At 43.6% G+C, this 60,948-nt stretch overlaps 1 protein-coding gene and 1 pseudogene across 1 annotated transcript; both read right to left on the bottom strand.

The window, feature by feature from the left end:
- Positions 1-1,400: 1,400 nt before the first annotated feature.
- Positions 1,401-6,574, bottom strand: LOC106604609 (neuronal acetylcholine receptor subunit non-alpha-3-like; annotated as a pseudogene).
- Positions 6,575-25,456: 18,882 nt separating this feature from the next.
- Positions 25,457-46,517, bottom strand: LOC106604680 (neuronal acetylcholine receptor subunit alpha-3). Its single transcript, XM_014199579.2, has 7 exons — positions 46,137-46,517; positions 29,614-29,753; positions 29,457-29,501; positions 29,230-29,339; positions 28,843-29,050; positions 27,628-28,587; positions 25,457-26,662 (listed from the first exon to the last, which is right to left on the bottom strand). Exons 1-7 carry the CDS (start codon positions 46,192-46,194, stop codon positions 26,537-26,539), a joined length of 1,647 nt encoding a protein of 548 aa, XP_014055054.1. The 5' UTR covers positions 46,195-46,517; the 3' UTR covers positions 25,457-26,536.
- Between the last annotated feature and the right edge of the window lie 14,431 nt (positions 46,518-60,948).

The following is a 60,948-nucleotide window of genomic DNA, read 5'->3' as shown; positions in this document are numbered from 1 at the left end:
AAATAGAAACACCTGCCTCCAATTGAGAGTCCAGCACCCAAACCTACACATAGAAAAACTAACCTAGAACATACTAACCCAGAACATACACCCAAAACCCAGGAACACATAAAACACCCCTCTACACCACACACAAAAAAAACCACCATACAAAACAAATATACCTCTGCCACGTCCTGACCAAATATAATACAAATATTACCTAAATACTGGTCAGGACGTGACAGCTCCAACCTAACAAAATGTGGAAAAAGTCAAGATGTCTGAATACTTTCCGAAGGCACTGTACATTCATAGAAGCCACAATTTGCAATATTAAAGCTGATCTACCCCCTAAAAAAAAATAAAAAAAATAAACTGGGACGCCACAGATCTCAAAGGGACAGGAATTATACCTAAATAGTGGCCTGTACCTGTCCCCATTTCGCTTGGTAGCGATGCACCAGGCCTCCAAACACAGCTGCCTTCGCCAGTTTCAAATCCTTTCTCGACCACTTCTTCTGAGGAAGAATGCACCAATGTAGTGGCATTTGGGAAGAAAGGAGGGAATATCCCAGAGGGGAAGAAAGATTGTACTAGGCGAACACAGTCTGACATCACAATTTAAGTTTTAAACGTAATGGTATGATAAATAAATATAGCATTGGCTCAAACGGTTTTGAACTAAGAGTTTAATGAATGAATTCAGGATTTTATAATGTATTATCAGTTGGTTCTTTACCTTGGAATGAGTATACATGCCCAGGAGAAACTGATTTTTATTGCTTATGATAAAACAAGTTTTATTGTCACCTGATAGGTGCAGTGAAATGTGTTGTTTTACAGGGTCAGCCATAGTAGTACAGTGCCCCTGGAGAAAGTGAGGGTTAAGTGCCGAGCACATCCATAGCTTCTTCACATTGTCAGCTCGGGTATTCAAACCAGCAAACTTTCAGTTACTGGCCCAGCTCTCTTATCGCTAGACTACTTGCAACCTGATCGTAGTTGTGACTCTTTGTTGGCATTTTATTTCTTATAGAATGATTCCTTATTGAGAAACCTATTTTTTCCCTATTGGGTGTTTGTGTGCAGGACATGCAAAGTGTGTATCAGTGTGTGAGAGATAGCAACATGTATTACATATCTACATATTGTAACAATTGAGGACCAAAGGATTGATGGACCAAAAAAAAAATATCTCCCATATTTAGGACTACAGCAAAAACTTTGCTGTGTCGGAGACACCTGAATCATTGTCATACCAAGGTTGCCCCCTAGTGGAATAAAATAATGCTACACTTAAAACTATCACGTTCAATTTGTCTGTAACATCCGCGTCACTCTGTGCGACTTCTAAACAGTTCCAAGCGAATCCAAATTAAGGGATTTAGACATTCAATACTGCATGATGAAATACAAACTTTCGGTATTCAAAATATCTTTATTCTGTTTTGACGTACATCCGGAACAATAGTTTGTAGTTGATTCACTGTGTTGCTCTCATACTCATTAACAGTAATCACATTCGTGACCTCAGTGGGGGGGGAAAAGTTGTCTATACATTGTACTTGAATAATAACTTATTATAATTAACTAGTTGCTGAAGTGCTCAAACTAGTATGAAATAAGAGTCACAAAGGACACAAAACCCAAATCAAACAAATAGAACCCAAACAATCCCTTGCTAATGAGGTCCCTCGACGAACACAAATAGAACACTGATCGTCCAATCAGAGTGGCCTGGATGCCGCCGCCATTCTACTCACAGACGAATTAAGTTACACTAACTAAGACCACAATAGTTGGGTCACAAGGTGATAATGGTTTTGAGAAGAAGTCAGGCAGAATTAAGTAAAATGTTGTTGGTACATACAGTAACTACAGAGAATATATTGTAAATATTACACTAATTCAAAGTATTTCAGTCTTAAGAATGCTACATTAGTGTATTGTGGCTTTGAGACAAGCTAATATTTGTAATTCGTTTTCTGTGCATTGAGTGAACTCTCTCAGTGTAATATGTAAATGTGAGTAAAAGCTCTATAGCAAGGTGATGTGCTATTCTGACTCAAGGTGTGGCAGGGGAAGGCAGGGCATAGCTCAACAGTATGGGGTTGGTGTCTAACCATAGCAAGTTGGCTGAAAAGTTCAGGAGAAACTGGAGACGGAGGGGCTATAGATCCAGGCTGGAGGTCAGGGTTAAATTGTTGGTAGGGTGTCCTGGCCTCAGTTTGGGGAATTAGCATCAGAGGGTGAATCGGCAGGGGGTGCTGAGTTAGTGGGGGGGTCCTGGGTCCAGACTGGGGAGGGGAGGGAAATTAGTTAGAGGGGGGTGCTGGTTTCCCAACGAGGGAGGGGTGATGAGTTAAAGTGGGGTGCTGGGTCAGGACTGGGGAGGGTGCCGAGTTAGAGGGGGGTGCTAGGACCGGACTACGGGGGGGTACTAAGGAACATATGAGGGGCAGGGGTAAAAATGAGGATGGTCCCCAGGGCCGACATGGTGAGGGAGGCCCACAGAAATATGCTGTCCAGAACCTGAGCAACAAACTTCCAGTCCTGCACAACCTGGAATGAGGAGAACAGGAAAACTCAGCTGATGATTATATCATTATTTACATGGCATTACACTACATATCTTCTTGATTCAAATATATAGCATTGTGACCCACCTCGCTGATAAAGTGTTTCTTGCGGAAATGGCGGCTGATGTAGCGCACTTAACACGTAGCCCTCTCCAGCACGGTGACCCAGGCCTGACTCTCATCCTCCTTCCCCTCCAGAAGACTCTGTCCATAGGTCTACCCGCTCCCCCTCTGACCCCCTCTCCAGCCCCCAGACCAGGGCTTCAGCTCTGGGCTCTCCGGTGCCAGCTCTGGATAGTGGTACCGGTCGGTGTGGCCCCGCATGCACAGCATCCTGGCTAGCTTCTGAAGGAAGAGGGAGCGAACCCAGGGGGACATGGGGTGGTAGGAGGTTGAGGAGCGGTGGTGCACGTTGATGACAAACACCGTGATGATGACGGAGAGAGTGACGAAGATCATAACGAAGAGGAGATACTCCCCGATGAGAGGGATGACCTTGGAGGAAGATGGGATGATCTTTATGACAAGGAGGAACACAGTGAGCGACACAAGGACGGAGGTGGAGAGAGAGAGCTTCTCCCCTTCATCCGTGACAGAAGATATAACACCAGCACGGTCAGGAACGACAGACCGAGACACGGAATAATAAGAAAGTGTATAGAACAGCGGGAGACGGTTCAGAATGAAAGAGTAGGTTATAAAGGGGAAGGAATAGCTCCCATTCCACTGGTTTCCTCTGGCCACCGTGGCGTTCAGGATCTCCCTCCGTTGTCGAAGAAGTCCTTCCTGTCTACATAATCACCTAACAGGATCATGTCCACCATGTTACCATCGCACGTCCAGGATCCAAACTTCATGGAGCGGTTTTGTCTGTCGAAGGGGAAGAAGGTGACATCCATAGTGCAGGCTGACTTGTAGCTGGCCGGAGGGGTCCACGTGATCTTAGGGTTAGACTTAGCGATGGCTTTGGACATCAGGGAGCCCTCAAACCGCCGTCAGCGCTGGGGGAGGAGAGTAATACGAGTTAGGGTTATTGTGCATATAAAACATACATTTTAGGAAAACATCAAACAAAACGGTCTATTAATGTGAACCATCAGTGGGAAAATAGGTGGATGTTAACACCGTCTTGTCCGAAGACATTATGCTTAACGGTGCTCACCATAATATCTGACATATCATAGAGCTTACTTCTCAGAGCACGATGTCGGGCAGCCGGACTGTCTCAGATGGAACTCCGATCGATGTGATCCCACCGTAGTCCTCAGGGTTCCATCGTAGTTTATAATAGAGCCACTCCTGTTGAGGGAAAGACACATATTACAATACATCTATCCTCATCTATGGAAAACAGGCTACAACCCCTTTTCCTCCTCACCTGCCACAGCCACACATTAGTAGTCATCAGCTGGTTCTTCTCATCCTGTGAGACAGACGGAGACCACGATATCATGTAGATTAGACATCCAGGTCAGAATCATGTCTGTTTCAGGCCAAATTGCTTCAATTCCTTGTTCATTATCCCATCTCATTTGAATGGAGCACGCGCACACACACACACCAATAGTGTTCACAAAATCGTGGTATTGTAATATTCAATTAAATGTAAGAAAATGACCACACTGGTAAGCAAGACTGACAGAAGGAGAGAAAATGAGAGGGAGCGTGGAAGAGAAGCGTGTAAGTAGCGGGGATCAGCTGTCGGATTGAGTTTGAGGTTGTGGGGATCACATAGTCCAGAGGTGAACTGTAACCTAATACAGGACAGACGCCTAGCAAACACTGGTGCCACTCATCAGCCTGGAGCAGAGCACTTCCCTCACTAGCTCACCATACCTCTTCCTCCTGCGTTTCACCTCTCGCTCTTTCTTTCTCTCCCTATCCTCCTTGTTCTATTCATTTTCAAACCTCATCTCTCCTTCTTTCATTCTCTATGGTATGATAACATCAGTTCATATTCACAACAACCCTTTTCGATAATTACATTCCACAGGCCTCTCCCCCTATACCCTCAGAGAGACAGACAGGAATACATAGCCTGCTGTGTGTGTAGGGGAGGTTCATATTTAACACCATGACTGGGACTGTTCCATTACCTGCTTGTGTTCTCTGACAGAACAGCTAAACCATCTCAGCCTATCACATCTGGCCTGTAACCTCTGTTGAAAAAGAGCGTGTTCTGTGAGGTCTATAAAAAGAGAAAAAGCTAGATGGAAGTTCTACGGAGGCCAACAGCTTTACGTCAGGACCTTGGACAGCTCAGCAGAATGGGGCTGTTTCACTGTGGCGGTGCTCGTTTTGTTTCAGCAACATGGACAGAATTATAATTCTGGCTTAAGAAGTACATGGTTCAAGCCATTCAGACAAGATATTGAGAATATTTTGTGTCTTTCATCGTTTGTTAGTACGGTAAGATCTTTCGTCACTGTGTGTGTGTGTGTGTGTGTGTGTGTGTGTGTGTGTGTGTGTGTGTGTGTGTGTGTGTGTGTGTGTGTTTCGCTTCAATTCCTTGTTTGTGTGTGCATCCTCACCACGTCCACCAGCTGTGAGATCTTAAATCCGAAGCGTACTGTGACCGTGTCGTTGGCGTGCTGGATGGGCCGGATCCAGTGCTGGTACCCCTGGAACAGGTTCCTCAACAGGAGGCCCTCCATCTCAGCCAGAGACCCAAACTCACCTGGGGATGGGAGTGAAGGGGAAAAGAGATCGAGTTTAATGGAGTGAGAGAAGAGAGTAAGAGGTGGCGCAGAATAGAGGCTTTAAGTTATGTATAAGACCTTAATAAGAAAATCGTTTTTTTCACCAGCTGTCAGTTAAACAATTATTTCCAATATAAATTCTTAAGCACCATAGACTAATGGTCTCTAATTTTAATTTAGCATGTAGATAGTGTTTACTGTGGTTGCATAAGAAGGGGTTGTGGAATATGAATCTGACTACAAACAGTTGAACCATGGGGGTGGGGGTACAGAGACAGGTTAGAGAGCTGGCTACTCAACTAAAACTCCTCCAGAAGAGATGTGTATAGCTGAAAGTGTGTGTCTTTTGGTGGTCTCTGTCTGTCTCTCCCACACTTTCTGTATTGTGTGTGTGTGTGTGTGTGTGTGACCCTTAACCTGCAGCTAGAGTTGATTCACCCTCTGGCTCTCCATCCAGGAATCAAAACAATGTATACATATTTATGTATAGAACTGTATTATGTTACCTTAACGTTAGAAATTAAATGCAACCCTTTACTAAGGTTTTGCCATCTTCAACATTACCTTCACACAACGTCCAATCGTTCACAAATAGCCTTGAGGTTTTACTGCCAAATAGCATCTACACTTCAGAAGTTCACCAGATATGATGACCATCATATTCAGAAAGATAACATTGGGTTCAGAGACATACACTGTCACCCGACACCGCGTCTGTCTCCGTGTCCATCGACCGGTCCTGTTGGTGAGCAGAAACACAACCAGAAATGAAGGAGACCTGAGGGAGCGCGTGTTCGCGCCGGAGATTTATCCCGTGCCAGAAGAAACAGGCGCGCCACGGTGGCCGAGTGCAGTTAATGCTCCCAGTTTGTCAGATGGCATGATTATGAGTAATTGGAATCGTGTGGAATGTCATATCGTAAATTTACGTAAACCCAGATGTGTTATGTTTTTTCCCCCTTGTGACTTGGATTGGTAAAAAAAAGTGTCATGCACTTTTCAGTTCCACAGGCTATCCCTCGCAAGCACCACACTTTTAGAACTCCTATAATAGGCTACTTAATTGTTCAAGACATGCAGTGGTTCCAGTTCCTGTACTTACCCAGAATGGTGCCGAGACAAAGTGCACACATCGATGAAAAGAGGACAGGTGTCCGCAACTTCATGATGATTCTCAATGGCTCAGAGGCTTCTGTAAACTGATATCATGCATTAGGCTAAAGACAACGACTTGAGAACCACCTGAGCAATAAACAAGTCTCATAATTCCAATAGTAATGTTGTTAATGAAAAAAAAAGATATAATATTAAAAACGAGCCCTCGGTTGAGCTCCTCGAGAACAAAAATCTAATTGCGTGGCGGACTGGCACCGGCGACGCCCCACCGCCGTTCTGCAAATCTCTCCAGTGTGCGGCGACAAGAGCGAGGGGGGTTTGAATGGGGTTTAAACAGGATCCTAAACCAATCAAAGGAACGTCTACGGATCCACAGCACTGTGCAGATTACCAGGCGTGGGTGCGCACCTGTGAGAAAACTGTAGACTAACACTGTAGTCTACCTGTTGTGATAATATTCTGAGATACCGGGAGTTAGCTTGGTAGTCTGATAAAGCTAGGCTATATTACCTGCCACTATGGGAAAGATAAGGAGGAATTGGAAATAGTTCAGAAAACAGCATGATATAACGTTAGCATATATAGGTTACCCAACAGTCATGCGTATAGTGAACATGAACTTCTGACATTTCTCACCAAGAAAATCACATTTTGACGCTTGGCAGCTGCTGGGGTGAGATGTATTTTCTCTGCAGTTCACTTGTCTGCTTCTCTCGCCGTGGTTCTCCACATGCAGGTCACAGACCGTCCACTAGGGCTCGCTAAAAGCAGTGAAGTCTGGCTGGATGTCATTTTCTGTAGCTTTCATTTGATAAAATATATGACACACGTCTACCAGTTCTTCCTCCTAAGGGAAGCCGATAAAAGGTTTTAAGGTTCAGCCTGTCCTCCAAGAGAAGAGTGAGTGGTGCTCGAGCCTTATCTCTTTCTTTATTGATTGACAGCTGCATGTAGCCTACTTAGAGAGGAAGTTCTTTACTATGGACAAGGGGGCTTCAGGGGGAAGAGGGAAGAGGGAAGGATGGCTAACTGTGCTTTAGGAATCTCACAGCAGACTGAACTTAAACCTCTTCTGACCTTTTTCTGACACGGTAGAGAGAGGGAGTATTATTATTGTTGCCTTATTTCTGTTGGTCCCACCATTCTATGTTATATGCATACTTTGACAATGTAATTAATTGAACTTGCCATGTCAATAAAGTCTACTGAATTGTATTGAATTGAATTGAGAGAGAGAGAGACAGTTTGTGCTCTCTCTCTCTCTGTGTCTCTGTGTCTCTGTCTCTCTGTCTTTCTGTCTTTCTGTCTCTCTGTCTCAATTGTGTGTGTGTGTGCACCCGCTCATGCATACATGTAGCAGGTGAGAGAACCGGGCACAGCATCAGGATTAGTGTGGCATAATTGGGTGTGCAGCAGAGCAGAGAGCCCAGACGCCGCGCCAACCTCAGCTCCTACTTGTGGCACCCCAAGGGGCACAGCGAGGTGCCAACCTCCTCAGAGAGAGATAGGGAGTATTATTATTTAGTATTTTATTGGGATCCCCTTCCTGAGGTCCAAACAGGAAACAATAAATACACTACATAACATTACATAATACTACAGAACACTACATAACACTATGTAATACTACATAATCTCCTGCCTCTGCCTCACGCTTCAGAAACAGGAGATGGCTCTTTCCCTATTAGCCATTCCGTCTCGAACAAGCCAAGGCTCGGGCAAGGCCATACACCTATATAATACAATACATAATATAGTACAAATTACAATTCTGAATATATAAACATGACTGTGTCTCTTCACAGTCCCCGTTGTGCCGTAATGTGTTCTTTTATCTGTTTTTTTTTATTTTATTTAGTTTTATTGCTAGCTAGCAGAGAGTTCCATGTAGTAAGGGCTCTATTTAATACTGTGCATTTCCCAGCCTGTGTTCTGGACCTGGGGACTGTGAAGAGACTTCTGATTGCATGTCTTGTATTGTACCGATGACTGTCTGAACTGTGTGCCAACTGCTTGAAGAGACAGTTTGGTACCTTTAACACATCAACACCTAGCACAAAGCACCAATAGTGATGCAGTCAATCTCTCCTCAGCTTTGAGCCAGGAGAACATCTAAGTGCAATACGTGCTCCTCTGTTCTGGACCAACTGGAATTGACCTACAGTACCAGTCAAAAGTTTGGACACACCTACTCGTTCAAGGTTTTTTCTTTATTTTTACTATTTTCGACATTGTAGAATAATAGTGAAGACATCAAAACTACAAAATAGCACAAATGGAAATATGTAGTAACCAAAAAAGTGTTCAACAAATCAAATTGATTTTAGATTTTAGATTCTTCAAAGTAGCCACCCTTTGCCTTGATGACAGCTTTGCACACTCTTGGCATTCTCTCAACCAGCTTCATGAGGTAGTCACCTGGAATGCATTTCAATTAACAGGTGTGCCTTGTTAAAAGTTAATTTGTGGAATTTCTTTCTTTCTTAATGCATTTGAGCCAGTAAGTTGTGTTGTGAAAAGGTAGGGGTGGTATACAGAAGATAGCCCTGTTTGGTAAAAGACCAAGTCCATATCAAAGCAAATCAAACCAAAGTTTATTTGTCACGTGCGCCGAATACAACAGGTGTAGACCTTACAGTCAAATGCTTACTTACAGGCTCTAATCATGGCAAGAACAGCTCAAATAAGCAAAGAGAAACAACAGTCCATCATTACTTAATTTCTTCAAGTGCAGTCGCAAAAATCATCAAGCTCTATGATGTAACTGGCTCTCTAGAAAGACCGCCACAGGAAAGGAAGACCCAGAGTTACCTCTGCTGCAGAGTGCTATTTCATAGTTTTGATGTCTTCACTGTTATTCTACATTGTAGAAAACAATAAAGATAAAGAAAAACCCTTGAATGAGTAGGTGTGTCCAAACTTTTGACTGGTACTGTATGTCTTTGCCACACATGACCATACACCCGGCCAGTAGTCCAGCTGAGATAAAACTAAGACCTGTAGGTTGGCTGAGATTTCAAGAAAGCAGAGCAACGCCTTATCATGGACAGACCTCTTCCCATTTACACAACCATTGGTCTACATGTTTTGACCATGACAGCTTGTTATCTAGGGTTACACCCAGCAGTCTCGTCTCCTCAACTTGCTCAGCCTCCACAATATTCAATAGTAGATCTAAGTGAGGTTTAGCGTTGAGTGAGTGATTGTCCCAAAAACAATGCTTTTAGTTTGAGATATATATTTTTTTTTTTCACCTTTATTTAACCAGGTAGGCAAGTTGAGAACAAGTTCTCATTTACAATTGCGACCTGGCCAAGATAAAGCAAAGCAGTTCGACACATACAACAACACAGAGTTACACATGGAGTAAAACAAACATACAGTCAATAATACAGTAGAAAAATAAGTCTACATACAATGTGAGCAAATGAGGTGAGATAAGGGAGGTAAAGGCAAAAAAGGTCATGGTGGCAAAGTAAATACAATATAGCAAGTAAAACACTGGAATGGTAGATTTGCAGTGGAAGAAAGTGCAAAGTAGAAATAGAAATAATGGGGTGCAAAGGAGCAAAATAAATAAATACAGTAGGGTAAGAGGTAGTTGTATGGGCTAAATTATAGATGGGCTATGTACAGGTGCAGTAATCTGTGAGCTGCTCTGACAGCTGGTGCTTAAAGCTAGTGAGGGAGATAAGTGTTTCCAGTTTCAGAGATTTTTGTAGTTCGTTCCAGTCATTGGCAGCAGAGAACTGGAAGGAGAGAAGGCCAAAGGAGGAATTGGCTTTGGGGGTGACCAGAGAGATATACCTGCTGGAGTGCGTGCTACAGGTGGGTGCTGCTATGGTGCCCAGTGAGCGGAGATAAGGGGGGACTTTACCTAGCAGGGTCTTGTAGATGACCTGGAGCCAGTGGGTTTGGCGACGAGTATGAAGCGAGGGCCAGCCAACGAGAGCGTACAGGTCGCAGTGGTGGGTAGTATACAGGGCTTTGGTGACAAAACGGATGGCACTGTGATAGACTGCATCCAGTTTATTGAGTAGGGTATTGGAGGCTATTATGTAAATGACATCACCGAAGTCGAGGATCGGTAGGATGGTCAGTTTTACCAGGGTATGTTTGGCAGCATGAGTGAAGGATGCTTTGTTGCGAAATAGGAAGCCAATTCTAGATTTAACTTTGGATTGGAGATGTTTGATGTGAGTCTGGAAGGAGAGCTTAGTCTAACCAGACACCTAGGTATTTGTAGTTGTCCACATATTCTAAGTCAGAACCGTCCAGAGTAGTGATGCTGGACGGGCGGGCAGGTGCAGGCAGTGATAGGTTGAAGAGCATGCATTTAGTTTTACTTGTATTTAAGAGCAGTTGGAGGCCACGGAAGGAGAGTTGTATGGCATTGAAGCTCGTCTGGAGGGTTGTTAACACAGTGTCCAAAGAAGGGCCAGAAGTATACAGAATGGTGTCGTCTCCGTAGAGGTGGATCAGAGATTCACCAGCAGCAAGAGCGACATCATTAATGTATACAGAGAAAAGAGTTGGCCCAAGAATTGAACCCTGTGGCATCCCCATAGAGATGACCAGAGGCCCGGACAACAGGCCAGCCGATTTGACACATTGAACTCTATCAGAGAAGTTGTTGGTGAACCAGGCGAGGCAATCATTTGAGAAACCAAGGCTATTGAGTCTGCCGATGAGGATGTGGTGATTGACAGAGTCGAAAGCTTTGGCCAGGTCAATGAATACGGCAGCACAGTATTGTTTCTTATCGATGGCGGTTATGATATCGTTTAGGACCTTGAGCTTGGCTGAGGTGCACCCATGACCAACTGAAACCAGATTGCATAGCGGAGAAGTTGCGGTGGGATTCGAAATGGTCGGTAATCTGTTTGTTGACTTGGCTTTCGAAGACCTTTGAAAGGCAGGGTAGGATAGATATAGGTCTGTAGCAGTTTGGGTCAAGAGTGTCCCCTCCTTTGAAGAGGGGGATGACAGCAGCTGCTTTCCAATCTTTTGGAATCTCAGATGACACGAAGAGAGGTTGAACAGGCTAGTAATAGGGGTTGCAACAATTTCGGCAAATAATTTTAGAAAGAAAGGGTCCAGATTGTCTAGCCCGGCTGATTTGTATGGGTCCAGATTTTGCAGCTCTTTCAGAACATCAGCTGACTGGATTTGGGAGAAGGAGAAATGGGGAACGCTTGGGCAAGTAGCTGTGGGGGGTGCAGTGCTGTTGACCGCGGTAGGGGTAGCCAGGTGGAAAGCATGGCCAGCCATAGAAAAATGCTTATTGAAATTCTCAATTATAGTGAATTTATCAGAGGTGACAGAGTTTCCTATCCTCAGTGCAGTGGGCAGCTGGGAGGTGGTGTTCTTATTCTCCATGGACTTTAGCACCAGCCTATTGCTAGTTACCCATTCTAAAACTGACTGGAGCTCTATGTTAAGGGTGTCAGTTATTTATACTGTATACTGTTCAGCGTACATAGACACACAGGCTTTATTCAAGGTCAGTGGAAGGTCATTTGTAAAAACAGAAAACAATAATGCCCCTAGCCGGCTGACCTGCTGTACACCACACTCAACTGCATTAGCATTTGAGAGGCTTCCATTTAAAAATAACTCTGTGTTCTATTAGATAGGTAACTCTCAATCCATTATAAGGCAGAGGGTGCAAATCCATAACACCAACATTTTTTTAGCAATAGGTTATAATCAATGATATCAAAAGCTGCACTGAAGTCTAACAAAACAGCTCCCACAAACTTCTTACTCTCAATTTCTTTCAGCCAATCATCAGTCATGTGTCAGTGTGAGCATGTTGAGTGCCCTTCCCTATAAGCATGCTGAAAGTCTGTTGCTTAATTTGTTTTCTGCAAAATAACTTTGTATTTGGTAAAATATATATTTTTACAATGGTAACCGGCTGATTGGTTGACTGTTTCAACCATTAAAGGGTGCTCTGCTATTCTTGGACAGCAGAATAACCTTGTCCTTCCTCCAGGCCTGATGGCACACACCATCTTCTAGTCTTCATTTGAAGTCAAAATGTATTCCGCTACCAACCTCAGCACTTTACCGTCCAGGTTGTCGGTACCAGATGGCTTGTCCTTATTTATAGATATAACAACAAAGAATTCACCTCTTTCACACTCACTTTGCGAAACTCAAAACTACAGTGCTTATCTTTCATTATTTGGTCCGTTGTGCAAGAATATGAAGGCTCAGCATTTGATGTTTGCATGTCATGCCTAAGTTTGCTAATCTTGTCAACAAAAAAAGTTATTAAAGTGGTTGGCAATATCAAAAGCTTTTGTTATGAACAAGCCATCTACCTCAATGAAGAATGGAGCTTAGTTCGCTTTTTTGCCTATAACTTTTTTTAAGTACTCCAGAGTACTCTTTATATCATCTTTGTTCCATAGTACAGTTTCTTCTTCTTTTTGTTGAGTTTAGTTTCCTGATTTTTCAATTTACTGTATGTTTGCCAGTCTCCTGTGTTGTCAGAATGATTTGCTATTCCCTTTGCCTCATCCTTCTCAGCCATACAGTTTTTCAATTCATCATCTATTCATGGGGATTTGGCAGTTATAACAGTCCGTTTCTTGTTGGGTGCATGCCTATCAGTAACCGGAAGATGCAGTTTCATAAATGCTTCAAGTGCGGCGTCAGGTTGTTCCTCATTACACACATCAGACCAACAAATATTTTTCACATCTTCGACATAGGAATCATTGCAAAAACCTCTTGAATGATTCTTACAGACAATTTTAGGTCCAGTCTTGGGAGCTTTGTTTTTTCTAGATATGGCTATATTATTATCAATGTGGTGTGGATAGTGCTTTAGAGCAGATTTCTGCAGCATTAGTAAAGATGTGATCAATACGCATGAATGATTTACTTCCTGTTATTTTTGTAAGTACCCTGGTAAGTTGACTGATAACCTGAACCAGGTTGCAGGCATCGGTTACAGTTTGACGCTTATTTTGAGTGGACAGCTTGATGACAACTAGTCCATTTTTAAATCACCTAGAAAATATACCTCTCTGTTGAAATCACATGAACTAATGAGCATTTCACACATATAGTCCAAATACTGACTTTTAGCACTTGGTGGTCAATAGCAACTTCTGTGCGAGAATAAGCTTTAGGTGAGGCAGATGAATCTGTAGTCATATTACTTCTATGTCATCTGACATGAGATCCTCTCTCAGCCTAACAGGCATCATTTGAGTCGATTGGGGTGTACCTGTGGATGTATTTCAAGGCCTACCTTCAAACTCAGTGCCTCTTTGCTTGACATCATGGGAAAATCAAAAGAAATCAGCCAAGACCTCAGAAAAAAAAATGTAGACCTCCACAAGTCTGGTTCATCCTTGGGAGCAATTTCCAAATGCCTGAAGGTACCACGTTCATCTGTACAAACAATAGTACGCAAGTATAAACACCATGGGACCACACAGCCGTCATACCGCTCAGGAAGGAGATGGGTTCTGTCTCCTAGAGATGAACATACTTTGGTGCGAAATGTGCAAATCAATCCCAGAACAACAGCAAAGGACCTTGTGAAGATGTTGGAGGAAACAGGTACAAAAGTATCTATATCCACAGTAAAACGAGTCCTATATCGACATAACCTGAAAGGCCGCTCAGCAAGGAAGAAGCCACTGCTCCAAACCCGCCATAAAAAGCCAGACTGTGGTTTGCAACTGCACATGGGGACAAAGAACGTACTTTTTGGAGAAATGTCCGCTGGTCTGATGAAACCAAAATAGAACTGTTTGGCCATAATGACCATCGTTATGTTTGGAGGAAAAAGGGGGATGCTTGCAAGCCGAAGAACACCATCCCAACCATGAAGTACAGGGGTGGCAGCATCATGTTGCGTGGGGTGCTTTGCTGCAGGAGGGACTGATGCACATCACAAAATAGATGGCATCATGAGGTAGGAAAATTATGTGGATATATTGAAGCAACATCTCAGGACATCAGTCAGGAAGTTAAAGCTTGGTCGCAAATGGGTCTTCCAAATGGACAATGACCCCAAGCATACTTCCAAAGTTGTGGCAAAATGGCTTAAGGACAGCAAAGTCAAGATATTGGAGTGGCAATCACAAAGCCCTGACCTCAATCCCATAGAAAATGTGTGGGCAGAACTGAAAAATCGTGTGCGAGCAAGGAGGCCTACAAACCTGACTCAGTTACACCAGCTCTGTCAGGAGGAATGGGCCAAAATTCACCCAACTTATTGTGGGAAGCTTGTGGAAGGCTACCTGAAATGTTTGACCCGTTAAACAATTTAAAGTCAATGCTACCAAATACTAATTGACTGTATGTAAACTTCTGACCCACTGGTAATGTGATGAAAGAAATAAAAGCTGAAATAAATAATTCTCTCTACTATTATTCTGACAATTCACATTCTTAAAATAAAGTGCTAATCCTAACTGACCTAAAATAGGGAATTTTTACTAGGATTAAATGTCGGGAATTGTGAGTTTAAATGTATTTGGCTAAGGTGTATGTAAACTTACAACTTCAACTGTATATTCTATAACCACATATAGCTCCTACTGAATCATCTAATGAATTATCTAAATGTGTTTCAGAGATGGCCAGAATATCAATGTTTTCTGACATTAGTAAGTTGTTAATTTAATTAACTTTGTTTCTCAGGCCCCTAAAAAAAGGCTACATATGTTAATATTGGCTATTTGTTGTCATTTTCTGGTTGCTTGTTTGTTTTTAGTGCTTTTCTGAAAGGCTGATCTGAGTACATGTCAGCAACATTTACATTTTAGCCAATGGTACTAAGTGGGCTGCCCACAGTGGGCTTCTTCCCAAGGCAGATAGTTTCAGTGCATACAGTGAAATTCAATTCTATGGGCATATGATTATTGCAGACAATAGCCTCAGAGCTAACAGTTAAAGGAACATAGATTAGGTTACTTACATTGACTGCACTTGTATTCCCCTGTTGCATATTGTGACAGGGAGGACTGGAGGGCTACCAAACCCAGGCCGTCAGTCTCTTAAGCAGTTCGTTGTGTTGGTGGACATAATCCTGGAACCCCTGCGGATAAGGTGAATCCCGTTTCTTTTAAGGAGGTTGGCTGCTCCCACAGCAAGTCAAAATTGTCACAAAAGGAGTCATTTCTGACAGACATAGAGACACAGAGACACAGACAGAGTGAGAGACAGAGAGGAAGAATAAATGAAAAAGAAAGAGAATCAGAAGAGTACGTACTTAACCGCTTGAGAGAGAGATAACATACCGATTTATCTCCCAGAGAACACAGAACCACATGAAAAACACACAAATCAACTCCTCCCAGATCACACTGATGGATGTGTGTGTGTATGTGTGTGCGTGCGTGCGTGTCTGTGTGTGTGTGTGTGTGTGTTGTGCTTTCTATGCACAAGGAAGTTAAACCATTGAAGGGAAAGAGTTAATCTGATAATGGATTATGGCATTTACTCTTAGCTAGAGCAACCACACATGCTTCATGAGTGACAGGCACAGTTACTGTTAAGAATAACAGTGTGTGTTAAATTAGAGAGTCACACAGAGAGAGAGAGCTACTGTGGGAAACCAGGCCTTAAGTGCACATTCTTTCTTTTGTATTTTTATTCCTTTCTTCCCCGCTCTTCGTTCCGTGGAAGTGGTCGGGAAAGGGGAGGCTGATTATCACAATGAAATTATATGGATTTTCCGCTCCACTTGGTGCCATGGGCCAGACAGCTGCTGCCTCTGAGAGGCTCCCGTTCACTCTAATGACTTGGAAAAGGGAAGTCTCGTGGGCTAAAAAACCTGCACGCCGGTTCCCTTCCCAGCCTATGGGGGGCAGCTGTGTGTGTGTGTGTGTGTGTGTGTGTGTGTGTGTGTGTGTGTGTGTGTGTGTGTGTGTGTGTGTGTGTGTGTGTGTGTGTGTGTGTGTGTGTGTGTGTGTGTGTGTGTGTGTGTGTGTGTGTGTGTGTGTGTGTGTGTGTGTGTGTGCTTACCCTATTTGCTTCTCTTGCTCTCTGGTTGTTTGCTGCTTCTATTGTTGATCTTGCTGTTGTTCTTGTTTGGCCCATAATTAGTATATGCAGAATTTGACTCAGTAAAGGAGTATAAATAAGTAAAACAGTCTTCTTCCCCTCTCTCCCCTGCAGGTTAATCTTAATCTGTTTGTTACTTGAAGGATTAGACACGAGAGGCTAACGAGGGCCATCAAAGCTCAAATCACCCAGCTTCAAAGGAAATGCACAGAATATTGTCTCACTCAAAGTCGTACTCTAACAGTAGCTGTTATAGGCTATACGTCCACTAATTAATACAGCAACGCTACGCTAATGGTACAGTGTTACTACAACACTGTGAAACGTGGTTGTCTCACCTAGTTAACTTAAGATGAATGCATTAACTTTCAGTCGCACTGTATAAGAGTGTCTGCTAAATGACTAAAATGTAAAAAATAATCATGAATAAATAAATAAATAATTCCCCTGTTCTGGTGTTTGAAGATGTCTTTGAATGGTGCCTTAGTGCTCTGATGAACTGAGATCTCTCAATCAGCAACTATGAAAGGCTACACTCATCAGAGACGATGTGATTGAAATCCTTCAAACTGGGTTAGTGCTGGGCTTCAATGGTTAATGGTTAACTGGGTTTTAGTGGCTGCAGTCCTTAGCTAGAGGCCCACATCCTGATCAGAGAAAACTGTCTCAGTGACTCAAAGCTGATCAAAGCAGGTGTATCAGAGGGAGAAAGATTTATGAGAGAAGAGGATTGTGGGAAAATGGCCACTCAGCGTCGACATGGTGCATTCTGGGATGGAGGTCTTGAGGGGTCATAGGTTAACTGACTGAGTTGAGAAGAAAGTTGTGACAGAAAAATAATAGAAATTCCTCATCTGACCCCAATCTGAAACATGCACTCTCTCTCTATCATGGCATGTCTGTCACAATGATCTAGAAGAGGATGGCATGTTCCCCTTAACATAGTCAGTGACTTGCATTTGCTTCACGTAGCCTATAGAATCCAGCCAACGACTGACACGTGATGTCACAGCCCATAGAACACGATTGACAAATGATGTCATCGCATCTGGGCGATGACAGCTGATATTAGGAGAAAAAGAGTTGACATCGGATGGACTAAAACGCTAGCATGCAAACCACCACTACAACATCTCAGACCTTCCTCCTTATCAGAGTAATGGGCTGTTCAAAAAGTTTGTGACTATGGTGTTTCTCCCCCCAAATAGGTCTGATTAGTTATTAATGAACCACTTCACCACCACAGCCCAAACCAGTACAGAGATAGATACTGTAGAGAAGTGCGGCGGGCTGCCATAATCGACATCCACGTCTTCGGCGCCCAGGGAACAGTGGGTTAACTGCCTTGCTCAGGGGCACAACGACAGATTTTTACCTTGTCAGCTCAGGGATTCAAACCAGCAACCTTTTGGTTACTAGCCCAACGCTCTAACCACTAGGCTACCTGCCCCCCATAAGGCTACCAATACCCACATAATGACAAAGAAAAACAGGTTTCTATAATTTTTTACAAATGTATAAAAAAAAAAAATGGAAATATACATTTACATAATATTCAGAACCTTTATTCAGTACTTTGTTGAAGCACCTTTGGGAGCGATTACAGCCTTGAGTCATATAGAGTATGATGCTACAAGCTTGGTACACCTGTATTTTGGGAGTTTCTCCCATTCTTCTCTGCAGATCCTCTCAAGCTCTGTCAGGTTGGAGGGGGAGTGTCGCTGCATAGCTATTTTCAGGTCTCTCCAGAGATGTTTGATATGGTTCAAGTCCGGGCTCTGGTTGGGCCACTCAAGGATATTCAGAGACTTGTCCAGAAGCCACTCCTGCGCTGTCTTGGCTGTGTGCTTAGGGTTGTTGTCCTGTTGGAAGGTGAACCTTCACCCCAGTTTGTGGTCCAGAGTGCTCTGGAGAAGGTTTTCATCAAGGATCTCTCTGTACATTGCTCTTTCCTTCGATCCTGACTAGTCTCCCAGTCCCTGCTGCTGAAAAACATCCCCACAGCATGATGCTGCCACCACCATGCTTCACCGTAGGGATGGTGCCAGGTTTCCTCCAGACGTGACGCTTGGCATTCAGGCCAAAGTGTTCAATCTTGGTTTCCTCAGACCAGAGAATCTTGTTTCTCATGGTCTGAGAGTCCTTTAGGTGCCTTTTGGCAAACTCCAAGTGGGCTGTCATGTGCCTTTAACTGCGGAGTGGCTTCCGTCTGGTTGTCCTTCCAGATGGTTGTCCTTCTGGAAGGTTCACCCATCTCCACAGACAAACTCTGGAGCTCTGTCAGAGTGACCATCGGGTTCTTGGTCATCTCCCTGACCAAGGCCGTTCTCCCCCGATTGCTCAGTTTGGCCGGACGGCCAGCTCTTGGAGGAGTCTTGGTGGTTCCAAACTTCTTCCATTTCAGAATGACGGAGGCCACTGTGTTCTTGGGGACCTTCAAGGCTGCAGACATTTTTTGGTACCCTTCCCCAGATCTGTGCCTCAACACAATCCTGTCTTGGAGTGGTAAGGACAATTCCTTCAGCCTCATGGCTTGGTTTTTGCTCTGACATGCACTGTCAATTCTTTACGCTACTGCTACTCTCTGTTTATCATATATGCATAGTCCCTTTAACCATATCTACATGTACATACTACCTCAATCATTCTGACCAACCGGTGTCTTTATGTAGCCTCGCTACTTATATAACCTTGCTACTGTATTTAGCCTCGCTACTGTTTTTCACTGTGTTTTTACTGTTGTTTTATTTCTTTACTTACCTATTGTTCACCTAATACCTTTTTTGCACTATTGGTTGGAGCCTGTAAGTAAGCATTTTACTGTAAGGTCTACACCTGTTGTATTCGGTGCACGTGACAAATAAACTTTGATTTGATTTGAATTGTGGGACCTTACATAGACAGGCGTGTGCCTTTCCAAATCACGTCCAATCAATTGAATGTACCACAGGTGGACTCCAATCAAGTTGTAGAAACAACTCAATGATGATCAATGGAAACAGGATGCACCTGAGCTCAATTTCTGGCCTCATAGCAAAGGGTCTGAATACTTATGTAAATAAGGTATTTCTGTTTTCACTTTGTCATTATGGGGTATTGTCTGTAGATAGTTGGGGAAATTAATTAATTCAATACATTTTAGGATAAGCCTGTAACGTAACAAAATGTAGAAAATGTCAACGGGTCTGAAGACTTTCCGAATGCACTGTAAGTAGGAGGGTAGGAGATTTGGGTTGTGCCGCAGGACACACACCTCTCCATCTCTCTTCTCTCACTCCTCTCATACTTCAGTGATTTCTCCCAGCAGATTTAGCTGTGGTCCCCCCCCCCCTTCCTCTCCCCTCTCCTTCCCAGGCACCCCTATAGGTACTACTGTGATTTTCACCCTGACACTGGAGAGGTGCTTCCCTGTCAAACACACACACGTTCCTATCAGTCCCTGTGTCAGTGGTAGTCAATAATATTTCAGAGGTAAAATAAAGTCACTGGACTGCCATACCTATCAGGGAATGGGGGTTTGGGGGTCACAAAGCGAAATTGATTCATACATGATAATAAAATTGTATTTCTACATGATATTACTATTAACATGGACCATCAAGCTATTTGACTCTCTGATTCTCTATTTTTGGACACCTGTGTTTATCAGAAACAAATGTGTGAAATAGTTTGATGAAACTTACGAATCTGACCTCATTGCCATTATCTCAAGAAAGTTTTAGCGCAAGGTATGTCAAATCAGATAGTGGGAAATGTCAGTCTGTAGTGGGAAGTATGCTTTGGAGTGATTGAAATACATCCGAACGGTATTGGACAGTTCAGGAAAACATCAGGGATGATGGTTTGTGGAGAATCAATTCATTTCCCTCAGGTATTCTGTGCAGATTCATCACTCTCCCTTCTAACGATTCCTGCACGGCTTGTGTCGTAGCTGGAAACAGAAGACACGTACGTGTTCCTGAGAGTGTTAGCTTTCAGGGATGGGGTAGTACCAGTCATAGTCAGTAATATTTCCCACTGTTCAAAATCTAGAACCAAATTTGGAGGATGAAAATTATTTCAAGATGCGTTTGTCCCAGCCGCTATGTGCTTAGGGTTCAGAATACTAAATATCTTCATTAAAATATGATACTTAAGCCATTCTGAACTATTTCTTGTCAAAAGCACATTCTTTTGTTTATCCAAAACGAACATGCTGTTCTTTAAATTCACTGACAATGTCTCTCTGTCCTGCCATGAATATTCAACAGCAGTAAGTAAAATAAGACAGACAACACACCCAGTGTGTGGGGGTGTTTGTGTGTACTAATGTGAGCGGGTATGTGGGTGCATGCACAAGTTTGTGTGTGTTTGTGTGTACTGTATGCACAGAAGTTTGTGTGTGTGTTTTGGTGTGCATGTGCACACAGCTTACCATTGTAATGAATTATTTCGCTCAGAGTCTCCTCCACTTAGTCACGGTCGTCTGGCCCCTGGCTTCCCTCCCTCAACACAGGAGAATACCCCACCTTATCGTTAGTCTACTGCGGTACTGTCAGTCAACCATGCCCTTATACCACACATGTCCCTCACTGCAACCTGTATGTCCTTATGGCAGCCCTGTCACCTACAACAGTTGTGGCCCCTTACCTACGAACAGAAGGTCCAGGAAGAGGTCTCCAGGGGAAAGAGGGAGAACAGAGAGAAAGAGGGGAAAGAGGGAGAACAGAGAGAGCAGGGATGAGGTCAGAGCAAACGGAGACGCACGGAGAGGGAGATAGGGAAATAGAAAGAGAGCTAGGGCAAACATGAGGCCGAAAGGAAGAATTGGAGCGAAGGAGAGAAGGAGACAGAGGGGAGAAGGAGGAGAGAGATGGGTGAGAGCAGCCGGGTGGTGGAAACAGGAAACAGGTATTGATATGGACTGAGAGAAGAGAAGAGAGTGAAAGGGAGGTAGAGTGGGAAGGAGAAGAAATTTAGAGATGGAACAGGAGTAAGTGGGAGGAGGAGGGGGATATAGGGAAGAAGAGATGAAGCAAAGGAAATAGAGAGGGGGCCCAAAGGAGGAGAAGGGCACAGGAGCACAGGAAGCTTCCTGTCTCAAACATTATTGTCAGACTCTGGAAGTTTCTAAAAGTTTGATGACAAAAACACAGACCATACTACTGCCTGAACACACAAATGAACACACGCACACACAAACACTCAGACAATGCAAACACACACACACACTTTGTGTTGAGTCTGGTATGCTATCCAGGAGCTGGATGAGTGCCGTCACACTGTGAGAATGAAGAGAATAATGTACAATATTCACCCTGTGCCAGTCTTAATAATGCATCAGTCTGCCACTTATGGTACGGATGTGCCGCGCCTCCTACAAGCTAGCCACGCTGTGAAAACACATCAGGCATTTCTGCTCCTGACACATCCCGGAGATGCATGAAGGAGTTGTTGGTTTAGCTTGGAGGTTGACTATATGCTTTGAGCTTTGCCACATCATCTGGGCCAATCATGTGTCAGAAGGCTAAAGGCTGGTGTGGATCATGATCATTTGAGGAAACAGCTATGTGACCAAGTCAGGATCAAAGATGAGGGGAGGAGACAAAAAGAGAGGGATGAAGATGACAGCAGGGAGGGAGGTGGTGGTGACAGGGGGAATGAGAAGTAGACACAGAAGTAGCCTCTCTCACTCTATCCATAAATCCCACTCTTATATCCCACCTCCTCTCACTCTGCCACACTCTCTCTGGCTGATGTTTAGGCCACATTATGAACAGCCCATGACACTCTGTCAGGCTGCTCTTTGGTATGGGTGGATGAGGGCAGGCAGGCAGACAGACATCTCCATATTAATGACTGGATGACTCTTCACTATTACCTAATCCCACAGCTCCAATGTGGGACAGGGATTACATACCACCACAGGAGGGGTGTTATGAGCCAACCACAGCGTAGTCAGACCCACACTAGGTCTCAGACAGGCTCAGGCTCTAGTCTAACTGGGAGATGAACAGTAGAAGCACAGTAGAAGCACCACGTTACTCAGTCAGACACAGTGTTTGAGTGTGTGGTGTGGTGTGATTTACAGTTGAAGTCGGAGGTTTACATACACTTAGGTTGGAGTCATTAAAACTCATTTTTCCACCACATTTCACATTCTTAAAAGAAAGTGGTGATCCTAACTGACCTAAGACGGGGAATTTTTACTAGCATTAAATGTCAGGAATTGTGGAAAAACTGAGTTTAAATGTATTTGGCTAAGGTGTATGTAAACTTTCGACTTCAACTGTACATTTAAACTCAGTTGTTCACAATTCCTGACATTTAATCCTAGTAAAAAGGATCACCACTTTATTTTAAGAATGTGAAATGTCAGGATAATAGTAGAGAGAATCATTTATTTCAGCTTTTATTTCTTTCATCACATCCGCAGTGGGTCAGAAGGTTACATACAGTCAATTAGTATTTGGTAGCATTGCCTTTAAATTGTTTAACTTGGGTCAAACGTTTCAGGTAGCCTTCCACAAGCTTCCCACAATATGTTGGGTGAATTTTGGCCCATTCCCCATGACAGAGCTGGTGTAACTGAGTCAGGTTTCTAGGCCTCCTTGCTCGCACACACTTTTCAGTTCTGCCCACAAATTTTCTATAGGATTGAGGTCAGGGCTTTGTGATGGCCACTCGAATACCTTGACTTTGTTGTCCTTAAGCCATTTAGCCACAACTTTGGAAGTATAAATCGGGTCATTGTCCATTTGGAAGATATATTTGCGACCAAGCTTTAACTTCCTGACTGATGTCTTGTGATGTTGCTTCAATATATCAACATCATTTTCCTTCCTTTTTGTGATGTGCATCAGTCCATCCTGCAGCAAAGCACCCCCACAACATGATGCTGCCACCCCTGTGCTTCACGGTTGGGATGTTCTTCGGCTTGCAAGCATCATCCTTTTTCCTCCAAACATAATGATGGTCATTATGGCCAAACAGTTCTGTTTTTGTTTCATCAGACCAGAGGACATTTCTCCAAAAAGTACGATCTTTGTCCCCATGTGCAGTTGCAAACCACAGTCTGGCTTTTTATGGCGGGTTTGGAGCAGTGGCTTCTTCCTTGCTGAGCGGCCTTTCAGGTTATGTCGATATAGGACTCATTTTACTGTGGATATAGATACTTTTGTACTTGTTTCCTCCAGCATCTTCACAAGGTCCTTTGCCGTTTGTCTGGGATTGATTTTCACTTTTCACACCAAAGTACGTTCATCTCTAGGAGACAGAAGGCGTCTCCTTCCTGAGCGGTATGACGGCTGCATGGTCCCATGGTGTTTATACTTGCGTACTATTGTTTGTACAGATGAACGAGGTACCTTCAGGCATTTGGAAATAGCTCCCAAGGATGAACCAGACTTGTGGAGGTCTACATTTTTTTTTTTTTTAGGTCTTGGCTGATTTCTTTTGATTTTCCCATGATGTCAAGCAAAGAGGCTCTGAGTTTGAAGGTAGGCCTTGAAATACATCCACAGGTACACCTCCAATTGACTCAAATGATGTCAATTAGCCTATCAGTAGCTTCTAAAGCCATGACATCATTTTCTGAAATTTTCCAAGCTGTTTAAAGGCACAGTCAACTTAGTGTATGTAAACTTCTGACCCATTGGAATTGTGATAGAGTGAATTATAAGTGAAATGATCTGTCTGTAAACAATTGTTGGAAAAATTACTTGTGTCATGCACAAAGTAGATGTCCTAACCGACTTGCCAAAACTATAGTTTGCTAACAAGAAATTTGTGGAGTGGTTGAAAAATGAGCTTTAATGACTCCAATCTAAGGTGTATGGAAACTTTCGACTTCAACTGTACATGACTGTGTGTGTGTGACATTGAAGCACTATAAGGGGTCATATTGATGTAACTCCAGTGGCTACTCTGCCTAGTGTCTCTCGGACAGGGACTTGATGTAACTCCAGTGGCTGCTCTGCCTAGTGTCTCTCGGACAGGGACTTGATGTAACTCCAGTGGTTGCCCTGCCTAGTGTCTCTCGGACAGGGACTTGATGTAACTCCAGTGGTTGCTCTGCCTAGTGTCTCTCGGACAGGGACTTGATGTAACTCCAGTGGTTGCCCTGCCTAGTGTCTCTCGGACAGGGACTTGATGTAACTCCAGTGGCTGCCCTGCCTAGTGTCTCTCGGACAGGGACTTGATGTAACTCCAGTGGTTGCTCTGCCTAGTGTCTCTCGGACAGGGACTTGATGTAACTCCAGTGGTTGCCCTGCCTAGTGTCTCTCGGACAGGGACTTGATGTAACTCAAGTGGCTGCTCTGCCTAGTGTCTCTCAGACAGGGACACAGAGAGAGATGACGCATTAAAGCCAGCATGACATTAACAAGCCCCCAGTAATTCCTAGATGACTGTAGTTAACTCCCCACATCATCTAGCCTTCACGGTTTCCTCTTCCTTGATCCCTCTATCCCCTACCTTCAACTGGATCTACATCTATACAAGAGGTGTCCAAAACCTGGTTTGTGCCCCTGAATACTGTAGATAGTTTATGAAATGTGGACCGCAATAGGAAAAAAAACATACAAGAAACTTGTGTCCGATATAATGGAACATAACATTTGAATGGCTAGGGCAATTAGCTCAGTAATACTCTCTCCCTCTTTCATCTAGTTTTCACTTCTCTGCCTCTCCATGTATTCACCACCCTCCACTAAACTCTCCTCCATCCATGAGCTCACTTGTCCTCTCCCCCTCCATCTGCCTATGGGACTTATTGACCCCAATAAGGATTCCATGGTTTATATAACATCATTATGGCATGATTAACCCCTTTCATCCCGCCATTAACCCTCTCTGTCCCCAGAGCAGACACTGCCCGTGGCCAACAACACAAGCAACTCACACACATAACGCAAAACATCAGAGCCCGCCGGCCCTGTACCCATAAAAAGCCCACTTGATTCCAGAAAAGCAAAGGGTGATTTTAAATCTATCCCCAGTGATAGATCGTATAACAGTCACGTTGCAACACATATACACCTTGTCAATGAAAGAAACCAGACAGGATGGGTTTTCACATCTTTTTACAGATAAGTTTTAATCTACAACGTGCATTTCAAAGTGTCTTTACAGTTTGTACATTTACATTGAGTGGTTAGTCGACCCCAGTGTGAAATGCAAACATGCTATCATGACATGCTATCATAAAACCATGTCTGTACAGAAACCATATTTAAAGTTAGCATCATTAATCATGCATAATCTATATATTTTCTACAGTACCAGTCAAAAGGTTGGACACAAACTATTTTGTGTGCGTGTGTGTGTGTGTGTTCTACAGCAAAGCTGTCATGAAGGCAAAGGGTGGCTACTTTGAAGAATCTCAAATATGAAATAGATTTAGATTTGTTTAACACTTTTTTGGTCACTATATGATTCCATATGTGTTATTTCATAGTGTTGATGTCTTTGCTATTATTATACAATGTAGAAAATAGTAAAAATAAAGAAAGACCCTGGATTGATTAGGTGTCCAAACTTTTGACTGGTACTGTATATAAAGTATAACTTGGGCCAGGAGTGTTTCCATAGAGTTGTTCCTGGTAAGGAAATACTCCTAGCCGTAAGCATAACACAGGAGTAAAGATAGGTAGAGAAGATAGAGATATAACAGATAGTAGACTACAATATCCTAACATGAACAGTATGCCATTAAGAAAGAGGCATCGTGTGGTTACTCCTTCAGTCAGCCACTGACTACATACGGCACAGAGCTACATATTCTAGATCCGTTTGGCATCATGTTTAGAACAAGAACTAACTTCTCTACTGGCATAATACAGGGGTAGTAACAGAGATGGTAACACATCAGTAAGAATGTAGTTGTCCTAAGAAAAGGGTTATACACAGTAAATCACTGGTTATAATGAGGCAATGCCATTAAAAAAATTAAAATAAATGTATTGGACCATTGTGTTTTGTATTGTTTTTCCTGCTTTTGGACAGGAAGATAATAGATGCCAGTAGAAGAGGAAATAAATAATGGGAGTGTGAGAGAGAGAATTGAAAAATTTAAGATTGGAGAGAATGAGAGGATAACGGAAACAGAAAGACAACAAAGAAAGGAGGAAAGAGTAGTGTCATGGTTCATGTGAAGAAGCCGATGAGAGGCTGTAGGAACAGTCCCAGAGTTCCAGTGATACACACCGTCACAAACACCCACAGGAAGATCCTGTCAATCACCATGGCTACGTACTTCCAGTCATCCTCCACCTGGGGGAGGGGGGAGGGGGGATGACAGAGCTCGTCAGAGGACAGGGAATCACAGATCATTAAAGGCAATTGGAAATACTGTAAGACAAAGAAGGAAAGGGATGTGAGGGGAGGGTTAAGCAGGGATTTAAAAGTTCAAAAGGGAAGTAATATAAATCTCTCTCTCCCTCCCTCTCTCTCTCTCCCGCTCTCTCTCTCTCTCTCTTGGACTGCCGTAAGAAACAGCAAGAGAACAAGACAGACCAAAAGAGACACAGAGAGAATAAAATACCAGTTTTCCTTGAGCCCTATAGCGTATATGAGGATTGGGTCAAGCCAGGTGTGTGTTTTCCTGAAGCAGCCTGCTGTGATCCACTACTTCAGGGTGAAGTAATGTCATTGTCTCCTGAGATCAGGCCTTGCTAAGAAAAGACTACGAAAAGCCAGAGCAACAACAAGCGTATCAGCCAGATGCAGAGAGGAAGAGAGAGAGAGAGGGAGAGTGAAGCTTACTAAAGCTCTCTCACAAACAGCTTTGCAGATTAAACCAGGTAGAAAGCAGGAATGAAACCCCATGGAGTTAGGCTATCTATCGGAGAACACCCTGCCTCAGTTTGGTCTGTTTGGGTCTGGCTGTGTAACAATATTTGTGTGTGGGAATGTGTGTATGAAATTGTGTTTGCAAGAATTAATGTGAATCTGTGTGTGTAAGGATGTACCGTGTGTGTGTGTGTGTGTGTGTGTGTGTGTGTATGGCCCAGCACATTTGCCAATTCCATTTTTCTGAAGTACAATTACAGCTTGTATTTTATATACCACTTCCACTGGACAAGCTGAAAGAGGGAGAATGACCAGGGAATGCTTCTGCTCTCTTCAGTTCACTATTAGAGATGTGATCCAAAACCTCACCTCACAGAGAACTACACTGCAGAGCATTTATCTGTGGTTACTGACAAATAACTATGTAATAACTCAAAGTGTCCTACCTCTTTGGCCTTGTTACGTGTCCTCATATTCTCAGCGATGTACTTGACACTCTCGATGGCCTGTTTGATCTCTGGTGACACCACGGAGAAGGCCACCACTGCATTGACGTTGGGCGGGGCGTTGAGTGCTCGGGGCAGTTTGGGTAGGTCCGGCTCAGAAGGGGCAGGAGGGGGAACCACTGGGGGTACGGTGGGGATGGGCACCTCTTTCCCCTTACAGGGGAACTTCGGCTTGTTTTGCACTTCACCGTACTCAACACAGTTCATCGCCCCCACCTGCCCCCTTTCGGCTGCGACCGCACCCCCGTCCACTTGCACACACCCTCCCCCTATTCGTCCTCCAATGCTGTTTTTCCTCCTCTTCCCCGTTCCCCTCGCTCCTCCTCCCACACCTCCACCTGCAATACTCCCCCTTCCTGTTCCATCTCCTCTCCCACTCCCCACAGAGGAGGGGCAGCCCTGGTCTACAGGCCTCCTCATGAGCATCACCTTGGGCAGCAACCCCAGGAACACAGACCTGACCCAGGCCGGCATGGTGTGAGTCATAGGCGTACGGTAGTGGACGTTCAGCACGAACACGGTGATGACGATGGAGAGGGTGACGAAGATCATGGTGAAGAGGAGGTACTCCCCGATGAGGGGGATGACCAGAGACGTAGAAGGGATGGTCTCAGTGATGACCAGGAGGAACACAGTGAGGGACAGGAGAACAGAGATACAGAGGGTCACCTTCTCTCCACAGTCAGAGGGGAGGTAGAAGACGAGGACGGTGAGGAAGGAGATGAGGAGACAGGGGATGATGAGGTTGATGGTGTAGAAGAGAGGCAGGCGTCTGATGTAGAAGGAGTAGGTGATGTCTGGGTAGATCTCCTCACAGCAGTTGTACTTGATGTCGTGTTTGTAGCCCGGTGCGTCGATGATCTCCCACTCGCCGCTCTCCCAGAAGTCTTTGAGATTCACCTATGGAGAGACAGTAGTATGTTAGCAGTGAAGCAGAGCCTAGGGAGTTCTCTCCTAGAAGGATATAAAGAGGGTTTCGACTGAGATTACATCATAAAAAAGACCAGGAAGTAGTTTCTGTTGAAATGTACTAAGTAAACAATAAACCCAGCCACATTGAATTAGCCAAAAAACACAGCCCATTTTCTTAATGTGGAGTTAGCTAACTAGCTAGCAAATGAGTTAGTAAACTAGTTAACCAGTGTGATTACTGACCTTTGACCCTATGAGCACCAGGTCGATCTTGGCCTTGTCGTAGGTCCAGGAGCCAAACTTCATGGAGCAGTTCTGGTAGTCGAAGGGGAAGTAGGTGATGTCCATGGGGCAGGAGGATTTAAAGATGGCGGGGGGGATCCAGGTGATGGTGCCGTCAAACTTCAGCAGAGCTTTGGTTTTGTCCTCAACCAGGAAATCTCCCACAGCACTGAAGAGAGGGGAGATATGATAGATCAGCATATCATTTATCACTGATGGCAACAAAAAAACACCCACAGAACTGGAGAAGAGACAATGGGTGATGGTTAGCATAGCATTTAGCACTGATGGCTAAAAAGCAACAAGAGAACATCGATATAATGTACATAGTTAAGATATTGAGCTCACTTGTTGTAGAGGACGATGTCCGGCCTCCATATCTTATTGGAGGGCACACGAATGAACTCAAGTCCGTCATACTCAACGGGAAACCATTTCAGCTTGTAGTCATTCCAGACCTGCAACAAAGAGAGGAGAAAACAGATCTTAGACAAGATTTTAGCAGTGCATACTATACTAACTGCTGTACTACGGTTTGGACTTCAGTTCTTAGATCAGATGATAACTTGACTTACATGTCTCAGCCAAAGATTGGTCTCCATAATCTGATTGACTTCATCCTGAGAAGAGATGGAAATAAAATGAACATGACGTCATAGCATGTACATAATCATGTAATTAGTTCAAAGGTATATCCTTATTTGCTCCAGTAATGATGCAGGTGAGTCTCACCACTTTGACCAGTTGGGATATGGAGACCTCAAACTCCACAGTAACAGGGTCAGAGACATTCTCCACTGGTCTGATGAACTGGTTGTATCTCCTGAATAACTTCCTGAACAGCCTGTCCTCCCCCTTAGATGACAAACAGCCTGAGAGAAGAGAGAGAGAGAATCTTCACTTGGGGGGGTGCTTTTACAAAATAGTTGGGTGGCTTTTTAAATTATTACCATGTCAGGCTTTAAATGAAGGGGACTTAGAGAAGTTAAGCTTTTCTCATGATTCAACCTTTAGCATTTTATCACTTCATCCACATTAAGGTTTTAATCAATAGTTCTTTGCTGTGGATGGATGGAAAGTTGTGTCTCATCGAAGTACGGTGTGTGAGGAGTAACACATAGGAGCTGTTTCTACAGAGGAAGCCAAGTGGAAGCTTTTAGTAAATCCCCACAGACTGGAACACAATGTCAGTTGTGTGTGTGTGTGTGTGTGTGTGTGTGTGTGTGTGCCCGAACCTGTTAAATTCTGAGTATACCTGGCATAGTAGGTATGAAGGTCATTTTGTGACTTGCAAAAACCTACCCCGCTGGTGACTTGGTTGCCGGGGACAACGTGTGAAACCCACGCCTGTCCGAGCAGAAAATCGTGCCTCACTTGGGACATCCCTCACCCCCTCTCCACCCCCGCCTCGGCCATGGCTTCAAAGGACACCAATCTCTTAATTCCCCTCCTCTCCCTCTAACCTTCACTCTCCCTTTCTTCCTTCATCATTTTCCCCTCCCTCCATCTCTCTCATGGTTAATTGAACACAGCCTTTAAAAGACCACCAGTCTCTCGTCTCTCTCCCCAGCCTGCACGCTCCAAAGTCAGCTGTCTGTCCGTCAGCCGTCTGTCCGTCAGCCGTCTGTCCGTCAGCCGTCTGTCCGTCAGCCGTCTGTCCGTCAGCCGTCTGTCCGTCAGCTGTCTGTCTGTCTGTCTGTCTGTCTGTCTGTCTGTCTGTCTGTCTGTCTGTCTGTCTGTCTGTCTGTCTGTCTGTCTGTCAGCCGTCTGTCTGTCTGTCTGTCAGCCGTCTGTCTGTCTGTCTGTCAGCCGTCTGTCTGTCTGTCAGCCGTCTGTCTGTCCATCGTCTGTCTGTCCGTCCGTCTATAAGCCGTCTGTCTGTCCGTCTGTCTGTCTGCCAGCCGTCTGTTTGTCAGTATGTCTGTCAGCAGTCTGTTTGTCTGTCAGCGGTCTTTCTGTCTGTCTGTCTGCCTCTACACCAGTAGACAACTAACACCAGTACAGCCTAGATACTGGGACCAGTGGATTTGAGCATCAGTGCATCACCCCTCCATTCTGTGACCAGAGAGTAGAGTAGCTGAAAGCATTTAGTGACTAAAAGTGCAAACAGGGCCAAAACAACACAAAAACATTTCCTGGTAATAATGAATGAATAAAATATGTTATTTTTGGGGACTCTTTTATCCAAGTGACTTACAGTTAACAATAAATCATGTGTGTTCTGTAGGTTATATGTGGTCCAGACAGGTATTGAATCAACAACCCTGCCAGTACCACATTCCAACCAAATTGAACCATGCATATATGTTATCCATACCAGTTGGATGTTTAGATTACTCTTGAAAAACATGGATCCTATTTAACGTGTTGACTAAGAACTCAGTGCAAATTTCCACTCAATACAATTGGTTTGAGAGGTGAGGTCAGGAAGAGAACTGCTAGATAACCAACACATACACCCTCAAACACACACACACACACACCGTCCTGTACTCTCCTAACTGGTAACAGAATAAAGACACTAACAGCACAAACCGTCATTCTGTTACCCAACATTGTTCATTTTCTCTTAATCTAAAAAGGCACAACCTAGATCTGAACCAATGTCTTAAGAAGTTGAACATGTCATTACTCCAACCTCGTGAAAGAGACAAACTGACACATTTTCATCTTCATCAAAAATAACTTAATTTTTTTATTTAACGAGGCAAGTCAGTTAAGAACAAATTTTTATTTACAATGACGGCCTAGGAACAGTGGGTTAATTGCCTTGTTCAGGGGCAGAACAACAGATTTTTACCTTGTCAGCTCGGGGATTTGATCTAGCAACCTTTTGGTTACTGGCCCAATGCTCTAACCACTAGGCTACCTCCCGCCCCTTTAATTGAAGGAGTGCCTTTGATTTGACGACCTGCACATGCACAGTTCGGCGCGAGACGACCGTGCCAGGCTACTACCATACCCTGTTCAAATGAACTTACATTTTTTGTCTTGCCCATTCACGCTCTGAATGGCACATCTACACAATCCATGTCTCAGTTGCCTCAAGGCTTAAAAATCCGTCTTTAAAACTTCTTAGGGCTCGGACCCTTTTTTCTCCATTTCCGCCTGAATGATATGCCCCAAGTAAACTGCCTGTTACTCAAGCCCTGAAGCCAGGATATGCATATAATTGGTACCATTGGAAAGAAAACACTGAAGTTTGTAGAAATGTGAAAATAATGTAGGAGAATATAACACAATACATATGGTAGGAGAAAATCCAAAGAAAAACCAACCGGAACTGTTTTGAGAGAGAGACCATCCTCTTAGAATGGCAAGTATAAGGCCATATTGAAAATTAGCTCCCTGGATGCAATTCCTATGGCTTCCACAGGGTGTCAGCAGTCTATGTTCAAGGTTTCAGGCTTGTAACTTCAGAAATGTATAAGAAATATCAGTTTTAGTACAGGGACACAGTCTTGGAAATTCGTGTTTGCGCGCGCCATGAAGACAGGATGCACCTGCTAGAATCAGTTTCCTATTGAACATACTTCTTTCCGTAAGAAATATTATAGTTTGATTACATTTTAGGCTATCTGAAGAGTAAAGAGAAATGTATTTTGACTTGTTGAAACAAAGTTTAGGGGTAGATTTTCGGATTCCTTTCTCTGCATGTTGAACGAGTGGATTACTCAAATCGATGGCGCCAACTAAACAGACGTTTTGGGATATAAAGAAGGATTTTATCTAACAAAACGACACTACATGTTATAGCTGGGACCCTTTGGATGACAAATCAGAGGAAGATTTTCAAAAAGTAAGTGAATATTTTATAATCATTTGTGAATGTATGAAACCTGTGCCGGTGGAAAAATATTTTGATGTGGGGCGCCGACCTCAAACAATTGCATGGCATGTTTTCACTGTAATAGCTACTGTAAATCAGACAATGCCGTTAGATTAACAAGAAGTTAAGCTTTCAGCTGATATAAGACACTAATAAGTAGCTAAATGTTTAATAACCATAATTTTTATGATTATTTATTTGAATTGCACGCCCTCCAGTTTCAACGGAAGATGTCCCGCTAGGGTGACTCCTATCCTTAAGAAGTCCTCCCCTTCATCTACACTTATTAAAGTGGATTTAACAAGTGACATCTATAAAGGGATCATAGCTTTCACCTGGATTCACCTGGTTAATTTATGTCATTGAAAAAGCAGGCGTTCATAATGGTTTGTACGTTCAGTGTATATTTATGTCTCTGTTTAGATACTGTATTTCAGAGGGATCTGGCACTCTCAGTCTTCCTCTACATTAAAAACACACACAAAAGATGGCGCTGACCTAACCAATGTAGCATTTGTGTTACAATGTTTTGTCTACTCAGTGTGTATGGTAATGCTGTGTGCCAGTCTGTTGCTGCTCTCTTGCCAACTCCTTATGGAATTCTCACACAAAACATGTTTGGCTTGAAAATGTCAACGGAGTAGGCAAAAGTACAAACTGATTTGGGTCCAGGCTAATATGTTGCTATATTGCGGAAAGTTCTTACTTTCAATGACTGTGATATGTAGTTGTTTAATCTACCTTAGCTGAATACACAAACTCTAAGTGGCTCTGGCATGTAGCATGGCGCCGACAGAGATGGTCGTCTCGCTTCAAGTTCTTAGGAAACTATGCAGCATTTTGTTTTTTTATGTATTATTTCTTACATTGTTACCCCAGAAAATCTTAAGTCTTATTACATACAGCCAGGAAGAACTATTGGATATAAGAGCAACGTAAACTTACCAACATTACGACCAGGAATACGACTTTCCCGAAGCGTGCCCTCTGTTCGAACCACCACCCAGGACAATGTAGCTAATTCCAGTAGGCGATGCAAAACAACAACGCCGCAGAAGGGGCAGACGAAGCGGCCTCCTGGCCAGGCTCCATAGACATGCACACCGCTCCCGAGTATACTGCTATGTCCAGTCTCTTGGTCTTGTTAGGGATAGGGTCTAGTTTCCTAAATTTCCACCTGACTGACGTGCCCAAAGTAAACTGCCTGTTACTTAGGCCCAGAAGCCAGGATATGCATATAATTGATAGCATTGGATAGAAAACACTTTGAAGTTTCTAAAACTGTTAAAATAATGTCTGAGACTATAACATCATTGATATGGCAGTCGAAAATCCAAAGGAAAACCAACCATAATAAAAAGAAATTGAGGTCCCAGGCTCTCATAATGAAAACCTATTGTTCCTATGTAAATAGATGTCAGCAGTCTTTATTCAAGGTTTCAGGCTTGTTTTTTGAAAAACAAGCAAGAATTTTGAGTTTTGGTGAGGAGATCACCAGAACAATATCAGTCTTTCGGCGTGCGAGGGAGAGGGCACACGCTTACTAATTTTGCTTTCCTATTGAACATACTACTTTCCGTATGAAATATTATAGTTTATTTACATTTTAGAATACCTGAGGATTAAATAGAAATGTCGTTTGACTTGCTTGGACAAAGGTTAGCAGTAGCTTTTTGGTTTCCTTTGTCTGCATGTTGAACGAGTGGATTACTGAAATCGATGGCGCCAACTAAACAGACCTTTTGGGATATAAAGAAGGATTTTATCTAACAAAACGACCATTCATGTTGTAGCTGGGACCCTTGGGATTGCAAACAGAGGAAGATCTTCAAAAGTGAGTGATTTATTTAATCGCTATTTGTGATTTTAGGAAGTCTGTGCTGGTCAAAAACATAAAGGGAACACTAAAATAACACATCCTAGATCTGAATGAATGAAATAATCTTATTAAATACTTTTTTCTTTACATAGTTGAATGTGCTGACAACAAAAATCACACAAAAATAATCAATAGAAATCGAATTTATCAACCCATGGAGGTCTGGATTTGGAGTCACACTCAAAATTAAAGTGGAAAACCACACTACAGGCTGATCCAACTTTGATGTAATGTCCTTAAAACAAGTCAAAATGAGGCTCAGTAGTGTGTGTGGCCTCCACGTGCCTGTATGACCTCCCTACAGTGCCTGGGCATGCTCCTGATGAGGTGGCGGATGGTCTCCTGAGGGATCTCCTCCCAGACCTGGACTAAAGCATCCGCCAACTCCTGGACAGTCTGTGGTGCAACGTGGCGTTGGTGGATGGAGCGAGACATGATGTCCCAGATGTGCTCAATTGGATTCAGGTCTGGGGAACGGGCGGGCCAGTCCATAGCATCAATGCCTTCCTCTTGCAAGAACTGCTGACACACTCCAGCCACATGAGGTCTAGCATTGTCTTGCATTAGGAGGAACCCAGGGCCAACCGCACCAGCATATGGTCTCACAAGGGGTCTGAGGATCTCATCTCGGTACCTAATGGCAGTCAGGCTACCTCTGGCGAGCACATGGAGGGTTGTGCGGCCCCCCAAAGAAATGCCACCCCACACCATGACTGACCCACCGCCAAAACGGTCATGCTGGAGGATGTTGCAGGCAGCAGAACGTTCTCCACGGCGTCTCCAGATTCTTTCACGTCTGTCACATGTGCTCAGTGTGAACCTGTTTTCATCTGTGAAGAGCACAGTGCGCCAGTGGCGAATTTGCTAATCTTGGTGTTCTCTGGCAAATGCCAAACGTCCTGCACGGTGTTGGGCTGTAAGCACAACCCCCACCTGTGGACGTCGGGCCCTCATACCACCCTCATGGAGTCTGTTTCTGACCGTTTGAGCAGACACATGGACATTTGTGGCCTGCTGGAGGTCATTTTGCAGGGCTCTGGCAGTGCTCCTCCTGCTCCTCCTTGCACAAAGGCGGAGGTAGCGGTCCTGCTGCTGGGTTGTTGCCCTCCTACTGCCTCCTCCACGTCTCCTGATGTACTGGCCTGTCTCCTGGTAGCACCTCCATGCTCTGGACACTACGCTTGACAGACACAGCAAACCTTCTTGCCACAGCTCGCATTGATGTGCCATCTTGGATGAGCTGCACTACCTGAGCCACTTGTGTGGGTTGTAGACTCCGTCTCATGCTACCACTAGAGTGAAAGCACCGGCAGCATTCAAAAGTGACCAAAACATCAGCCAGGAAGCATAGGAACTGATAAGTGGTCTGTGGTCCACCTGCAGAACCACTCCTTTATTGGGGGTGTCTTGCTAATCCCCATTTACAATAACCATACATCCAGAGGATGCATTTATTGTAAATGGGGATTTTAACGAAGCAAATTTGAGAACAAGTCTACCAAAATGTACATTTACATTTACATTTATAGTCATTTAGCAGACGCTCTTATCCAGAGCGACTTACAGTAGTGAATGCATACATTTCATTTTCATTTCATACATTTTTTTTTTCTTCCAGCATTGATTGCGCTATGCGCATGCACAATACCCTCGACCACTGCTACTCTAACTTCTGAGATGCATACAAAGCCCTCTCCCGTCCTCCCTTTGGCAAATCCGACCATGACGCCATCTTGCTCCTTCCATCTTATAGGCAGAAACTCAAACAGGATGTACCGGTGACAAGAACCATTCAACGCTGGTCCGACCAATCGGAAGCCACGCTTCAAAATTGTTTTGATCACGCGGACTGGAATATGTTCCGGTCAGCCTCAGAGAACAACATCGACCTACACGCTTACTCGGTGAGTGCGTTTATAAAGAAGTGCATTGGAGATGTTGTACCCACTGTGACTATTAAAACCTACCCTAACCAGAAACCATGGATGGATGGCGATATTTGCGCAAACCTGAAAGCTCAATCCACTGCATTTAACCATGGAAAGAAGTCTGGGAATATGTCTGAATATAAACAGTGTAGCTATTCCTTCTGCAAGGCAATCAAACAAGCGAAATGCCAGGACAGGAACAAGGTGGAGTCGCAATTCTTCGCTCAGACACGAGTTGTATGTGGCAGGGTCTACAGGAAATCACGGACTACAAAAAGAAATCCAACCACATCACGGACACTGACGTCACGCTTCCAGACAAACTAAACACCTTCTTTGCCCGCTTTGAGGATAATACAGTGCAACCATCGCGGCCCACTAACAAGGACTGCACCCCCCCCTCTCATTCTCTGTGGCTGACGTGAGTAAAACATTTAATCGTGTTAACCCTCGCAAGGCTGCTGGCCCAGACAGCATCCCTAGTCGCGTCCTCAAAGCATGCGCAGACCAGCTAGCTGGTGTGTTTACGGACATATTAAATCGCTCCCTATCCCAGTCTGTTGTCCCCACATGCTTCAAGATGGCTACCATTGTTCCTGTACCCAAGAAGGCAAAGATAACTGAACTAAATGACTACCACCCCGTAGCACTCACTTCTGTCATCATGAAGTGTTTGAGAGACAAGTCAAGGATCATATCACTGCCACCCTACCAGTTACCTTAGACCCACTTCAGTTTGCATACCGCCCCAACAGATCCACAGACGACGCAATCGCCATCACACTGCACACTGCCCTATCCCATCTGGAGAAAAGGAATACCTATGTAAGAATGCTGTTCATTGACTACAGCTCAGCATTCAACACCATAGTAACCTCCAAGCTCATCATCAAGCTGGAGTCCTTGGGTCTCAACCCCGCCCTGTGAAATTGGGTCCTGGAATTCCTGACGGGCTGCCCCCAGGTGGTTAAGGTAGGAAACAACATCTCCACTTCGCTGACCCTCAACACTGGGGCCCCACAAGGGTGTGTGCTCAGCCCCTTCCTGTACTCCCTGTTCACCCACGACTGCGTGGCCATGTACGCCTCCAACTCAATCATCAAGTTTGCAGACGACACAACAGTAGTGGGCTTGATTACCAACAATGACGAGACAGTCTACAGGGAGGAGGTGAGGGCACTCGGAGTGTGGTGTCAGGAAAACAACGTCTCACTCAACGTCAACAAAACAAAGGAGATGATAATGGACTTCAGGAAACAGAGGGAGCACCCCCTATCCACATTGAAGGGACAGCAGTAGAGAAGGTGGAAAGTTTTAAGTTCCTCGGCATACACATCACGGACAAACTGAAATGGTCCACCCACACAGGCAGCGTGGTGAAGAAGGCGCAGCAGCGCCTCTTCAACCTCAGGAGGCTGAAGAAATTTGTCTTGTCACTTAAAACCCTGACAAACTTTTACAGATGCACAATCGAGAGCATCCCGTCGGGCTGTATCAAAGCCTGGTACGGCAACTGCACTGCCCTCAACTGCAAGGCTCTCCAGAAGGTGGTGCAGTCTGCACAACGCATCACCGGGGGCAAACTACCTGCCCTCCATGACACCTACAGCACCCGATGTCACAAGAAGGCCAAAAAAATCAAGGACATCAACCACCCGAGCCACTGCCTGTTCACACCGCTACCATCCAGAAGGCGAGGTCAGTACAGGTGCATCAAACCTGGGACCGAGAGACTGAAAAACAGCTTTTATCTCAAGGCCATCAGACTGCTAAACAACTCAGAGAGGCTGCTGCCTACATTGAGACCCAATCACTAGCCACTTTAATAAATGGATCACTAGTCACTTTATACAATGGTCTTCCCTGTGGCTCAGTTGGTAGAGCATGGTGTTTGCAACGCCAGCATGGTGTTTGCAACGCCAGGGTTGTGGGTTCGATTCCCACGGGGGGCCAGTGCGAAAAAGAAAAAAAAATAATAATAAATGTATGAAATGAAAATGTATGCATTCACTACTGTAAGTCGCTCTGGATAAGAGCATCTGCTAAATGACTAAAATGTAAAAAAAATAATGTTTACATATCTTACATTACTCATATCACATGAATATACTGTATTTTATACCATCTATTGCACCTTGCCTATGCCGCTTGGCCATTGCTCATCCATATACTTACATGTACATATTCTCATTCACCCCTTTAGATTTGTGTGAATTAGGTAGTTGTTGGGGAATTGTTAGATTACTTGTTAGATATTACTGCACTGTCGGAACCAGAAGCACAAGCATTTTGCTACACTCGCATTAACATCTGCTAACCATGTGTATGTGACAAATAAAATGTGATTTGATTTGATTTGGATAAGAGCATCTGCTAACTGACCAAAGTATAAATGTAGATGTCAAATGTGGCTAAATGTGTCTCAAACGTCACTCAAGTCCTATACAATTAATGTGAGTGTTTTTCTGGAAAATAACATTTCCCATCAGTCTCCTGAACTGGCCTGGGGTAAATGTCTGACATCTTGGCCAGGGGTACATGTCAGAACCTTCTTACAGTTTCCCACAGCCAGCCAGTCCCTAATGTTCCATGTTACAGTAATACATTCTGAAGAAGTTAGTAAGATCCCAGACAAACTTTCCACAAGATTTCTGAGGTCACTTAAAGCATCGCCGAGCGCTGCTGAGTCTTACAGCTTAATGAAAAATCTCCTCTCCAGAGAGAGCCCAGTGGATGGCTGTAATTTCTATCTTCGCTACCTGCCGACATTAAAACACAGCACTGGTCCCTGATTGGCTGCACTCTGAGAACCTCGTTTAAACCCCTAATTGGGTAGGGGAAATGAGGGCAATTATAATCTGTTCATTAATTGGTCCTTTTGTTCGCACTGAAAAATAAAAGAAATGCATTTCCTCTGTTGCTTCCTTCCCCCTTCTTCATCCTTTCTTTCTTTTTCTCTGTGTAGATTGGAAGGTTCCTTACATCATAGAGACTTAACAATACCCTCTCACTTTTCAACCACTGGTGACATCATTGTGACAGAAACTGCCAGCTGTCCCATTGAACATGGCTCAGTCAAGACGCAAGGATATGTGTTTGTGTGTTGTATGCAACTATGGAGAGAGAACAAGAAACACAGAGAACCAGACGTATGTATATGTCCTCCTCCTGATCCATCAACTCTTTATCCCAAATCTCAGTCCAAACTAAGACTAGGGGCTTTATTCAATCAGATCCACTTCAGCCGACATCTGCATAGCAGTTGTTTTGGCGAAGTCGGAGGTGGAACTGTGTTAGATCTTTCAAATCCACAAGCTGCTTCTGGGTTATACCTAAAGCGGACATTACATCTACATTTTAGTCATTTAACAGACACTCTTATCCAGAGCGACTTACAGTAGTGAATGCATATATTTCATACATTATTTCTCCATACTGGTCCCCCGTGGGAATCGAACCCACAACCCTGGCATTGCAAACACCAAGCTCTACCAACTGAGCCACACATTGCCATTGGCTGCATGCAGTCACATTAAGAGAAATCCCATGCAGCCTTGTTTACAAGTTCAGACACTGGAATGTGAGGTGTGATCTACACCTCCATTAAGCTGATAGAAATCCACATTATTTAGTTTAATGATTAATTTTTTTGAGCGTCATTATTTCTATGTAGCCTACACTTTCTCATTCTGAACTTCTAACATGTGGGATGGGTGTGGCTTCATGACAATGATCAAGAGCAGCTGCTCACCGATTTGACAGATCCAACGCAGTTCCATCTCCGACACCGCCAAAACATCAGCTATGCGGGTGTCGGCTATCACCTGTTAACAGGTGATCTGACTGAATCTAGGCCTGACTCTCAGAGACAGCTCTTAGAAAGCACTAAGCAGACACATGGAAGTCTTTTCAACGGCCACATTGATTAGGAGTTAAGAAGCCAAGCAGAGTGTCCCTTTCTGTGGAAATGGAGAGCCCTAGAGACCTGAAACCTCATTGGCTGAGAGCCCTTTGATCAGGCGTGTGCTTGACGTGATCGACCACGAGGCGTGAGGATGCGGGTCGCTCGCTCCCAAGGAACTAATTACGACCAAAAATAAGCTGATGGCTCTGATTGGTCTGAGTGTGTGTGTGTGTGTGTGTGTGTGTGTGTGTGTGTGTGTGTGTTTGCGTGTGTGTCCGAGAGAGTAAGATGGAGGGTGTTTGTCACATGCTTTATGATTCACTAGAGAAATGAATGTGATCACTGAACGTTTGACCACGAAGCAGTGTGTGTGTGTGTGTGGGCGCGTGTGCGCACATGCGTGTTGCCTCTCTATCCATCCACCCTTGATTACCATACTCCCCATATTGCTCCGATCTGCTGCCCTCTTGCATGCAGAATGTCCACAGTGAGGAGCTTATGCGAACGTCTGCCAGACTACTGTGTAGTAACCCTGCTACCTGAGGTCATCAGGAGCTGATGGTGCATCTCCATCAACAAACACCATTCCCTTTTACTCAAAACAACCTTGCTCTGAACCTCTCACACTCCAACTGCCCCACACCACTGACACACACACACAGACGCAGATGACACACACACACACACTCAGGGACACGTGCACGGCGCTTTACGAGGATGGAATTCCACAGGAGACGTAGTGGCCCTGGACTGCAGCGCACAACAGAATCTACAGGCTTCACAAATGTGTGTGACACGAAGGTAGGCAGCCAGTATTGTTGAGTTGAATGCTCAGTGGTGTTTGCGTCATGATTCATAAATGTACGTATGCAGTCAGGCAGCAGTCATGCAGACAGGAGTGGATGTCGAGGAACATTCAGAACATTCTAAACATTCTGAATATGGAGCAAGGTATTAAAAAGGGATCATCTTCATACAGGCATGCTGTCTCTATATGTAGCAAGGCCAGTATTGGCCACTTAGCTAAATGCATGGTTGGTAATGTTGGCCACTCTACTGTCACAGTACAACTAGAGGCAGCACAGCAAGAGTTCTTCAGGGAGATGAGGATAAGAACCAAAGGAAATAGAGAGGGAGGAAGAGAGGGAGACATCAAGATGGAAGGAGACACCCTTCTCTTCCTGCTCTAGTGTTCTTTTTCTCCTCCTGCAAGGCTCCATCCCTCCATCCTCTTCTCTTTCTCTCCTCCAGCAAGGCTCCATCCCTCCATCCTCTTCTCTTTCTCTCCTCCAGCAAGGCTCCATCCCTCCATCCTCTCCTCTTTCTCTCCTCCAGCAAGGCTCCATCCCTCCCTCCATCCTCTCCTCCGGGCAAGGCTCCATCCCTCCCTCCATCCTCTCTTCCGGGCAAGGCTCCATCCCTCCCTCCATCCTCTCATCCAGGCAAGGCTCCATCCCTCCCTCCATCCTCTCCTCCGGGCAAGGCTCCATCCCTCCCTCCATCCTCTCCTCCGGGCAAGGCTCCATCCTCTTCTCTTTCTATCCTCAGACGTGACTCAGTCTGTCCGCAGTTCAGAAGACTGGGATGTTTCAACGGACATCCATGGGAAGGAGGAGGGAGGCAGGGGGAGGTAAGGTGGGTTTTGCCAATCTGTGGGGGGTATCGGGGTGAAATGAGGCTCCCACTGTGTGTGTGTGTGTGTGTGTGTGTGTGTGTGTGTGTGTCTGTCTAAGACCGAAGTGCCGAGCAATAATTGCACAGCAATCATGTTAAGGGGATCCGTGAACCTCTGAGACACCAATACACACCCACAAAAACATGAACAAAAATAAACACTCACCATGAAAAGGCAAATTGGGCTGTAGTTTTACTATAAGGGTTGTGGGAGAGGCACCACTGAGAAATGCAGCACTGCTCTGCGACCATTTGGGTTTGGGAAAGGTTCCGTCATTAGACTGGGCCTGGATGTAAGGGTTTGGAAAGGGTTGGTGGAGATGAAGCTATAGGCTTAGGTTTCAGTTTAGGCTTAGGTTTATGTTTATTAGGGCCAGAAGTAGAATTAGGACTTTGGGAGTGGACTCTTAAGCACTCTTTAAATATTATGAATATACATTACTCTGACAGCCTCTTTCTAGTGTACCTATTTGTCCTTCCTTACCTCCAAATTCCCTAATCCAGTCTCTGTCCCTCACTATAAATACCCCAAATCCTAGGACTGCAGGATCAGCAATTCCTCTGTTACAGAGACAAACCACCAATCCACAGGGTGGAGACAATACCTGTTCTAATGCCTCAGTATGGGAGGCTGAATGGACCTCCTCTAAGAGTGCACTGTACTGTGTACTCTAATCTACACACTGACCAGGATACAGCCCTGACTGAGACAAAGCCCACACATTCACCATGGCACCTGAGTGGAGGGGAGGAGAGGGAGGCATAGGGGGAGGGGGGAGGCGGAGAGAGTGGGGAGGGATAGAGTGAGGAGGGGAGAGGTAGGCAGAGAAAGAGGGGAAGGAGAGAGAGAGAGAGAGGAAGGGAGAGGGGAGGCAGAGAGAGAGGGGAGGAAGAGAGAGAGGATGAGAGAGGTGGGCAGAGGGGGGAGGAAGAGAGAGAGGAGGGGAGAGGAAAGGAAGAGTGTGAGGAGAGGAAGAGAGAGAGGGGAGAGAGGGCTCTGTGCCCTCACCATAACACAAATAGGTCAATAGAATTAAACAATTGAATGAAATTGAATGTGTCCGAGATGAGAACCTCAGGAAGGATTATTACGATTTTCTCCTACTTTTACGTTTTGATAATCTAATCCCAGTTTAATGGCCTGTATACAGTATAGTACAGTAGAAACACCATATCTGTCTTGCACCTGTCCAGAACAGGTAAAGGGCAATGGGTGAAGTGAATCCTGGTGGATTTACAGAGACCTCCTCATAAACACACTTCCTTCTGACTCCCACTAACACCATTAGAGAGAGTTGTGTCCCAGTCTCTCACTGGCTGCTACAGTGGGACTGTATGGCACAGTCTGCAGGTAGCAGGTTTGGAACACACACACACACACGCACACACACAGAATGCAATTTACCAACCCACATGGATTTGATTTTATTTCACCTTCATTTAACCGGGTAGGCCAGTTGAGAACAAGTGCTCATTTACAACTGCGACCTGGCCAAGATAAAGCAAAGCAGTGAGACAAAAACAACAACACAGAGTTACACATAAACAAACGTAAAGTCAATAACACAATAGAAAAAAAATCTATGTACAGTGTGTGCAAATGTAGAAGGGTAGAGAGGTAGGCAATAAATAGGCCATGGGGTGAAAATTACAATTTAGCATTAACACTGGAGTGATAGATGTGCAGATGATGACGTGCAAGTAGAGATACTGGGGTGCAAAATAGCATTTACAGATTGGCTGTCTACAGGTACAGTGATCGGTAAGCTGCTCTGACAGCTGATGCTTAAAGTTAGAGAGGGAGATATAAGTCTCCAGCTTCAGTGATTTTTGCAATTTGTTCCTGTCATTGGCAGCAGAGAACTGGAAGGAAAGGCGACCAAAGGAAGTGTTGGCTTTGGGGATGACCAGTGAAATATACCTGCTGGAGCGTGTGCTACGGGTGGGTGTTGTTATCGTGACTAGTGAGCTGAGATAAGGCGGGGCTTTACATAGCAAAGACTTATAGATGACCTGGAGCCAGTGGGTTTGGCAACGAATATGTAGTGAGGGCCAGCCAACGAGAGCATACAGGTCGCAGTGGTGGGTAATATATGGGGCTTTGGTGACAAAACGGATGGCACTATGATAGACTACATCCAGTTTGCTGAGTAGAGTGTTGGAGGCTATTTTGTAGATGACATCGCCGAAGTCAAGGATCGGTAGGATAGTCAGTTTTACGAGGGTATGTTTGGAAGCATGAGTGAAGGAGGCTTTGTTGCGAAATAGGAAGCCGATTCTAGATTTAATTTTAGATTGGAGATGCTTAATGTGAGTCTGGAAGGAGAGTTTACAGTCTAACCAGACACCTAGGTATTTGTAGTTGTGCACATATTCTAGGTCAGAACCATCCAGAGTAGTGATGCTGGTCGGGCGCGATGGTGCGGGCAGCAATCGGTTGAAGAGCATGCACTTAGCTTTACTAGCATTTAAAAGCAGTTGGAGGCCACGGAAGGAGTGTTGTATGGCATTGAAGCTCGTTTCGAGGTTTGTTAGCATTGTGTCCAAAGAAGGGCCAGATGTATACAGAATGGTGTCGGTGTTACAGGAAGGGTCTCACACTCACACACACACACACACACACACACACACACACACACACACACACACACACACACGAGAGAGATAGAACCTGAACCATCCCTGGGCAACGAGATGAGAACAAAGAACAGAAAGCTGTGACACAGAACAGAAAAGACCAGAGTGGAACTGCAGAATGACTAAACAGAACAACAGAACAGAATGGAACAGTAATGTAGATGGGAACAGAACAGACTTATAGAGTAGAATGCAGAGACAGGATGTGATGTACTCTGTGCTCCTCACCCCAGACTGTCCAGATCACAGGCACATGTGAGTCAACTCACAGCTCTGGAATGGACAGTTCTATTTAACTCAGGTGTACATAAACCACGTGTGTGATGCACAACGTGCACGGTCATGGTACATAATGCATGGCACAGGAAGTTAGGTCAGGTGCACTTTAGTTTGGCTTGGAGGTATACATTTATTTTAACACGTTACATCTGTTTTGAAGAGGCACAGCTGAAATGATACATCAATAACACACTCAGCATGCATAGTGTACGAATCAATGGACCTGCATGCAGTGAAAACTGAAAACATAGGTTCCGGGTGCTTGAAGGCACGTAGTGCGGATCGGTTGTCTACGGTAAAATTAGGAATTCGAATTGAATAGGAACTCTACGACTAATGATGTGACATGTCACGACCACAGTTCATCCCCTGGGATAACAAACCATAGCCTACAGTACTACCCATACCGCAGAGGAGTCTTGTGAGGGGAGGAAGGATCATAATAATGGATGGTATGGAGTAAATGGAATGTTATCAGACACTTGGAAAACAAGGTGTTTGTTGTGTTTTCTACCATTTCTTTCATTTTATTCCAGCCATTACTATGTGCCCGTCCTCCCAATTTAAAGTGCCACCAGCCACCACTGCCATCCCGTTATATTATATTAATCTGAATAGATAGCGCTGCAAGGTCCTATGACATGACATTTTCTATTACATTATCTCAGAATCTGTGATTTTAACCAACTTTAGTTGCCTTTAAAAAAAACTGATTAGCGTATATTTATGTGGTTTAGTTTATCTGTCCAAGTTATCGCAAAACCACACTCAAAAGACAATTAGCCTACTTTGTTGAAAAGCTTCAACGCGCAAACATAGAAATCATTACACTTAATTTGTGAATTTCTGTCGGGAGATGTTGGCTACATTTCTGACCGTACATGCTGCGGATTGAAAAACGGGGTTTCTAGTGCGTCGCACAATCAGAAAAATCAACCCAACAACAACGCGAACTGCTTACAATAAGACAGAATATACATAATTAATGTATCTGTGAGATGAATAACCTAGCATATATTATACTATGTGAAGTTTGCAGTAGTGCTCAAATCTCTCATATTGTAAGTTGGTTCTGCGCTCCCCAAACTCTCCGACATCCCCACTTCTTCAAAACGCTTCTCTTACCTTGCACTGTCAGGACCACCAGCATAAGCAGCACGGTGACTTTCCTGGAGGAACTCATCTACACCTCGGCGCTCTGGGGATGCCTTTTAGATAAGAACTGGGAGTATTTGGTAAACACACAGAAGGAGTCGATGGGTAAAATTTAGAGAGACATTTTTCTGGGCGCCGCGCATTGGGAGATTGATGTCAGCGCGCGCTCTCCGACATTGAGAACCTCGGCTTGTCCCGCCCCCCTCGGGCACAACCTCACGCGTGTTTTTTTTCTCACAATGTAATTTTAGATATATAAGCATGTTAACCAAACATGACCAATATAGCCTAGTGTTAGCCCAGGATAGCCCTAAGAATTGTTACAACACGTCAACCCATAGGCTACGGTATTGGTGTCGAGACCTGCGTTCAGACAGGATGGTTGCGCGCATTGCCACTCCCGAATTTTTAACCAAGCCCAGCCCTGTTTAGCGTTTATATTTGTCACTGACTACTACCAATGTGCTATCGTGAGATTGATTATTGAGAGATCTCTTAGTAACTAAATCGATTCACAGTTGCTATCGAAGTCTTTTCTCGGGGGTGGGTTTAACAGAGTAAATGAAATGTAACCATACTTTATTACATATATAATAAATGATATTATTTAGGCCTATATAGCATTTACAAAGTAATCAACAGCTATTGTTTCAATTCGACCCAGAATTCAACAAAAAAATAAACAATACATATAGGCCTAACGTTAGGGTTTCAAGCTTTGGTTGATTTCAAATGTAATCTTCAAGTTAATATGCTGGATTCACGTTAATAACAAAGTCAATGAATAGGACTTAATCAAATGAAACGTTATTTAAAGTGCATTCAAAGTTTGATTAGATTAAGTTATATTCTTTCACTTTGGTTGAGATGCAGACGTGAATTCAAGACATCATATCATGTAGACAATCAGGAATGTGAAATGTGTTTGTTTGTCAAGACAATGAAATATCAACATTTGAAGGAGATGTACAGGTAACTGCCAAAATAGAAGAAACACCAACATAAAGTTTCTCAATAGTTTGTTGGGCCACCACAAGCCACCAGAACAGCTTCAATGCACCTTGGCATAGATTCTACAAGTGTGTGGACTTCTATTGGAGGGATGCGACACCATTCTTTGATAAGAAATTCCATGATTTGTTTTTTTGTTGATGGTGGTGGAAAACGCTGTCTCAAGCCCCTCTCCAGAATCTCCCATAAGTATTTGATTAGGTTGAGATGTGGTGACTGGCAAACACACATACACCATTTAAACCCCTTATGCTCTTTTGAAAGAAACCTCTTTCAAAGTCACTGAGATCTCTTCTTCTAGCCATGGTAGCCAAAATAAAGGGCAACTGGGCAATTTTATACATGACCCTAAAACATCCCATGGTGCTTAATTAACCCAGGAACCACACCTGTGTGGAAACGCCTGCTTTCAATATACTTTCTATCCCTCATTTACTCAAGTGTTTCCTTTATTTTGGCAGTTACTTGTATATTCTGCTTGGATAGTTCCATCTGTGCCATTGACTTAGTCTGGCTTTATTAATTCCAGTTTGTCTACAAATGAATAATGTATATGTTGGATGCAGTTCTCCATCTCAACCAAAAAGCTAAGTTAAAGAATATGACTAAATCAAATGCATTGAAATACAGTGGCTCAGATGAAACAATCCAAGCATTAGATATATTTTAAATGTTTATATTTGGTTGTGTTGTCAATGAAGCACAATTTAATATTACTTTTGTGATACAGTAAATAGCCTGAAGTTAAGGTCATCTTACAAACTAATGTAACAGTATTTAATCAACCTTAAAATGAGGAATGTATCCATGGTTACATGTTGAGCTTACTGTAACTATAAATGTCTTGTTATGTAATCATAGAAAGAGTGCATGTTCAAGATAGCTTGCAAAGGTTGCAGGTCTGTGGAAATCATCACGAAATTGCTATAATAATTGTGCAGAACCTCAAAGCATTGATTACCTTGGACTATATACTTTTAATGTAATCTCAACTGCATTCCAGATCATTTGGTTCTGCTAAGCACATTAACCTGATGCATGAATACAACATATCTGACATTGTATTCCGATATTAACTTTGTTGTGCTTTGAAATGGTTGAAAGTGCAGTGATAACACAGATGACAATTAAACCAAAAATCAGACATTGTTTTTCCGTTGGAATTTAGTTGTGCTTTTAGTTGGTTGAAGCATAGTGATAACACGTTGGAAATTCAACAAACTTCTGGCTGTCTTTTTGAGAGAGTGAATAAATGTTGAAATCTCACTGATCAACCTCTCAATGAAATAATACCCACATATTGCCCAGCGGGGGGGCTCACTGCTGTACCTGGCTGTTTCTCCTAATCAGAACAGCCGATACATGGAAGGTCACAGCCCAGGTAGGTTAAATCAGGTAACCTTCCGTCCCGCCCACCACCCACATACCACATACTGCACTTTACATACACACACACACCCACCCACACACACACAACCACACATGCATGTGCACACACACTCACACACACACACACTCACACACATAAACACCCCCCCCCCCCACACACACTCACACACACATAAACACCCTCACACACACACACACAATTTACTGCTGGGCTGTAAATGACCTATTTAGACACTTAATTGATTTTGCACGCATAACAATGATCAGCCAGCTAAATATCTTACTTTAGAACTTCTGACTAACAGAATCCTGGAGGCTAAGGCATCACTTCACGGCTCTATCACACTACTTAGACAGGGAAGTTAGAGTATTTGCTGAATATAAGCTCCACTTTAAACAGTACTTGACAGCTACCATCTAATATTTGATACATAATCCTTTCATTCTGGTGTATTTATCCAGACTTTAAGCCAGACATTTTGGATATAGTGTAGTATTGCAGGTGGTTGAGTAGTGTGGCATGTGTGGCTGTGCTGTACTGAGCTGTACTGTTGGAGGCAGTATCTATGTGTTGCAGCAGCGAGCAGCAGCTGGGAGAGCAGAGAGAGTTTGTGTAAAGGAGGAGGTTTGTGTGAGTCTCTCTCCACCACCATGCTCTCCTTTCTAATCGGCTTACCTTGCATATACAGTATGGTTATGTACCCCAGCTATTAACTCTGAGTTCATGAATAAACACAGTACACACAGCATTTCTACTGTTCATATTTCCAAAAATATGTTCATATTCAGACCCATTCACTTTTTCCACATTTTGTTCCGTTACAGCCTTGTTCTAAAATTGAGCACATTGTTTTTTTCCCCTCATTAAACTACACACAATACCCCATAATGACAAAGCAAAAACAGGTTTTTCGATTTTTTTGCAAATGTATAAAAAAATAATAATAATGAAATATCACATTTACATAAGTATTCAGACCCTTTACTCAGTACTTTGTTGAAGCACCTTTGGCAGCGATTACAGCCTCGAGTCTTCTTGGGCATGACGCTAGAAACTTGGCACACATGTATTTGGGGAGTTTCTCCCATTCTTCTCTGCAGAGCTTTTCAAGCTCTGTCAGGTTGGCTGGGGAGCATCGCTGCAAAGCTATTTTCAAGTCTCTCCAGAGATGTTCGATCAGGTTCAAGTCCAGGCTCTGGCTGGGCCACTCAAGGACATTCAGAGACTTGTCCCAAAGCAACTCCTGCGTTGTCTTGGCTGTGTGCTTAGGGTCGTTGTCCTTGAAGATGAACCTTCACCACAGTCTGAGGTCCTGAGCGCTCTGAAGCATGTTTTCATCAAGGATCTCTCTGTACTTTGCTCCGTTCATCTTTCTCTTAATCCTGACTGGTCTCTCAGTCCCTGCCACTGAAAAATTTCCCCACAGCAAGATGCTACCAAATCAAATCAAATCAAATGTTATTAGTCACATGCGCCGAATACAACAGGTGTAGACCTTACAATGAAATGCTTACTTACGAGCCCCTTACCACTTACGAGCCCCTAATGCAAATAGTCTGGGTAGCTATTTGCCTAGATGTTCAGGAGTCTTATGGCTTGGGGGTAGAATCTGTTTAGAAGCCTCTTGGATCTAGACATGGCGCTCCGGTACCGCTTGCCGTGTGGTAGCAGAGAGAACAGTCTATGACTAGGGTGGCTGGAGTCTTTGACAATTTTTAGGGCCTTCCTCTGACTTCGCCTGGTATAGAAGTCCTGGATGGCAGGAAGTTTGGCCCCAGTGATGTACTGGGCCGTTCGCACTACCCTCTGTAGTGCCTTGCGGTCGGAGGCCGAGCAGTTGCCATACCAGGCAGTGATGCAACCAGTCAGGATTCTCTCAACGGTGCAGCTGTAGAACCTTTTGAGGATATGAGGACCCATGCCAAATCTATTCTCCTGAGAGGGAATAGGTTTTGTCGTGCCCGCTTCACAACTGTCATGGTGTGCTTAGCCCATGATAGTTTGTTGGTGATGTGGACACCAAGGAACTTGAAGCTCTCAACCTGCTCCACTGCAGCCTCATCGATGAGAATGGGGGCGTGCTCGGTCCTCTTTTTCCTGTAGTCGACAATCATCTCCTTTGTCTTGATCACGTTGAGGGGAGAGATTGTTGTCCTGGCACCACACAGCCAGGTCTCTGACCTCCTCCCTACAGGCTTTCTCGTTGTCGTCGGTGATCAGGCCTACCACTGTTGTGTCATCGACAAATTTAATGATGGTGTTGGAGTTGTGCCTGGACATGCAGTCATGAGTGAAACTTCGAGTACAGGAGGGGCTGAGCACGCACCCATGAGGGGCCCCTGTGTTGAGGATCAGCGTGGCGGATGTGTTGTTACCTACCCTTACCACCTGGGGGCGGCCCGTCAGGAAGTCCAGGATCCAGTTGCAGAGGAAGGTGTTTAGTCCCAGGGTCCTTAGCTTATTGATGAGCTTTGAGGGCACTATGGTGTTGAATGCTGAGCTGTCATCAATGAATAGCATTCTCACATAGGTGTTCCTTTTGTCCAGGTGGGAAAGGGCAGTGTTGAGTGCAATAGAGATTGCATCATCTGTGGATCTGTTGGGGCGGTATGCAAATTGGAGTGGGTCTAGGGTTTCTGGGATGATGGTGTTGATGTGAGCCATGACCAGCCTATCAAAGCACTTCATGTCTACAGACCTGAGAGCTACGGGTCGGTAGTCATTTAGGCAGGTTACCTTAGTGTTCTTGGGCACAGGCACTATGGTGGTATGCTTAAAACATGTTGGTATTACAGATTCGGACAGGGAGAGGTTGAAAATGTCAGTGAAGACACTTGAATCTGATTGATTGATTGCTTCTGTGGACAGGTGTCTTTTATACAGGTAACAAGCTTAGATTAGGAGCACTCCCTTTAAGAGTGTGCTCCTAATCTCAGCTCGTTACCTGTATAAAAGACACCTGGGAGCCAGAAATCTTTCTGATTGAGAGGGGGTCAAATACTTATTTCCCTCATTAAAATGCAAATCAATTTATAAAATTTTTGACATGCGTTTTTCTGAATTTTTTGTTGTTATTCTGTCTCTCACTGTTCAAATAAACTTACCATTCAAATTATAGACTGATCATGTCTTTGTCAGTGAGCAAAAGTACAAAATCAGCAGGGGATCAAATATGTTTTTCATTCACTGTACATTCAAACTCAGTTTTTCACAATTCCTGACATTTAATCCTAGTAAAAATTCCCTGTCTTAGGTCAGTTAGGATCACCACTTTATTTTAAGAATGTGAAATATGAGATTAATAGTAGAGAGAATTATTTATTGCAGCTTTGATTTCTTTCATCACATCCCCAGTGGGTCAGAAGTTTACATACACTCAATTAGTATTTGGTAGCATTGCCTTTACATTGTTTAACTTGGGTCAAATACCTTCCACAAGCTTCCCACATTAAGTTGGGTGAATTTCAGCCCATTCCTCCTGACAGAGCTGGTGTAACTGAGTCAGGTTTGTACGCCTCCTTGGTCTCACACGCTTTTTCAGTTCTGCCCACAAATATTCTATAGGATTGAGGTCCGGGCTTTGTGATGGCCAATCTGATACCTTGACTTTGTTGTCCTTAAGCCATCTTGCCACAACTTTGGAAGTATGCTTGGGGTCATTGTCCATTTGGAAGAAACATTTGTTACCAAGCTTTAACTTCCTGACTGATGTCTTGAGATGTTGCTTCAATATATCCATATAATTTTCCTTCCTCATGATGCCATGTATTTTGTGAAGTGCACCAGTCCATCCTGCAGCAAAGCACCCCAACAACATGATGCTGCCACCCCCGTGCTTCACGGTTGGGATGGTGTTCTTTGGCTTGCAAGCCTCGCCCTTTTTCCTCCAAACATAACAATAGTCATTATGGCCAAACAATTATATTTTTGTTTCATCAGACCAGAGGACATTTCTCCAAAAAGTAAGATCTTTGTCCCCATGTGCAGTTGCAAACCGTAGTCTGGCTTCTTTATGGTGGTTTTGGAGCAGTGGCTTCCTCCTTGCTGAGCGGCCTTTCAGGTTATGTCGATATAGGACTCGTTTTACTGTGTATAGATATACTTTTGTACCTGTTTCCTCCAGCATCTTCACAAGGTCCTTTGCTGTTGTTATGGGATTGATTTGCATGTTAATCTCTAGGAGACGGAACACGTCTCCTACCTGAGCGGTATGACGGCTGCGTGGTCCCATGGTGTTAATACTTGCGTACTCTTGTTTGTACAGATTAACGTGGTACCTTCAGGCGTTTGGAAATTGCTCCCAAGGATGAACCAGACTTGTGGAGGTCTACCATTTTTTTCTGAGGTCTTGGCTGATTTCTTTTGACTTTCCCATGATGTCAAGCAGAGGCACTGAGTTTGAAGGTAGGCCTTGAAATACATCCACAGGTACACCTCCAATTGACTCAAATGATGTAAATTAACCTATCAGAAGCTTCTAAAGCCATGACATCATTTTCTGGAATTTTCCAAGCTGTTTAAAGGCACAGTCAACTTAGTGTATGTAAACTTCTGTCCCACTGGAATTGTGACACAGTGAATTATAAGTGAAATAATCTGTTTGTAAACAATTGTTGTGTCATCCAAAAAGTATATGTCCTAACCGACTTGCCAAAACTATAGTTTGTTTACAAGAAGTTTGTGGAGTGGTTGAAAAATGAGTTTTAATGACTCCAACCTAAGTGTATGTAAACCTCTGACTTCAACTGTACGTACGGTCACTGTGGGGACGATGTCATCGATGCACTTATTGATGAAGTCAATGACAGATGCGATGTCCTCATCAATGCCATTGGAGGAATCCCGGAACATATTCCCGGACTGTGCTAGCAAAACAGTCCTGTAGCTTAGCATCTGCTTTATCTGACCACTTTTTTATTGATTTAGTCACTGGTGCTTCCTGCTTTAATTTTAGCTTGTAAGCAGAAATCAGGAGGATGGAATTATGGTCAGATTTGCCAAATGGAGGGAGAGCTTTGTATGCATCTCTGTGTGTGGAGTATAGATGGTCCAGAGTTATTTTCCCTCTGGTTGCACATTTAACATGCTGATAGAAATTTGGTAAAACTGATTTAAGTTTCCCTTCATTAAAGTCCCCGGCTATAATGAGCGCCGCCTCTGGGTGAACGTTTTCTTGTTTGCTTGTGGCGGAATACAGCTCATTCAATGCTATCTTAGTGCCAGCCTCTGAATGTGGTGGTTTGTAAACAGCTTCAAAGAATATAGATGAAAACTCTCTCGGTAGGTAGTGTTGTCTGCAGTTTATCATGAGAAACTTTACCTTAGGCAAGCAATAGCTCGAGACTTCCTTAGATATTGTGCACCAGCTGTTGTTTATAAAAATACATAGACCGCCGCCCCTTGTTCTATCCTGCCTGTACTGTACATCGTATAACCAGCCAGCTGTATGTTGATATTGTCGTCGTTCAGCCACGACTCCGTGAAGCATAAGATATCACAGTTTTTAATGTCCCGTTGGAATTTTAAGCTTCCCAGTAACTCGTCCATTTTAGTGTCCAATGATTGCATGTTTGCTAGCAGAATTGAGGGAAGTGTTTTTTTTTTTGGATCGCCTCCGACTTCTCAGAAGGCAGCCCACTCTCCGGCCTCACTTTCTCCGCCTCCTCTTCACGCAGATCACTGGGGTTGGGGCCTGTTCCCGAGGGAGCCGTATATCCTCCGACCTCGGGCTCGTCAGAGTCGTGAAAGAAGAAAAAGGATTCTGCTAGTCCGTGGTGAGTAATCGCAGTCCTGATGTCTAGAACTTCTTTTCGGTCATAAGAGACGGTAGCGGCAACATTATGTACAAAAAGAGTATAAAAATAAGTTACAAACAACGCAGATAAACAAACAAAAAACATCGGTTGGGCCAGGTTTCCTCCAGATGTGACACTTGGCATTCAGGCCAGAGAGTTCAATCTTGGTTTCATCAGACCATAAATTCTTATTTTTCGTAGTCTGAGAGTTCTTTAGATGCCTTTTGGCAAACTCCAAGCAGGCTGTCATGTGCCTTTTACTGAGGAGTGACTTCCATCTGGCCACTCTACCATAAAGGCCTGATTGGTGGAGTGCTGCAGATATAGTGTTCCTTCTGGAAGGATCTCCCATCTCCACAGAGGAACTCTGGAGCTCTGTCAGAGTGACCTCCCTGACCAAGGCCCTTCTCCCCCAACTGCTCTAGGAAGAGTCTTGGTGGTTCCAAACTTTTTCCATTTAAGAATGATGGAGGTCACTGTGTTCTTGGGGACCTTCAATTCTGCAGACATTTTTTGGTACCCTTTCCCACATTTATGACTCAACACAATCGCGTATCGGAGCTTTACGGACAATTCCTTCGACCTCATGGCTTGGTTTTTGCTCTGACATGCACTGTCAACTGTGGGACCTTCTATAGACAGGTGTGTGCCTTTCCAAATCATGTCTAATCAATTGAAATTACTACAGGTGGACTCCAATCAAGTTGTAGAAACATCTCAAAGACGATCAATGGAAACAGGATGCACCTGAGCTCAATTTCGAGTCTCATAGCAAAGGGTCAGAATACTTATGTAAATAAGGTATTTCTGTTTTTTATTTTTAGTACATTTGCCAAAAAATCCCCAAAACTATTTTCGCTTTGTCATTATGGGGATTGATAAGAATTACATTTTTTAAATACATTTTAGAATAAGGATGTAATGTAACAACTTGTGGAAAAGGGAAGGGGTCTGAATACTTTGCGAATGCACTGCATATAACTACATGTACTGTAGGTATTCATTTATAAACATCAAGGAAATAATTATTAATTAGAATAACAATCAAGGATATCAGTCCTTACCCTGACCTTAATAAAGAGCTTTATCTCTGACCTATCTCTGACCAATTGACCCCAGTCAGTCAGGGGCTCCAGAGAAAAGGGTTGAGACGTTGCTGGAATGCTGGAATGCATTAGGTGCACTTCAAGTCAATACACCCAGTTTTAAATTCAACGAACAGTATAGCTGACTCCTGGTAAGGGCACAGACTTCCCTCCTTATCGCTTACGGTGAGGTTAGATGTAATATCTTACAACTGCCTCCATAGCTCATGTTTTCAGCCCAAATGACAACCTATTTCCTATAGAAGTAGTGCACTACATGGGGAACAAGTTGCCATTAGGGGCGCACCCCTCCTCTATCATCCCCCTCTCCTCCTCCTCCTCATTCTCTCCATCTCTCTGTGGTCTGAAGAGGGCCTGGGGTCCTGTGTGTCATTTAGCAAGCACACTCTGTCAGCCTCTGTCAGCTCGCCTCTGGCTGGCCGTCTGCTGTTGTTTACTGTCACACTTCAGAGTAAACACGTTTGACGTCACATAAATAACATGAAGAATGACTGATGCTTTTGGCAGGTAATGATCAGAGACATATGCTTATTTACTCACTGGTGCTATAGGTAGAAATGTAGAGAGTAGAAGTCATGTATAGTTCATGCTCCTGGACTTAAAGACAAAGTAAGTGTTCACTCTTTTGAGCTCAACTAGGTTCATTCTTGGGCGTTGTGTCAACTCTGGCCTTCATGATTGGAGTTCTAAATATGAGAGAGAGAGAGAGAGAGAGAGAGAAACAAAGCGAAAGAGGGGGTCAGAGAGAGAGAGAGCGAGAAAGAGAGTGAATGAGAAAGAGAGAGAGACATCACTTACATCCCCACCCACTCCACCATAAATGTTAAAAAGGTTCAGAATAGACTAGAGCTCCAGAACAAGAGAAGAAAAATAACCAAAGAATAAAAACATCTGGTTTGTGGAGAATTTCCTTGTATTCAGGCAGACTCAGGGTAACACTGAGGCGTCTCTCTCCCATGGGCACTCTAGCTGAGGATAAACACTGTCACTCTCTTTCTCTACCACTCACTATTCTGGCACACGAGGGTTCTACTGTACACTGCGTGCACAATTATTAGGCAAATTGTATTCCTCGGGATTCATTTTATTGTTGAACGAACACAATGCTCTCAGTCAATCCAAAATGTTATTGAACCTCAAACCTGAATGTTTAACAAAGGAAAAGTGAGTTTTGTCTTTCTCAGGGAAATATATAAGTGTGCACAATTATTAGGCAACTATTAGTGTGCAGAATTATTAGGCAACTCAATTACAAAAAATAATTTCTCTCAACTCACTTGTTTATTCTCAATTTTTAGAGTAAGTGTAACAGATAAGTAACACAAAATGACAATTATATAACATTTTTGGCCTTTTAAAAATATTCAGTGACCAATATAGCAACCCTTATTTTCAATAACTGCCATGAGCCTTCCATCCATGGAGTCTGTCAGTTTCTTGATCTGTTCACGATCAATTTTCGCTGAAGCAGCAACCACAGCCTCCCAAATGCTGTTCAAAAAGGTGTATTGTCTTCCATCACTGTATATCTCACGTTTGAGAAGGGCCCACAAGTTCTCAATAGGATTTAAGTCAGGTGAGGAAGGGGGCCAGGTCATTATTCAGGCATCTTTGAGGCCCTTGCTGGCTAGCCAAGCAGTGGAGTACTTGGATACATGTGATGGAGCATTGTCCTGCATAAAGATCATGGCCTTCTAGAATGCTGAGGACTTCCACCTTTACCACTGTTTGACGAAAGAATCTTCCAGAAACTGGCAGTAGGTTTGGGAGTTGAGTTTCAGTCCATCTTCAACCCGAAAAGGTCCAACTACCTCATCCTCAATGATAGCAGCCCATACCAGTACCCCTCCTTCACCTTGCTGGCACCTGACTCAAAGTGGTGCCCTGTGTCCATTACTGATCCAGCCACGGGCCCATCCATTTGGTCCATCAAGAGTCACTTTCATTTCATCTGTCCATAAAACCTTAGAAAAATCTGTCTTCAGGTATTTCTTTGCCCAATCTTGACACTTCAACTTGTGAATCTTATTCAGTGGTGGTCTTGTTTCAGTCTTCTTGACCTTGGCCATGTCTCTGAGCACTTGACACCTTGTACTTCTGAACACTCCAGGTAGGTTGCAGTTCTGGAATACGGTGGCACTGGAGGATAATGGGTTCCTGGTAGTTTGACGTTAAATTCTTCTCAAGTCTTTTGCAATTAATTTGCGCCTTTTCTTCCCCATGCGTTTTTTGCGCCCCAGTTGACTATTCGCAACAAAACGTTTGAATATCCGGTGGTCACACCTCAATAGTTTAGCTATTTAAAGAGTGTCGCATCCGTCTGAAAGGCATTTTATATTTTTGGCTTTTCAGTGTCAGTTAAATTTATTTTTTGGCCCATTTTACCTGAGGTAATGAGGCTGCCTAATAATTATGCACACTTTGATATAAGGTGTTATTTACTTTCGCCACACCCTCCCTCATTACACAAATGCATATCACCTGAAAATGATTAAATCCAATAAGCATTCAAGTTTATATGGTTTGGAGTTCGAAAATGTGAATAGAAACAATGATAAGATCAGAATACTCACTTGCCTAATAATTGTGCACGCAGTGTATATGGAATTATTTTAAGATGGTGATACCATGAATCATTTAGCTATCATTTAGCATTTAGCTATCTATTTAGAATTTTAGTAAAAATTATTTGATTAAATATTGAATTTGGCCTATAGCCCATATAAACACATTGAATAACACATTCATAAATGTCAAAACAGACAGTCAAAAAATACATCATAAGGAGTAAGGTTTGTGTCTGTCCTATATCTATGTCACATCCTGACCAGTAAAAGGGGTTATTTGTCATTGTAGTTTGGTCAGGGCGTGGCAGGGGGTGTTTGTTTTGTGTGTTTCGGTGTTTTTGGGTTTATGTTCTATGTTATCTATTTCTATGTTCATATCTAGTTTTCTATTTCTATGTTGGGGTTTTGGCAATGACCTCCAATTAGAGGCAGCTGGTTGTCGCTGTCTCTAATTGGAGGCCATATTTAGTTGTGTTTGTTTCACTTGTGGTTTGTGGGTGGTTATTTTCTGTATAGCCCGGGAGCCTTATGGAACTGTTTTCGTCGTTTGTTTATTTTGTTTAAGTGTTTTCTTTAAATAAATGAAGATGAACATTATACCCGTTGTGCCTTGGTCCAATCCTTACGACGCTCATGACAATCTAGGAGACATAAGAAAGCAAAGGAAATATTTTAGTCTTTTGGACCTCTTTTTTTTGTCGACACAAAACTACCTCCAAACTGCCATAAATATTTTTACCTTCAGACAGGTCCCTTGACACTTGTGGCGGTCGTGGAACAAAACAGAGAACACCATCGTGTTCATGAGAATCTCATCTACAAACGTATTCTTGAGAAGACCGATTTTCGGGATATCTCATGTTCTGAAAAACTCTGCTGTAGCTCGGTCACCTTCCACCACAGATGCGGATGGCCGACATAGGCGGATGCGGTGGATTGAGACACAGCCCATGCAAAAAATATATCTCTATCTTAAACTGACGGATTTTGATGGGGATTTCTTTATTATGTTATTTAAATTGATGCACGGGTCAGTCAGTAGACTCTTGTCATTAAGGGATCCCACACAGGTGTCCCATTTCTGTTTCATCTCCATGATGAACACAGGCACCAGGCAGAATATACCGGAAGTGTCTCATCTCTTCAATTATTTTCTTCAAAATCTCTCGGAAGGTTTCAATTGGAACCTAACATTAAGGTTTCAGGGCCTGTATTTCAGTCAATTAGAACCCAACATTGTCACGCACTTCTTCGTCTTCTGACGATAATGCGAAATCGTCGTCTGAAAAGGTGGACCAAAACGCAGCAGGTATGTGTATACTCATCTTCTTTATTTAACGGAAAAGAAGGAAAAACCAAACAAACACGTATACAAAAAATAAACAAAACGATGACCGACAAAATGACAGCCTTGAAGGCAACACAGCAATCCAAAGACAATCTCCCACAATTAGACAAACAAACACACCCAACTAATATAGGACTTCCAATCAAAGGCAACACCACACAGCTGCCTTCAATTGGAAGTCCACCCCAATTAACCAAATATAGACATACAACTAACTAGATAACACATAGAAATACATAAACACAGACCATAAACCAAAAACCCGGAAATACTAAATCAAACACCCTACTTTCCAAAACACCACCCCGAACCACATAAAACAAATACCCTCTGCCACGTCCTGACCAAACTACAATACCAATTAACCTTATACTGGCCAGGACGTGACAAACATCAAGGTTTTAGGGCCTGTATTCCAGTCAATTAGGACCCAACATTAAGGTTTCAGGGCCTGTTTTTCAGTCAATTAGAACCCAAAAGTAAGGTTTTAGAACCCAACATTAAGGTTTTAGGGCCTGTATTCCAGTCAATTAGAACCCAACATTAAGGTTTTAGGGCCTGTATTTCAGTCAATTAGAACCCAACATTAAGGTTTTAGGGCCTGTATTCCAGTCAATTAGAACCAAACATGAAGGTTTTAGGGCCTGTATTCCAGTCAATTAGGACCAAACATTAAGGTTTTAGGGCCTGTATTCCAGTCAATTAGAACCCAAAAGTAAGGTTTTAGAACCCAACATTAAGGTTTTAGGGCCTGTATTCCAGTCAATTAGAACCCAACATGAAGGTTTTAGGGCCTGTATTTCAGTCAATTAGAACCCAACATTAAGGTTTCAGGGCCTGTATTTCAGTCAATTAGAACCCAACATTAAGGTTTTAGGGCCTGTATTCCAGTCAATTAGAACCAAACATGAAGGTTTTAGGGCCTGTATTCCAGTCAATTAGGACCAAACATTAAGGTTTTAGGGCCTGTATTCCAGTCAATTAGAACCCAAAATGAAGGTTTTAGGGCCTGTATTTCAGTCAATTAGAACCCAACATTAAGGTTTTAGGGCCTGTATTCCAGTCAATTAGAACCAAACATTAAGGTTTTAGGGCCTGTATTTCAGTCAATTAGAACCCAACATTAAGGTTTTAGGGCCTGTATTTCAGTCAATTAGAACCAAACATGAAGGTTTTAGGGCCTGTATTCCAGTCAATTAGAACCCCCAACATTAAGGTTTTAGGGCCTGTATTTCAGTCAATTAGAACCAAACATTAAGGTTTTAGGGCCTGTATTCCAGTCAATTAGAACCCCCAACATTAAGGTTTTAGGGCCTGTATTTCAGTCAATTAGAACCAAACATGAAGGTTTTAGGGCCTGTATTCCAGTCAATTAGGACCAAACATTAAGGTTTTAGGGCCTGTATTCCAGTCAATTAGAACCCAACATGAAGGCTTTAGGGCCTGTATTTCAGTCAATTAGAACCCAACATTAAGGTTTTAGGGCCTGTATTCCAGTCAATTAGAACCCAACATGAAGGTTTTAGGGCCTGTATTTCAGTCAATTAGAACCCAACATTAAGGTT

Source organism: Salmo salar, chromosome ssa05 (assembly GCF_905237065.1).
Source record: "Salmo salar chromosome ssa05, Ssal_v3.1, whole genome shotgun sequence".
Classification (NCBI taxonomy): domain Eukaryota; kingdom Metazoa; phylum Chordata; class Actinopteri; order Salmoniformes; family Salmonidae; genus Salmo; species Salmo salar.
The sequence above is the reverse complement of the archived record's forward strand: the minus strand, read 5'-3'. Positions and strand labels throughout refer to the sequence as shown.

Coding starts and splice junctions, on each gene's coding strand:
- LOC106604680 (XM_014199579.2), bottom strand. CDS start 46,194: ATGAGTTCCTCCAGGAAAGTCACCGTGCTGCTTATGCTGGTGGTCCTG. Junction 29,502..29,613: donor TATCCCAACTGGTCAAAGTG/GTGAGACTCACC, acceptor ATCTCTTCTCAG/GATGAAGTCAATCAGATTAT. Junction 29,340..29,456: donor CCAATCTTTGGCTGAGACAT/GTAAGTCAAGTT, acceptor TCTTTGTTGCAG/GTCTGGAATGACTACAAGCT.